Genomic DNA, 72,089 nt, shown 5'->3' on the forward strand with positions numbered 1-72,089 from the left:
TGACATGTGCCCTACACAAGAGAATCCTGGGATGTTCTATTTTGCACACTTTGATTTTTTTTAAAAATGTGGTACTTTTGTAAATGTATATGTTGCATTATTGAGTATTTTCCTTCCAGGAGAAATCTTCCATTTTGACTAGATATTGATTGAAAACAAATCATTTGCTTTCAGAGGTAAATATTTGACAACTGGAAGACTTTTCCACTGATTAGCTTCTGGCTTCATACAGTTCAAACTTTATTTCTCCTCCATACCAGATACTTTCAGAACTGGGTACCATAGGACAAGTTCATATCTCAGTGTAATCTCTGCTGCACTTTCATGTTATGATGCCAGGCAAGTAAATATAGTGGGAAGTGAGAGTACTTTGGAAACCATTCCTATATAACATATCAGCTAACAATACACAGACGTGACTGAAGACCGTAGTATGTGTGTGTGTGTGTGTGTGTGTGTGTGTGTGTGTGTGTGGTATTCTATTAAAACTAAACTAGATGTATTCTGATCTCAACTTTCCTGTTGCAGGTTAGATCCTCCAGAAGCAGATACTAGGAGGCAGTTTAGGGTGCAAGGTATTCATTAGGGATCAACATCTGGGGTGAGAAAGAGAGGAAGCAGTATGGCACAGAGCCTGTGCTGCAGAAAGCCCTAGAGAAGCATCACCTGTCAGAATGCTGTGCATTGGGCTGAAATGCCTGAGCCTTTCTATCCTTCCTCACTCAGTCATTGGAAGAGAGGGCTGTCCTGGGAGGGGTGTGACCTTGGGCAAGGAGACTCTTTACATCTCAAATAGACCCTGAAGAAGAAGATGGCCAGAGACTGTCTCCTGACTATGCTCCTTTCACTTGGGATGTGAGTCCTTTCTTGAAGGATGGATTTGAGTGGTGCATCTCCAAGACTACTGTGTTCCCTTTGGCCAGATCCCCAAAAATGTCTGCAGCCACTCCAACATCACATGCCAAAACCAGAAGAGTGACATAGAAATTAGCATGGAAAGAGACACTGGCCTTAGTCAATTGTGATTTAAAACATTTTAATTTGCAGATTTCACAAAAACATATGACCATGTGGACCAATTTCTAGGGCCTTCTAGGACCTTGTTAGGGTCCCATACATGAGGACTTAATGAGGCTTAATGAGGCTTAAGTGTCATTAGTGTACATTAAACCTGTGAGAATAGTCAAAGTGTTAAATCTCCCCCAAAACAACCACCTCAGATGATTTCATAGAGTAATTCCACCAAATCTGTAAGGAAGAGGTTAATCCAGTCCAACTTAAATTGTTCCAGAACACAGAAGTATATAACAGTTTTTGAAATTCTCTTCTTATGAGATTAGCATAATATTGAAATCTAAACCTTACAGAAAAAGAGAAAAGAAGTAAATTGCAGACCAACTAATTTACATATACTGATAACTCCTATGGATTGAATTGTATCTCCCCAAAATTCATATGTTGAAGCCTTAGCTCTCAATGTATTTAGAGGTGGGGCCCTTGAGAGGTGGTTAGGTTTAGATGAGGTCATGGGGGTAGGGCCTTTGTGATGGGCTTAGCACCCAGTAAGAAGAGAAACAAGATAACATTCTCTTTCTCTCTCTCTCCGCCATGTGATGACATAGCAAGAAGGCAGCTGCCTACAAGTCAGGAAGTGTACTGTCCCCAGAAACTGAATTAGCCAGCATGTTGATCTTGTTGGACTTCACAGCCTCCAGACTGTGAGAAATAAATGTCTGTTGTTTAAGACACCCAGTCTTTGGTGTTTTGTTATAGCTGCCCAAGCTGAATGAGATAATAATGAACAGAATCCAGAAGCACCTTAAAAGAATAATGCACTAAGTGGAGCTTAATTCCAGAGTGTTGAAAGGTTAGGAAATCCATCCATGTAATTCATCATAGAAAGAGGTGAAAAGAGAAAAATTATGATCATCTCTAAAGATGCTAAAAGGATACTGAAGTTAGTAGCTCGTCTTAATAAAAACCTTAGTAAATAGAAAAAGTGAATATTTTTTACACAATATACAGCTTTATGAATATATATTTTAAATATACTTTACCTTCAAAAATAAGCATCATGGTTAATGAAGAAACAATAGAGAAATTCTCATTAAATTCAATTCCAACAGAATTTTTGGTGGAATCTAGATAAATTGAGTATAAAATTAATATAGAAATTAAACAAGCTAGTAGGTTCAAGAAAATGTTGAAAAAGAAGGGTACCAAGGAGGATCTAGGTTTTCAATATTATACATCTACAGTAATTAAAACAATGTAGTATTGCTATATTAACAGACAGAAAGACTAGTGACATATATCAGGAATTTCAGAATATAAACTGGAATACATATGAAAATTTAAAATATAAAAAAAAAGTAAAAAAAGATGTTCAAAAATGGAGTTGGGAAAAATTGAGTAGCCATCTGAAAAAAAAGTATACAGCTGGCTACTGACCACACCTCATACATAAAAATGAGCTCTATATTTTTAGAAGATTCAATACAAATTGAATCTAGAAAATACTAGAAGAAAATATGAAAATTCTTTCAAAATAATCTTGGATAGAGGAAGTAATTTTTTATCACAACACAAAACCAACATGAAAAACTCATAAATTTAACCACATAAATGTAAAAGTAGAATAGTGCAAATAAAAAATAAAGTCAAAAACAAAATACAAAGTAGGAGAAAATATTTGCAATTCAGATTGCAAATATACAGATCCTCTCTTTTATAAAGAGTCTCTACAAATCAATAAGAAAAGGACAAAAATCTAAAAGAAAAATAGGCAGAAGATTTCAATAGACAGTTCACAAAATCAGAAACACAAATGGTTCTTATACATGTAAAGAAATGCTCAGCCTAGTAATAAAAGAAATGCAAATTAAATCTGGGAGGTACCATTTTCTTCTTATCACATTGATAAAGTTAGGAACATTTAATTACATTCTGTGCCAGCAGGGAGTGTGGAGAAATAGGAACTCTGACACACTGGGAATGTAATCACGCATTCTCCTTGAAGGACGGTTTGGCAACATTCATTAATTTTACAAATGTCCATCTCCTTTACTCCAGGATTTTCACTTCTAGATATTTATCCTTTTAATGAAAATTAGGTTGAATCAAATGACACTGTTGTTTAGGTAAACCAAAAATCGTTCACTGTCTACAATTTTATCTGGTCCAACTCAATATTTTAAAATAATCAAAATAATGAAGGTACAAAGAAAACATACAAGAGAAACAGCCTACCTGTCTATCAACAGGGAACTAGTTAAATCAGTTATGGTACATCCTTTCAAGGGAAGACCAAGCAAAATTTTTTTTTAAATAAATTTATTTATTTATTTATTTACTTGTTTATTTATGGCTGTGTTGGGTCTTCGTTGCTGCGCATGGGCTTTCTCTAGTTGCGGTGAGCGGGGGCTACTCTTCATTGCAGTATGTGGGCTTTTCATTGCAGTGACTTCTCCTTTTGTGGAGTACAGGCTCTAGGCACATGGGCTTCAGTAGTTGTGGCACACAGGCTCAGTAGTTTGTGGCTCATGGGCTTAGTTGCTCTGCGGCATGTGGGATCTTCCTGGACCAGGGCTCGAACCCGTGTTTCCTGCACTGGCAGGCGGATTGTTAACCACTGCACCACCAGGGAAGTCCCAAGCAAATATTTTTTAAATGAAGTATTTTCATTTTTACTGATATGGACTAATTCCATGTTATATTGTTCAGTTAGCAAAATACAATGCATAGTAGGCCAACATATAAAAAAATATATTCATGTATATTTTCCTGTATATGTAAAAAGTGTCCCTGGTATGATACATAAAAAAATTATTATATTGTTTGCTTTTGGGGAGGAAAACTACATAAGTAGGGGCAGAGATGTAGGAGTATTGTGTTACTTTTGCAAACAAAAAATTGCAAAAAAGAAACACCTTAAGATATGAACTTTGGTGACATGTAAATTTATTTTTTTGTTATTAAATAGATATTTACTGAGTAGTTACACTCTATGCTAGACATAGTTTAAGTTGTCAGGTGGTAGCCATGAACAAAATAGACAAATTCTCTGCTCTTCTGGTGATTATATTTTGATAGGGGGAGAAAAACAATAAATGAATAAGCATATACACTTTACAAACATCTAAAGAGGTAACAAGTACCACTAAGTAAAATAGAGCAAAGTGGGGAATTAGGAAGTGTGCCAGGGTGGTCAGAGTAAGTCTGTCTAGTAATGTGACATGTGAGCAAAAGTCTCTAGGAAGTAAGGAAGACAGGGAAATTTGTTGGGGTAGATATTTCCAGACAGAAGAGAAAGTGATGCAAGAGCCCCATGGCATGAGGTGCCTGGTATATTTGAAGAATAGTGAGGAGACCAGTGAGGCTGGAATGGGGGACCTGGGAAGGAACCAGAGAAGTTGAGGGCAGATTATTGGTAGGGGCAAATTTTGTCAGCCTTTAGGCCTGAGGAAGGACATTGAATTTAGCATTCATTTACAGTGCAGTTTCAGCCCTTGAAAAGGAAGAGAATTTGAAGGACAGCAAGATGCAGAGATGAACCCAGATAGGAAGAGGAAGGGGAGCCATTGGGACAGAAGAAAGAGCAGAAGGGAGGGTGGGCTGAGGGCAATGAGCCTTGCTGTGCATTTCAAAGAATGACTGAAGCACCTGAAGATGGTTAGTCAGGCAGAAAGATCCTTAAGCCAGGACTCAACTCAAATGTTATAGAGTGGGTTAGGTGATCAAATGAGGAATTACACCCACTTTGTGTATTCATGGAAATCAGCCACCACATAAACACTAGATTTCATGTCATGTTTTCTAAAAGTTAAATTTTCACCCAACAAAGAGATCCTTGATGTTCACTTCCTCTGGATAATTGCTGTGACTCTTTACAGAACTTGAGTATCTTAGCTACACAAATATTGTAACCCCTTTTGTGGATCCTCAGTGTTTCATTGGATGGAGATTGTGATCTTCTCAAATATGTTATCAGCACCCTTACAAGTTGCCTTTTTGAAGTTTGCTAACTTAAAGCTCCAAGTCTCTGTCTTGTTGACCATTGAAATGTCTTATCGTCCCCATCTTGTGACTTTAGGCTCCTCCTCCCCTATAGAAAACAGGCAAATTTGAGAAAGATCTTGAATTAAACTCAGGTTTAAAAGAAAACTTCTAGAATTTTGTGTTAAGGAATTGTACTGTGGTGAGTGCAGTCACTGGGACTGCTGGCTCCTTCCTCCTGTGATGTAGTTTTTATAAACAGCAAGACTTCTTATTTTAAATGGGTAGAGTTCATAAGAGGATAGATTGACTCAGCATGAGATTAAACTTTCTAACAGAACTGTTCAACAATGAGACTCAGTGTTTTAAAAAGTAGAGAACATTCAAAAGGGATCTGAGTGACCACGTTCCAGAGAGACTGAAGAAGGAATTCATGAGTAGGTAGAACTGTGGATTAAATATCTTTAGGTTTTTTTCCAACTCTGAGATGCTATGAATGTGTCATTCTGAAATTCTACCTTTGCTTTTGCAGTCTATATTTAGTATTTTGTCAGACCCATCTGGATTATACTCATGGGGCTAGAATCCATCTGGATTCTACTCTCGGGGCCAACATTTCACTCATTGAAGCGTCTGCAGAATTAGAGACAGGTGATCTCTTCAGGCTCTCATAAGCTAGCATAGCTAGAATAAGAATCTGGATCACAGACAAAGGAGAATGGAAAGGGTGTCCTAGGCTGCATTTGCCAGAGATAAACCCTGAGATAAGGAAGCATTTCTAGAAGATACTGGTAAGGCAGTAAGGAAGCAGGACCAGAAATGGCATGAAATCAAGCAAGGATACTGTTTCAGGGAAAGTCCCAGTCTCAGTCCAATTCCATAGGGGACCTCTGGAGTACAAATTACCTTTCAGAGTTTACCCCAACTTAAGGCACAGGAGCTGGACTTTCATATTCCCACACCAGCAGTCATTGGCTAAGAGCCACACAGGAGGATATAAACTCTTAGGCTTCTGAGCTTGTGGAGAAAGAGGCTTCAGTAACTCAAGGAAGGACCTCCAAAGAGAGTCACAGATGTGGACTCTCAGAAGTAAAATCACCCAAAGTCCTGGGGAAGGACACAAAGCAAAGTTAAAATGATCCAAGTGGATCTGGGCAGAAAGCAAACAGCAAAGAATGCAGAATCCAATTTCAAGTCCAAATCCTAAGACCATAAAAGTAGTTAGAAGCAAATGTATCAGAAGTGATTTCATATGTTGGGTGAAAAATAGGTAGGTGCAAGTGGTTCAGGACTGTAGAAGTTAATTTTGTGATGGTGATGGAGGTTTAAATTTAGGTACTGTATCAGTCAGGGTTCTCCAGAGAAGGAGATATATATATATTATAATATATAACAATATACATATTACATATGTAACATGTATTACCTACATAGTATGTACATATATTACATATAGATCTATGTATTACATATATATGAATATATATATTAAGAGATTTATTTTAAGACATTGGCTTCCATGATTATTGGGGCTGGAAAGTCCAAAATTTATAGGTCAGGCTGGCTGGTTGGAAACACTTGCAGGAACTGATTTTAATCTTGAGGCAGAATTTCTTCTTCTCTGAAAAACTTCAGTTTTTGCTCTTAAGGCCTTCAATCAACTGGCTCAAGCCTACCCACATTAGCAAGGGTATCTCCTTTATTTAAGGTCTCCTGATTATAGATGCTAACCACATCTGCAAAGTACCTTCATGGCAAACCTAGATTAATATTTGGTTAAATCACTGGGTACACTAGCCCGGCCACATTGACACAGAAAACTGACCATCAGAGGGAGTATTCTGCCCATCACCAGGGGTCTTCCTAAAAGTTAAAGGGATTTTGTGAATTTTAGCAATGCACACTAGAAATTTTAGGTAGTGAGTGTTTTAGCCAACTTTCTTGGTTACTTATTCCTCATATTCTTGTGCAGACTCAGGATCCAAGCTTAGTCATCTGCTAATCCACACTTGGGTTAAGAATCTCACCATAGGACTTGGTCTCAAGCATGGCATTTAATAAGCAAACACCTGATGCTATATTTGTGTTAAGGAATCAAGAAAAAATTCATTATTGAAAGCCTAGTTTATAGTTTGTTTTTTTTTTTTTTGAATGAGTAATCATCTATTGGCTAAAGGAAGACTTTTTATCTATCTGGGAATTTTTATAGTGTGAAAACATTGACTGAGTGAGCCTGCTGCAAAACAAGGCCTGTATATCAAGGGAACTCATGAGCATTGTCATTCTTTTCCTTACTGTTTGGCAGGTATGACTATAATAACACATAGGAGTCCTCCATTTTCAGCAAATGATCGTTATATTTGACAAAAGAAATTTAACCCTGACTTTATTAAGTTGATGGTTCTCAATTTTTCCCACCCAACATACCTGAAGGTTACAACTTTCTCTCATTAGCAGGAGAGGCTATTTACAGAGTTCGTAACCATCACCCATAGCATCTCAGTGTAGAGGGAGGAGGGAAGTTACATATCATAGTTCTGCTCTCTCTCCCCAGTGTGTCCTCCCATTGAGAATTATTCCTCCAAATAAATTTGTACTTAGCAAGTTTTCCTACATACATTAGATATTCAATACATATGTCTTGTGTTAAAGAAACAATTATTCTGACACTTCTTAAAATGGTAATGCAGACGGTATTCAATACTATCATGATAGGTGTAGGGACTACTTTACTAGAGTTTTGCAGTAGGGGTGAGATATCAAGTTCAAATCCAAATATAATAAAGAAAAATGGGTATTTATAGCCAAGGAGCAGGGTAAGGGTAAGTGGATGAAAAATTACTAAAAGGAAACATCAGGGATAGGGAGATTCTTGCTAAACCAACTCAAAATAATTCTTGCTGAAGGCAGGCTAGGGTTATCAGACATCACCTAAGGGATGGTGAGAGTTGTGGAAATTCAACCAGATATTGCAAGTGATCAGATATTGAGGATGGGGGATTCTCTCTAAACTGATTAGCAGCATTCTTGCTAAAACTGGACTCTACAAGGTCAGAGACAGAAGCCCAAGTTCAGGCCTAGTCGAGCAGGGAGCTCAGAGAAGCTTGACTAAAGGTTGGCTAAAGGGGAAATATTTGCCACTTGAGTGGAACTGAATGTGCTAGAACTTCTATTTAAGATTGAATACGCAGGCTGGATAAGGTTTAAGATTCTTTTAACCCTCTTACCATGAGCCCTGTGACATGAACTACAATAATCCTCTCATTAATGAACTTGTTCTTAAAAATCTAGAGTGAAGCAGTGGCTTCTTTAAGGCTCTGTATAATTTCCTTACAGCCACAATAATGCTGCATGATGAACAACCACAAGTCCTCTGTGCAAACAACAATAATTGTATATTTGTCTTGTGAGTCTTCAGGGTTCAGCTGATTTGGGTTGGGGGCAGCTGATCTTGGCTGGGTTTACTTATGTATCCACAGACTGTTGCAGGTCAGCAAGATGGCTCTGCTGATCTAGGCTGGGCTTACTTCAAGTCTGGGGGTTGGTTGGCTGTTAGCTGATCTTGGGTGGCCTCATCTGGGATAATGATGACAACTCAGCTCTACTTTTTGTGTCTCCTCCTCTAGTGAGCTATCCCAGGCATGCTCTCACTGCAGTACAGGAGTGCAAGGACCAGCAGAAATGGCCAAAGCCTCCTAAGACCCAAGCTCAGAACTGGAGTGTGGTCACTTCTGTTGCTTTTTATCAGCCATAGCAAGTCACAAGGCCAACCCATATTCAATGTGAGGAAATAGACTTCACCTCTTTAGTGAGAAGAACTGCAAAGTGACATGCACTGGGTACATTGAGGAATGACATAAGAGGCCATTAATACGATCAATCTATATAGGCTCCAAATTACTATCATGAAGTCAAATCCTAGCAGGTCTGTTTCCTAGTCCACCCACATCAGTTGGCTGTCATCTGTAGTAATAAACTGAGAATAAAGTAGCAGGAACTATTTTCCTTTCTCTCTATTTGAGAGATCTGATAAATCAAGGGGCTCTGTGTTAGCCAGAGCTGGTCCAAATTCAGCTGACCCTCTGAGGCATTAGGCACAAGGCTGAAATACTCCAACTCCTCTCTTCTCCTCCTCTATATTCTTCAAGTCTAGGTCATAGGCTCTCCTGCCTTAGTGTACTACTTAACTCTTTATGTCCTATTAACATCATACTTTAATTAGTAAGAGAATTGCCAGGTTTTGCAACTGCCTGTCACTTCACAAGTGCTCAATAAATGGTAGTTACTATCATTATAGTGCAGATATTCAGAATAAGGTGCTATATTTTGGAACAAATCCAAAGTTCCTCAGTTAGTAAAGCACAAAAAGGGCCCTACTATAAGCCCACCTGACCCATGAAGAGTGGTCTCCCAGGACAAGAATGTAAGATGCCAGGAGAGGAACTCCCACTGCAAAAGTTGCCTACTAGGAACATCACCCAGGTCTTAGTTGTGAGAGTTACACTCAGACATTTGTGACTGTTCATTTTATTCAACTTTCACACCTCCACAAACTTCATTCAATGTCATTTTCCTATGGGACTCCTTTAAAAGTGGGAAGAGAGTGCATTAAACAAACAAGAACTCCTAATTTTTTCCAGCCATTAGGCGTTAATTTATCAGTGCTCTTGCAAGTAATTAATGGTCTCACACAGATTGTGACAGCTGGTTTGTTACAGCCAAAACCAGCCTTAGTAAGTTAAGATTTGGAGGTTTGCCACAAGAGGCTAGTTAAACCTGTCACTAACTCCTCATTTAATATTTTAATAGGCTTTTCTAGCACGGAAGCCATTTGCCTGGATTTGCTTTCCTCTCAATGAAAAAAGGTGTAAGTTCAGCTTCATCACTTTACATATCCTCATCTTGTCTCAAATGCTCAGGGAATGGGGCTTTGAAAGGTCACATTAACACAGAAAAGAAGTTTATGTAAAAGCTCAAAACTACGATGAAAGTGCAGACAACGATTAGTACTGGCAGCTTGTAAAACAAAACCATGTTAACGTGTCCAAATATCAACAAGTCATTTTCCCAAAACATATCAAAGTATCAAGGATTAGAAATAACAGGTAAGGGTACAGTTGTTTGTATGGATGATAGTATTAATCTAGTCTCCTCTGAGAAGAGAATGCCAATGTATTGAGCCCCTACTTTATGTTATATCCATATCAATGATGTCATTTTTCCTGGCAAAAATTTATTTGTTCTTCAAAGTTGTAATTACTGGATCCATATAAGAAGGAGAAACTGAGGCTCAAGAGAGGAGGTGATGGACTGGTCACATGACTGCCCAAGGCAGAGCCAGAATTTGAACTCAAGTGCCTAATTCCAAGGCAGCTGGAGCAGGTCTTCTCCACTCTATAAAGATGGGTGGTGATTCAGTCTACATAAGGAACTTTGAATCCAAGACATTCTTTATGTTTACACTGCTGGCTACAATTCTGGTTCCAGCACCAGCTTCAACGTGTAGGTTTCTTCCCCAAACCAAACAATTCTCGGACACAATTGTGGGGCTGGCTGTCCCACAATTCAGTTCAATTCTGATACTATTTGCCTGGAGATAGCATCAGATTCAACAGGTTAAGTGCTCAGTCCCATAAGACTGCACCCACTACAGATGCCAATCACAAGTCCAAGTTGTTACTTGTACTTCTGACCAACTGGATACAAATCAGAGATTCCTATGACCCCCCCTTCTTGGGTTTGATTAATTTGCTGGAGCAGCTCACAGAACTCAGGAAACCAGTTTTATGAATCCACAGCTGGATGAAAAGACTCCTAGGGTGAGAACTCAAAGATCTCAAATGCAGGAGTTTTTGTCTCCATGGAATTTGGGGCCCAGCATGGCAGCACGTGGATGTGTTCTGGTTCACCAACCTGGAGGTCTCTGAACCATGTCCTTTTGGGGTTTCATGGAAGCTTCATTACATAGGCATGATTGATTAAGTCATTGGCCATTGGTGATGGAACTCAACTTTCAGCCCCACCTTCCTCCCTGGTGGTCTAGGGTAGGGACTGAAAGTTCCAACCCTCTATCCACAAAATTGGTACCCCTGGCAACCAGCCCCCGTTGTTACCTAGGGGCTTTCCAAAAGTCACCTCATTAACATAACAAAAGACAGTTTTTATTGCTTTCCTCACTTGGGAAATTCCAAGGGTTTTTAGAGCTCTGTGCCAGGAATGGGATGAAGATCAAATATATATTCCTTATAGATCACAATATCACAATGGCAAATGTTACTTAAAGTACATACAACCGTGAGTGGTATTCCTTTCTAGGCTAGTCCTGGGTGAGGGGGGTCACCAATGAATTCTCTCTAGTGTCATCTGTCTTGTTACCTGAGAGAAAGATCTTTTTGGATATGGAAACAAGCTAGGCAGAGATAATCCCTCTAATTCCTCCCAAGTACCTTATTAAGTACTTAATATTTGCCAACAACTGCAATAGGCACTCTTTATAGGGGATCCTGCTTTCATCTTTACAACACTTGTTGGTAATTATTGGCACCCCCAACATTACATATTTTGAAATTAAGACTCAGAGATGTGAAATAACTTGCTCAAAGACACATAGCGAATAAGTGGTTATTCTAGCATTGGACTCAATTCTATTCAACCCCCAAGCCCATGTTGTTCTGATTTTACTATTTTTTCCACTGATTTCTTAGGCAACCAAGATGAATAGCTTGTTCTTGACTATTTGTCTGAGAAAAAGACACCTAGAACCAACACCAGAGAGTGAGTCTCTTTTATCAGGGATAAATTTCCTGACATTTGGGATCAGCTAGAAAGAGTTCAGATCTCCTAGATGGGGTTGCAGGAGTCTGGTTTGAGCCTGGGGTAGGATGAAGAGGTAGGTTTATGAAGATGGCCCTGGGAAGCCTCGGGTTCTATGAAGAATTATTGTCTGGATCTTAGCTTTCTGGGGACAGGAGTCCTGACTGGATAAACTTCAAGTTTCCAAACTCAGGAAAAGGGAGAGAAAGTAAGGCTATAGTTGGTGAATTCACATGTGTGGCACCCTACTCCCCTACCTCCCAAATAATCTCAGGTTATTGATATTTGATGGAAAGTTCCATTCTTTTATCCATATCTAACCTCCTTGAGCCAGGGTACTACTTCAAATGTATATCACTCATTATTAAGCAGATCCTGCAGCCAAGGCATGTTGGAACCTCCTATTATGACATAAATGCTTTGAGAGGTTAGCAGGGACCATGTGATCGTAGGTAAATTTGTGATTTGGGATGATTAGTCCATTCAGAGCAGAAGGTCAACCAGGGGACAGGGGACTAGATACCCAACCTTGGAACTTTGGTGGGTCCTGATTGACAAGAAAGGCTTAGACAGGCTGTGGAGATCTTAGTCTCAACTGAGCAGCATCCTGGTCAGGGCTTTTGTCTCAATGGGATTTTTAATTTGGGTCAGCTTCCAGTCTTTGTGCGAATTAAGAAAAAGGCAACTTTCCTGGGTGGATGAACAGCAAAACATGCTTCTTTTGCTAGGTGGATGTCAGCCTGGGCCATGTTGCACAGTGTGGTGGGGGATTTTGGTCCTGTTACATTTCTTAACACAGGCATATTTGGGCGGTGCAGAAACTGCATCATTGTTCATGTCAACCCAGCCTGGATAGGGATAGGAAAAAGCAGCAGAATCATTTTATATTATGGAGACTCCAATAATAATAATAATAATGGTGACAGTTTTTATGAGGATCAAAAGAGATTGATATAATATAATATGATTAATATTAATACGATATATAGTACCTGGTCCATACTAATATAATATAATATAATATAATATAATATAATATAATATAATATGACTTATAGTGCCTAGTGCATACTAAACACTAAATCAGGGTTTGTTAGCTAAATAAATCCCAAACTAGGTCAGTTTGGAAGCTTTCTTCTTCACAGTGCTTATAGGGCCACTAAAGACAGTTTTCCAGTTTTAAGTCTGTTACTACTCAGAGTTCACTCTTGAGAGTACAAAGATTTTCCATGCAACTTAAAAGTTCATCCACTGCAGTTAACTCTTCTTTATTATTTATTTTTCCATTATCTAATTGCTTTTTTCCTACTAGTCTTACAATTTTATAAATCCATAACCATTTAGATTCAGAAGCCCATATACAACACTCATCTAGTAAGAGTTTCTCTTCAAGCTTCTCACTCAGGAGATAAGAAAAGAATATCTTATGGTGTGATGTTGCTAGAAAAGTGTTTGCCTTTTCAAATGCCTAATATCTAGATACCTAAGTACTGTTTATCATCACAGGCTGTTAGTAAAGATCTTCCTTTTCATTGAGTCATCAGCCTCCTAAGTGGTCCTGGCTCCACTTCAAGCCAGTCATCTGCATATGCTTTGCACTTTCTACCTCTGCATCTAGGGAGGCTTATCAGATCTTCTCCCTACACTACATCTTCCTTAGTTCTCACTTAAGCCATTGCAAGTCTCCTAAAAGATTTTTTGCCACCAAATTATATTTATCTAATCCATTTTCCCAATTGCCAGAAGAAAATTTCTTTTTTCTTTTTTTTTTTTAAAGGGCTTCAAATGCTTGGTTATCTATCTATCTATCTATCTATCTATCTATTTATTTATGGCTGTGTTGGGTCTTCATTTCTGTGCGAGGGCTTTCTCTTGTTGTGGCAAGCAGGGGCCACTCTTCATTGCGGTGCGCGGGCCTCTCACTATCGCAGCCTCTCTTGTTGCGGAGCACAGGCTCCAGACGCACAGGCTCAGTAGTTGTGGCTCACGGGCCTGGTTGTGCCGCGGCATGTGGGATCTTCCCAGACCAGGGCTCGAACCCGTGTCCCCTGCATTAGCAGGCAGATTCTTAACCACTGCACCACCAGGGAAGCCCTAGAAGAAAATTTCTTAAATTAAACTCTTATAAAATTACTCAATGTCTCCCCATTGCCTTAGGGGGAACAAAACACTCTTTACTTAATGAGGTACTTGAAGGTCTCTCCATGGTCTGGCCCCGGTTTAACTTCACAACCTCATCACCAGTTGCTTCTCCTTGGAAAGTCTACACTAAGTCTGATGAATATATACAGTTTTCTATACTGTTTCAGACCTCCATGTCTTTGCTGATTCAAAAAAATATTATCTATCCTTCTCTTGCCCAAATGATGATTTACTCATCCTTCAAGGTAAGGTGCAAGTGTTTCTTTCCTAGTGATGATTTATTTAGTTCTTCCACTGCACTTAGTTTCTACCTCTCTCTTTCTCTGTTAAAGATTATACTCATCCCCTGGGTTGCAATTATGCATTTACATGTTTTTCTGTTCTGTTATAATAAGAATTTGTGGAGAGCAAATGGGTGCAGAATAATTTCCATTTATCTCTCCAGATCTAATTTCCATACTTTTCCACCCTGATCTCTGTCAGGACTGTGTATGGACTACATCTACAAGATCTCTTGTCCTAGGCATCCAGGAAGTTTCAGCCAATGGGAGACAATGATGGAAAATATGAGGGAGGATGGAGCATGAGATTGGGGTTATCTCCTCTACCAGGTTGTACATTGGCTGTATTTGCATTCCCCTACCAGAGACCACAGTTCCTGTCCAGTAGCTATATCTCCTGTCTCTGGGATTTCCTGATCCCTGGCTCCCCTTGTCCACTGAAGCCTGGGGGAGGTAACAGTTCTCCACTGTTGATAGTACCAGGGTACTGCACCATCTCATGCCATGGTTTATACTTTTTAAAATGGTTTCTTTATCAAAGTCTCCTTAATTAACAAGTATGCATAGTCCCTGATAGATACATGGACTATGCCTTTTCATCTCCAGAGTGTAGCACAAATCCTGGACACCTGGTAGCTGCACTATATGGTGGTTAAGAGCTCAGACTCTGAGGCCAAAGAGAACTGGTGCTAATCCCAGCTCCACTATTACCCAGAAGTAGACCAATTACTCTAAGCCTTTGTTTCCTCATTAAATGATGGGGATAATAATACTACATACAGATTTGTAAGGATTAAATGAGATGATGAATACAAAAAGCACATCATAGGGCTGGGTGTAGCTAAGAATTTGGCCTTACCCAAAATGAGGTTTGGTCTTTGTCCCTGGCTCTTGAGAGGTAACTTCTAAACCCTTGGGATTTCTTGAGGGATGGGAGTGAGAGTTTATTATGCTAGTGAGGTGAACAATGGTGGGCTCCTTAAGCCATATGATATCAGCCCAACCTCCATGGGGGGTGGGGGTAGCTAAGAAGTGCGTTCAACTGTATGAGTACTCAGTCAATCAGTCATGCCTAGGAAATGCAGCCCCAATAAAATCTCTGGTCACTAAAACTTGGGTTAGCTTCCCAGGTTGACCATGAGTGTGTATTGGCACACAGTAGTTCTGGAGGGTGATGCATCCTGAGGAAAAAAGGAGGCTTCTTCCTTTGAACCCTCCCAGATTTTATGAATCTCTTCCTTTCCCAGTAATAAACTGTAACTGTGAGTATAATAGTTTTCAGGGAGTTCTGAGTCCTAGCAAATTACAAGCATAACACATTTTATTGCTCTTCACTTTACTGTGCTTCAAAGATACTGTGTTTTTTACAAACTGTAGGTTTGTGGCAACCCTGCCTCGAACAAGTCTATAGGTGCCATTTTTCCAACAACATTTGCTTACTTCGTGTCTCTGTGTCACATTTTGGTAATTCTCACAATATTTCAAACCTTTCATTATTATTATATTTGTTATGGTGATCTGTGATCAGTGATCTTTCATGTTATTGCAAAAAGATTATGACTTGCTGAAGGCACAGATGTCTAACATTATTTAGCAATAAAGTATTTTTAAATTAAGGTATGTAGGGCTTCCCTGGTGGCACAGTGGTTGAGAGTCCACCTGCCGATGCAGGGGACACGGGTTCGTGCCCCGGTCCAGGAAGATCCCATGTGCCGCAGAGCGGCTGGGCCCGTGAGCCATGGCTGCTGAGCCTGTGCATCCGGAGCCTGTGCTCCACAACGGGAGAGGCCACAACAGTGAGAGGCCCGCGTACCACAAAAAAAATAAAAACTAAAAAAATAAGGTATGGATATTTTTAGTCAAAATAAGAAGCTATTACACACTTAATAGACAACAGTATAGTGTTAACATAACTTTTATATGCACTGGGATACCAAAAATATTGTATGTGGCTCATTCTACTCTGATATTTGCTTTATTGTGGTGATCTGGGACTGAACTCGTAATATCTCCGAGGTATGCCTGTATCAAACCTAAGGGTAGTTTTGGGAAACCCTCAGACTTGCAGTTGGCATTAGAAGTCTTGGGCAGGCTTGACAGTCTGAAGGACTGTACTCTTCCTCAACTCTCACAGTTTGGCTAACTCTGGCTAACTTGGTATGTGGTGATCGCCCAGTAAATTTTCCTAATAAATGTTAGTTTAAGGAGTGAATGAAAGAATGATAATGGATCATCAGCACATATACCACTTTTCCCAGACTGGGGGACCTTGATTATGTCTGTGGTCTCCTTATACTATAAATCTGCTTTCAGTCTTTACTAAATTTATCAATGTTTTCTTTTGATCCAGATTATCATATTTGATTTGTACCAAAGTGGTACTATTTTGGTTATGAGCTTAGAAAGTTGAGACAGATTAAAAAGGTTAAAACTTCCAAACTGCCAGGTCAGAGAGATTTTTGATTCCAGAAGGTTTATTTTAAACTTTGTTTTAATAGAAATCAATTGAATCCCCCATGCTAATGAATGGTTCTTGAGACAGATTGGCTCTCCTATGTCAGAAAGATTTCGGCAGGCTGCTTGACCCTTACTATGTGGGATCCTTACTATGTAGGTTCTTGACCCTTACTCTGTGTGCGGTCATACCTCAGCCACACCTCCTCAGCAGCAATTCCTGTCCTGAGACCACAGAGGGTGACCACCTGTCACAGGTGGCCTGGGACTGAGGGGGTTCCCAGGATATGGGACATTGTATTTTAAAACCATGACTGAAGGTTTTCCTGGGATGCAGGACTTTTGATGCCCAAATCAGGAAAGTTCCAAGCAAACTATGAGGAATTCGTTCACATAAGACCATGTGATTCTAGCCCTGTGGCCTCAGTGTTTTGGGGTAGGCAGTGATCTCAAGTGTCGCCAATCTCTAGGCTAGAGAGTGGCTTTTATGAGGTGCTCTGGTTTGAAAGCTGGGCCCAGCAGATACTACAGTGGCTAACGAGGCCAATCACATTTCTCTCTGAGGGAGGTAAACTTGAGACAGAGAGAGTTGGCCAACTTGTAGCAAGCTGACATTAAAAGCCATACAGAGAGAAGAGACCAAGAAGGTAAACCAAGTCATAATAATGCATGAGATCTAAGGGATGATCAGTGAACTCCTCTGCTGATGGGGGTTGTTGGAGGCAAAGTATCTTTGGATTTGGAGTGGACATTCACCTTCTAAATTCTATCTCTGTGGCCATGAAGCCTGCTGTCTTCTTATGGTACCTGGTTAAACAGTCAAGATTCCTGCTTTTCTTTTTTTTAATATGCCTATTTCCATTCTCAAGTTAAGCTGAGACAAACCTTGTCCTTCTAAACTAAAAGGCTGAGTGGAACATCTATACTGGTTATTATGCTAAGTTAAGGGGAGGAAATGATTAGGAGAGATGATGGAAAAAGTGGACTTAAAGGTGACACCATGTGTAAGTCAAATCATTATGCTGATACTTATACAGTGCTGTATGTCAACTATATCTCAGTAAAAAAGAAGGGAGAGAGGGGCTTCCCTGGTGGCGCAGTGATTAAGAATCTGCCTGCCAATGCAGGGGACATGGGTTCCAGCCCTGGTCTGGGAAGATCCCACATGCTGTGGAGCAACTAAGCCCACGCACCATAACTACTGAGCCTGCGCTCTAGAGCCCGAGAACCACAACTACTGAGCCCACGTGCTACAACTACTGAAGCCCGCAGGCCTAGACCCCATGCCTGCCACAACAGAAGCCACTGCAATGAAAAGCATGTGCACCACAATGAATAGTAGCCCCCACTCACCGCAACTAGAGAAAGCCCGCATGAAGCAACGAAGACCCAACACAGCCAAAAATAAGTAAATAAAGTAAAAATAAATTAATTTTAAAAAAAGGAGGGAGAGAGAAAAAATAAAAAAGAGTGTTGACACCAAGTGTGGCATTGTGTTATTTGAGTGATTTTCTTTGGCTCAACTGCTTGTAGAACCAAGAGCAAGGGGATTAATATTTATTTAGTGCCTACTATGTGCTGGACACTTTACATAGTTTATTGCATTTAATTTGTTGTTCTTTTTTAATTTTAATTTTTTCTTTGAGTTTTATTGAGATATAAGTGACGTACAGCCCTGTGTAAGCTTCAAGTGCACAGCATAACGATTTGTCTTACATACACTATGAAATGATTGTCACAAGTTCAGTGAACACCCATCATCTCATATAAAAAAAATTTAAGAAATAAAAAAGAATTTTCTGTGATGAGAACTCAGAATTTACTCCTTTAACAACTTTCATATATAACATATGAGTGTTCATTATATTTATTTTTGTACATTACATCCCTAGTACTTATTTATAACTGGAAATTTGTACCTTTTGACTACTTTCATCTAATTCCCCCTCCTCCCACCCACCACATCTGGTAACCACAAATCTGATAATTCAGTCTTTTTAACAACATTGCCAGATAAGTTTATCGTCTCATACATATGGGAAAACTTCATAGAGGGTAAGTAACTTGACACTGGCTCTGCATGGATGGGGTTTCAACTCCAGTTTGTCTGATTGCAAAGGCATTAGACCAGACTGCCTCTCATGGCATATGAGAATTAAATGAAGTGACTCTGGGGAATCAGAGGAGTCTAGAGCAATGGCTGAGAATTTTGGACATGTTTAGTAGACAGAGGTTTCCATGGTCCTTCTTCCAACTCCAGAGGCATTTTGCCTCCTGCCTTCTCTGCCTCTCTCCATATATTACTGACCCTGGCCCCACTTGCCATGTGGTCACTTTCTTTATATGTTTCAGAATACATTTAAAAATAGGGTGATCATTGATCTTTTCACAATAGTCAAGGAAATGTGAAATTCCTAGACAATGAGATGACTTGCCCAAAGTCACACAGTGAGAATCTGCTGGATTCATGACAAGAATACCAGGGAATGGAGGGGCAGGGAGAAGAGAGGTACCCAGAAAGGAAAGGGCCTAACAGGCATGTAAACTTGGGAAGAGGAAGGGACACATAAGCCACTTGCCCATCAGCTGGCTATGTGACCCATGGGCTGGTCACGGTCCCTCTCTCGGCCTCCGTGGCCCCATTCACCCACATGGACCTTGTTTCCGTTAGCAAGCACTTCATGCTGTCCTCACCATGGCCTTCACACTCACTGTGAACTGAAGCTATGTCTTTCCTTTCTTCTCTCTGCTCCCCTACACTCTCCTGTATCTGGCTGATCCAATGCATGATTTAGGTATAACTCAGAAGTCACCTCCACCAGGAAGCATTTTCCGGTCCCCAAGCCTGGATAAAATTTCCTTCTTAGGTGTTTCTCTAGCACCCTGCTGCCCCCCGCCCCATCCAGTTTATGGCAATGTCCTATTAATTCATCTGTTTCTCCTATTAGACAGCGAATAGGGACCATATTTGTCCTACATACATACCATTATGGCTTCAGTGTGTCTGGCACATAGTATAATTCAATAAATACATGTTCAATACATTACTTAATAAAAGACAGGAACCATAAGTAGTAGCCAATACCAAGAAGCTCAGGAGCCAACCAAACAAAGGAACGATAACAGCTGGCATTGTTGATTAAGTGACCAGTGGACACTGGCATTCCTTTACATCATCTACTTTGTTTCATTCTCATGATGCTTCTGGGAGGTGAGCATCATCATCCCCATTTGAAAGGCTGAAGGTCAGAGAAGTTACATTACCTGCCCAAATCATGCAGCATGAGGCCTGGGATTCAAAGACTTGCTTCTCTGATTGACAACTCATGCTTGGAATCTAGAAATATGATAGGGAACCAGAGTAGCAGAGAAGTAAGAGCACCCAAAACCCTCTGTGGGAGCAAAGCAGCACATTGGTCGCACAGGGCTGGAGCAAGCGGCCACCTGATTTAAAGGTCCACACTGGGGCAGCTGCTTGGGACAGGGCTGGCTTTCTGTGAGGGCTCCTTCAGCCCACCATGGAAAGCAGGTCCCTAAAGCTTGATTACGTTCGTCAGCATTTCTCATTCTGCCCACACAACATTTCTTTGGAGTTTGGAGTGAAACCAGCACTGCTTTCCACAATCAAGTTTCTCCCGTTACCCAGGAAATAGCCAACCCGGCTGGGCTTGTTTCCTCTGCTGTATTGCAGAGCTTTTGTGCTCCCCCTCAGCGGCCTCTTTCCCTTCCCTCCGTAAGGTTGAATTCCCTGATGGTAATCATAATTATAAGCACATGCTGTTGCTCTCAGCTACCATTGGACATGCAAGCTTTAGTTTTAAAAGGCAAAAAATAGAAAGTCATTTTAGGAATACATTTTCTGTCAAGGGGCACTTTCTGTGGATAGAAAAGTAACTGTCAAATGCATTCTTGGAGCAGATTTGCATACTAAGCATGAGCTGGAACCATGTAGCCATGTCAGGCAATTACTGCATCAGCAGAACAATGTTTTATAGCTTCATGTGCTGGTCCCAGGATTTGAATCTCAGGGACTCGTTGGCTTACAAAATGCTAATGGGGAATTGAAAACTCCAACAAGCATCCCAACAATCTTTGCAAATCAGGCCCAGAATTATTGAAAAAGTCAAGCATTTTTGTAAACAATGTTGATTTGTTTAACTCATTGTAGCCCTCCCCCCTTTATAGATTCTTCCCTCCTGCAATCGAGAAGCACACGTTCAGAGGAAAGCCATCCAAGTCTCGGTTTGGTTGACCCCCGGCATCTGTGTAGGGGTGGAGCAGAAAGAAGTGGGTAGAAGATGGGATGGTATCTGGGTCTGTTTAGTGTGTGTGTTGGATTTTGGTCCACCTAACATCCCTTCTAAGGTCCCCACCACAACACAGAGGAAAAGTAGAGACTACATAACCCCAAATCCCCTTCCCTCAATTTGCCAGTGAGAAACACTCACTAAATTTGGAAGGTTGAAGAGCAGAAGCCATGATTCCCTGGGGGTAGCTGCAGTAGATGTGCGCTCAGAGGTGAAATTCCCAGAGGCTTCCTACAGATTCTGGAGAATCACCTGCTTCAGTGCTTCGGGTCAAAGCCTTCAGCACTGGCTTCTGTGACTTCCAGTGGTGGCTGCTCTGTCCTTTACTTCCCAGCTCTTCCAATGGTTGTATAACCTCCTAATTCCAATACCTGGAACCTATAGAGTAGTTTCTGGTTTCCTGAGTGAAGCTTGGTTTATACAGTATGTTTATCAGAAAAACATAACACTTCATGAAACAGCAACTTTTTAGTAAGTTCTTTTGTTTCTGACAGAATCATAGCTTATTGAAGCTGGAAGAGACCTTTGAGATCATGTGGGCTAAGTGTTTCAAAATTTGATTTTGTTCACAAATAAAATTTTTAAAGTTTGTGAAATTGACATGGAACTTGTAATTTTCATTTTGCTATGAATACGTTGATGTTTTTCAAGTTAGTGACCACAATCGTTCTTAAAAGAAGGGGTATTTATCATCCCTCTCTGACAAAGCAGACTATAGCATCAGTAAAAGGGACAAAATGTCAAAGTGAATACATGTAGTTTTATGAAAAGTTTGCTACAACTTTTTTTTCACTCTCTTGCAGGCAAATCTAAGCCAATGTTTTCATTTTAGAGATAAGAAAACCGAAGCCCAGTTTACTTAAGTGCCTATTTATTACAGAGCTTATTCAAAGCATAGCTAAGACCAGGACCCATATCTCCTCATCTTGGGTCTAGAGTTACTCAACCTCAGTGCTATTGACATTTTGGGCTGAATAGTTATTTGCCATGTGTGGGGTAGGGTAGGGGGCCGTCCTATGCATTGCAGGCTTCTCAGAAGCATCCCTGGTCTCAACCCACTAGATGCCGTATCATCTTCCAGTGGTGAAAACCAACATCTTCAGACATTGCCAAATGTCCCTTGGTGGAGAACTGCTGCTCTGATCTAAGAGACCTTCTTCTAAGCTACATGTGGACTTATTTTTGCTTTGATCACCAATGACCAACAGGTAAAAAGAAGTCATTTAAAAATATATCAATTATTTTTTAACTACAGATATACAAGGAGAAGATTTTGGGGGGCATATGATGGGGAAAGAAGCCTGTAGAATATCTGGGATTATGGGGGATCCCTGTGCCAGACCAATGGATGGATTAATTTGCTTTGTAATAATAACTCCTCTTTATTGAATATGCTGAGCTTCGCACTTTGCAGGTATGATCTCAGTTTTTCCTACTCAACAAGTCTGAAAGGTGGGTATTTTTAACCTCCATTTTGTGGAGGTAGAAACTGAGGCTCAGAGAGATCAAAGCCACCTACCCGGGAATTTGCAAGTAAACCAGGTCCATCCAGCCCTTTCCACTCAGCTGCCTCACCTGGTGAGCCAAGTATCCGAGCTTCAGCAGCAGAGGAGGTGCCTGCCACCCCAGGTAGCTCAGTGTAGTTTAGGTATGCAGGCTGCTGCTTAGGCATGAGATTCCAGGAAGGCTGAAGGGGGTGGGGGCCCATTGGTGCCACAGTTTTTAAACCCCCAAAGAGGCTACTGGAATTCAAATGCCTTTCCAGTCCTTTCTTCAGCTGGGCAATCTTCCTCTGGTGCCTTAGAAACTCTCATAATGTTCTACCTTCCCATTGTATTCACCTCATGCCTTCTACTTGGATGCCCACCTTTTCATCCATCCCATCAAGTACATGGATCCTGTTCTTCAGGATCTAATTCATGTCCCATCTCTTCTATGAAATCCTCCTGGGCCAGACCAGCCTTTCAGAAAAATCCTTTAAGACCACACTGATCCTATGGACCTAAGTATATATTCCACTTATTGTTGCTGGTCTTTTTTTTTTTTTTTTTTGGTATGCGGCCTCTCACTGTTGTGGCCTCTTCCGTTGTGGAGCACAGGCTCCGGACGCGCAGGCTCAGCGGCTATGGCTCACGGGCCCAGCCACTCCACGGCATGTGGGATCTTCCCAGACCGGGGCACGAACCCGTGTCCCCTGCATCGGCAGGAGGACTCTCAACCACTGCGCCACCAGGGAAGCCCTGTTGCTGATCTTTTGATGGAAATACACCTTTATTATACTTTCCCAACTAGACACACACTCCTAGAGATAAGTACTTAGGATGTTCAGTTCCCATCTTGATTCTCTCACTTACTAGCATGTGATCTTGACTGTGTCATTAAACTTCCAGATGACCAGTTTCCTCACATGAAATATGAGGATAATGGTATTTCTCCTGTCTGTCGCTGTAGGAATCAAATCAGAGGGCAGGTCAAAGTCCTTTATAAATTGCAAGGCTCATCACAAATATTTCTTTTGTAATGATTATTACAATTTTTTTAAAAATTCACACTCCTGGTATGTAATATATTGTCAATAAATATTTGCAGATTTATTAACTGGAACAATCTCATGGGTGCATGTGCTGTACAAGGCAGGATTAGATCAGGACTTTTGAGGTCGGGCAGTGCCTTTAGGCTCCCTGCACTGGAATGATGCTGGCTGCTAAGGAGTAGCATGTAGGAGAGAGCACAGGTTGCTCGTGGAAGGCAGGATTCTAAGTTGAACACTCAGTAAGTCATGTCTTGTATAATCCCTTCTCCTTGAGCATGACTGGAATCTGTGACTTGCTTAAGGCCAGTAGAATATGGCAAACGTTAAGAGATTTCACTCTCCGGTATTACATTATATGACTCCATCTTAGCAGACTGGAGGAAGGGACTCTTGCTGGTTTTGAAGAAGCAAACCACCGTCATGTAACGGGGCCTGTGGGAGGGTCACGAGGCAGGGGTCTGTAGAAGCCTTGCTGTGTTTGCAAGTCACTCTTGTGTTTGCAAGTCATCTTCTTGGACTCATTTGGAAGGACCCAGGCTCAGCATCTTTCTGCTGCTTGGGTACAGGAAGTACCCCATCCCCACTCACTACCCAATACAGCTGTTGGAAGAACCAAATGTTGGAAACTTGGTGTCTCCCTGCATTCTTTTCCCCAGCTTTTTTTCCCACCCACATCTTAGACAGTGGGTCCCTACAATCCTATTCTCTTATTCTTTCTCTTTGCCAGTCACTTCCTGTCTGCACAGTGTAAGGGGTCTCACTTCTGCCGCTGTAGAGAAAATGGCTCCGTGGTAGCATTGAACAGATGAAGAACTGAAGCTCAGAGTAGTGAAGAGACTTACTGAGGGTCATACAAAGGACATTGGCAGAATTCTAGTCCATCCTTCTCCCTCTGAGCCCCCGGCCTCGTGGCCAATCCACACAGCATGTTGGGGACTGGTTGATGGCAGGCACCCAGCTAGGCTTGTTTGGTTTTTTTGGTGTCTGCATGTATAAAATCATGCTATAAATATCGTTATCCCCTCCCCAAAATTAGGGTTGGTGATAGGTCTTGAGTCAGTGTTGAGAGGTGGCTGAGAGAATACAAAATGATGCTCAGAGACAGAGTTGTTGGTTCCAGTACTGAAAAGCAGATGATGAAAAATAGCTCCAAATCTGTTTAAAATATGTGTCTGGTCAAAGTGCTTCCTGAAGTCTCAGCTCACAGCTGTGGATAGAAGACGGACGGAAGCAAGAGGAGGTTCCACAATCCCGAGAGGATCAGAGTCCCATTTTTCTGGGGTTGTGGTGGGAGGTTGCGGGAGTCAGCAAGAGCCCTTTCATTTTGCTTTGCTTGGGGCTGCTAGACAGCAGCTGGGAACAGGCGGACAGGAAACGAATTTGGGAGGAGCAGCATTCTTGCAAAAAAAAAAAAAAAAAAAAAAAAGCCGAGTACTCCTGAGAACTCTGGGAATGCCTAGGAAACACGGGAAGGCCTCTCATGAAGGATGCTGCTGACAGCAGCGCATGGCCTCGAGTTTCAACATCACCAGTCGGACGTGTGAACAGATTATAGCCCTGTCAGCATATGGTTCCTATTCTCCCCTCCTGACGGGCCCATCCAGCCAAGATTATAGGTTTGAAATTGAGTGAAGACATTTTAAAGCAGCAGATTCATGCAGAAGATCTTAAGAAAGGACTTTATTTCAGAGAGTGATGAGATGTCAGAGTTGGGAGGGACTTTAGACATCATGGAGTTAAGGGTCTGCTAACAGGTTGAATCTTGAGTGGTGGTCCTGATGATTTCTAAGAGCAACATCTTGAAGGTGGGCTTGGGCTTAGTGGGAAATGGTGCTGTGATGAATTAGCAATGTCTGTCCAAGGGGCAACAGCACAGAAGATGTAGACCATTTGTCCTCTCTAATGGTTCAACCAACACATTTTACAAGCGAATGAACTGAGTCCTAAGAGAAGTGACATTTCCAAGAGACAGATTGGAGAATAGATCTTATATTTTGATTAGTTTGCTACTCTCATCCTGAGCTCATTCATTCATTTATTCATTTAACAAATATTTATTAAACATCTACTTTGTGACAGGTATTCTTACATTTCGGCACTTAGCCTTTAAGGCAAATGTGGGTTTAGTTCCTCATCATTTGCAAAGCATCAGTGTCCATGGTTAAGTCCTGAGACAAATCAGCTTTAATATCCTGGACTTTGGCATATGCTTGCCATATAGTAAGAACTGTCTTAAATGTTTTATGAGTCTGAAACAACACAACATACTGGTCAACACCATGGACTCTGGAGCCAAACTTCCTGGTTCCTAATCTTGCCTTTGACTTACTTAGATACAAGCAAATTATTATCCATTTTCTCATCTCTAAAATGAGGAAAACAATAATGGTATTTAGCTCATAATATTGTTGCAAAAATTAAATGAGTTAATCCATGCAAAGCACTTAAAACAGCATCTGGCATATAATAAGTGCTTTGTAAATATCATTTAGTATCTTTTTAAAATGTAATCTTCACCACAACCCTATAAGGGAAATATTATTAATGTTCCCACTTTATGGAACACATTGTCTGGTGCAGATCAAGCCTCTGCCACTGATTGGCTATGTGATCTTGGGCCTCAGTTTCTCAACCATAACACGGATTAGTAACAAAACATACATTGTTGTTATAATAATTAAGTAAAATACTGTACCGAAGTGCTTAGAACAGAGTAATTGTGAATGAGCATTATCTATCACCATCACCATGATCATCATCATCACCATCACTATCACCATCACATATAAGGGCTAAGAATGATATAGAGTAGCTTAAAATCTGAAAATTTAAAGATACTTGCTTGAATCTGTACAGCTAATGGACACTTCTCTTTTGTACCCATACATCCAGCCATTTATTCAGCCTCAACTGATATGTCTCAAACCACTTTATTTTCAACATTATCATAACCTGATTTCTATCCTCTCCCCTTCCTTCCCGTTCCTCCCTTAGGAAGCCTTATCTCAGGGAACCGTGCCTCCTCAAGGAGTGCCACGTCATTATGCTTATAAGGCACTCTTACATCTCACCGTGGAGATCTGATTCCTCTTGCAGGTTTATTCCCTCTTTCTTGAATCCCTTCCCCTCACTTCATTGCATTGCTTCCTCTCAAGTCCAAGTCAGCTGTCACCTCTTGCTGGACAATTGCAGTAGATTTCCAAAGAGCCTCCACTTATCTACTTTGATCCTTCTCCAACACTCTCTCCACACTTCAGCCAAAAACATTTATGTAAGATGCAGATTTGATCATTTCACACCCTTCTTTGATGCTCACCCCTTCCTTAACACATACTTAAAGCCTAACCATTGAAGCCATTCCAGGGTTGTTATGGGAAAAGCCACATTCCTTAACACAGCCTATAGTAGGGAAGGTTCCATAGTTTCAGGCTCCCATCTCCTCCAGTCTTACCCTGAGGCTTACTGGCCTTTCTTTCCAGTCTTGTCATGTTCTTTCTCATTCCTGGGTCTTGCATATGCTGCCTTCTGCCAAGAGTAGCCCTGTCCCTACCAACCTTACTTAATTAACTCTTATTCATTCTTCAGCTTTCAATAGAGCAGATGTGAATCTCACTTGCCTACAACACTTGGGTATAAGAGACGGCACATTATCTACTTTAAAAAATAAGATTTTGAATCCCAGTTCACTAGGGAGACAAGAATTTCCATTTCAGTTCTTTTTAAAATTTTTGGTGAATAGGGGCTAGGCAGTGTCCAGGGTCTCAGGTCTTCAGAACATCGAGGTCACTGCTGTAATGTTCACTGTCCAAGCTTAGAAGGTTCACTCCTCTATGCTATGCTTTGCATGAGGATCAGTGCTGAGGCCAGGAGGCTTCAGGCCTGGTGCAGTCCCCAGGCACACCACCCAGCTCTTTATCCATGGCCATCAGGTCCTGGCACCTCCTTGGTATTGCAAAGGGGGGTGCTGCTACCACTTACTGGCAGCAGCCACCCAAACACCATCCTTTTCCTGATACTGGAGCATCTCTCCCTCTCCCAGGTGAGTTATTTCTGTTTCTACCTCTCCAAGCCCTTCCTTCGGGTCCCAGCTCTTCTAGGATGACTCTTACATGGATCTTTGGAAGCACAGTGAAGATCTGGGGATGCAGTAGGGAAAGGAGATGCTGACACTCATTTTTCTTAGTAACTCCCACCACAACATCACTTAAAAAAAATTCTACCATTTTTGTGCCAAAGATCCCTTTAGCAGTTTGATAAAATCTGTGTACCCCCTTCACAGGACAATACCTTAACATCTGTAAAATACACAGGAGTGCAATTCTGTCGAAATAAGTTATCAAAATATATTTTTAATTGTTGTGTTACAATATATATGTATACATCTTTGTTAATTCATTAAGTATAATGAACTTGTGGCAGGTATAATAACTATAATAATTTCAAAATAGTGATGAGTGTAAAGACTATTTCAAGGTCTCTGCAACTACTGCAATGTTACTATATTTGACGGCCACAGTTATAAATTGAAGGAAATGTCAAATTTCAGTTAGAGGGTAGTGAAAATAAAGGTGTAACATTTTCTTATCTGAGTTTGAGGCCCCCTCTGAATTAAGCCCAAATGGAGGAGCCCTTCCTCTTAGCAGTCTTCTCCACCCTCCGGCTCATCTGTCACTGAGCACTCTATGCTTTTCTTCATTCACATTTTCAGAGTTTGCAGTTATAACTTGATATGTATGACTATTTGATTATACAGTAGAGTATAAACTCACTGAGAGCAGAGAATATTTCTTTAATTTACAATTATATTCCTGTATTAAGCACAGTTCCTCCTACTTAATAAATGGGTGTTTAATAAATGCTTGATGAACAAATGAAAAATGAATATTGAATCAATTCAACATTACTTGACTTGGAGAATAAATTGTGGCATTTTACTGATCGAAACTCTGTCGTTCTTCCCAGATGTCTGGCAGCTCCTTTAGGAAGAAATCTGGATGTCTGGGCTGGTCGGGGAGGGGGAGGGATTTGGGGAGAACTGTGGAACTAGCACCAGGGAGAATATAAAATGGTGTAGGAGGCTGTGGAAATGAAGAAGATCCAGTCATAGAAGCTCATCCAAATGGGTTGGATGAGTTCTTGTAATGAGTTTTGGGCTAAGTCACTTAGGATGCTTTTGACTTCAAGTAACAGGATACTGAGTGAAATATGGCTAAAAGAGCAAGGGTCTGCCTGTGTCCAGAGCTAGGGAGTTCTAAGGGTAGTTTAGCAGCTCAGCAATGTCACCAGAGTCCAGGCTCTTTTCATCTTTCCAGTTGGCCAACCCCAGTGGGTCAGCAATGCCTCCTCTATGAAGACATGCAAGGTGGCTGCAGTGACTTCACACACCAAAATCTTCAACAACAGGAAGGAGGAGAAAGTTCTCTTTATGTTGCCCTGGGGAATTGGGTCACATAGTAATTTTGAAACCAGTCTTTTGGGAGAGAGATTACACTGATTATTACACTAATTATTACACTAATTATTACTGATTATTTTAGACCAATCATAAGTCATTCCTTGGAACTGATTGCCAACTGATTCCTTCCTTCAGAGCAAGGAAGAATGAGATAGTGACTGCAAGGAGATAGATAATCAACTGTGTTGACTGAAGTATAGAGCTAGCATGCCAGGGATGGGGGAGTGGGACACGAGGAGCCAGAACTAAATGGACACCCTTTGCTAATGAAGCAGCTCACTCTTTAAATGCTTCTAACAGGGCATTTGTCCTGAAGGGGAAAATCCCTTGTTGAAAGCAACATAGAGCAAATCATAGAGCAAAAATCCAGTGTTCTTATAACCATTGCTTTTAAAATCTGAAGAGTTGTAAGGACTCCTAATTTTTAAAATAATGTGTTTTTTTTTTTCCTGAAGTCTTTTATATGCATAAGTACCTGTGTTTTCATCTAAATCTTCTAGGAGTATATACAATGGTTGACTCTGAGAAGAACTGGGAGACTGGGGGTAAGATAGAGGCTCATTGCACATGCATGACCTTCTGTATCATTTCAGTTTTCAGCATATGCATGTCATATTTTTTCAATTAAAAAGAGGTTTATTTTAAAAACATTCAAGAGATAACATGGTTATCTCTCATTATAAAATTTCCACTAGCAAGACATACTCAACGTAGAAAATTTAGATGATATTTCATTTAATTTAATTAGCACCTACTATGTGCCAGATAATTGGTGCTCATTTATTATTTTATTCAATCCTCACAGCAACCCTGCTTATAACCTGTAAGTGTTATTTGTATTTTACAGATCATAAAATTGAAGCCCAGTGCGATTAACGATCTTGCCCCAAATCACACATATATGTAGTAGAACTGGGATTAAAATCCAGATCTGTTTAACTCTAAAGTATGGTTTTTCTCTAAAGTATGTTTTTTTAACAATACTAAGGTGCCTCTCAGTAGGTGGCAGTGGAAAGAAAAGCAGGGGAGAGAGGCAGTCATTTCTCATTCTTTGGTGTAGTTATGTTCCATGAAGTTACCATTAACACACAAATTGGTGAATACCAAACCATTGCTCCTAGAGGAAGCATAGAGTTAGTTTCTTGTGAGATTCAGTCTGCATTGTTTTGTCAACTAATCAATATATAACTGTTTCATCTGCATTTTCATTTAAAGACACCTTATTTAATGTATGTTGTTGATTTTTTAACACTGAACTCAGTCAACAGCAAATGAACAAAGTGAATTCCAACACACATATTTTCTCCGTAAGGCACTTCACAACCTTCCTGAACTTAGGAATACTACATAGCACTTCAACACTATGTTTCATGGTCATTTTAAACAACAAATCACCAAGAACAAGCACAAAAATTTGGAAAACATGGCACTAAACAGACCTTAAAAAGGACATTTGTTTACAATATGAAAGCTCAAACAGGAAGGCAGAGCATTGCCTCTTTGGACCTCAGCTGGAAACGTGCTCACTGGGTGACTCAAAATTTTCCACACTCTGCAAAAATCCATGAATCGCTGGGAAAGTGCCGCCAGTGTTGATTTTGAATTTACAGATAAATTTTAGAAAGTAGGAAAATTTGCAAATACATTTAGGTCAATTATCTTTCAGTATTTCTGAAGTAAAAAAGACAACTGAATTCTTTCCTAACCACTTACATAAAATATAGTCTCTCCATTCATTGGAAGCCACTGGAATATGGCTTCTATCCATTTCTTAACGTGATTCAATTTTTTTGCAGTACTTACCCCCTGATCCATTATTTGTGCAATGGTCCGTATCTTACACTAGAATATAATCTCTATGAAGACAGTGACCTTATTTTGTTCAGTCTCCTATTCCCATGGCCTCTAAGAGTGCTTGTCCCAGAATAGACCCTCAGGAAATATTTTGTTGAATGAGTGATAAACAAATGACTAATATGTGCTTGGCACTGAATGTAATGGAGTGCCATTGCCTTATTGCAAGCGCTCAAACACGTATGATGTCTCAAAGGCAGTTCGATGGCGCTGCCAGAATTCTTGGCTTATAACTATGTGTATGAAACATTCCCACCCACCGCCGTAAGGAAAATCCAGCACAGGCTGTGTTTCTGAAACTCTGGTGAAAATACGTAAAGGTTAAGCTCAGTGTTAAAACCACTGACATTTGAACAGCCTCAATGAGAAAGCAAAGTGGTTGTGAGAAACATTCATGTGAGGTTTTATGATGGAAGTGTGAGCGCCCACGGTAATGACTCTTAAAGAACCGTATAGACTTGCCAGGGATTTGGATGAGGGGGGCAGTAGGGGAAACGCTGTTCATTAAAATACCAACACACATATGCTGGGTCCTTTTAACTGAAGGTCAGTGGAGCGTGGCAAATGGAGGGTCAGGTTTAATTATCAATGCACCATAAACAACGTTGTTTGCTGGGTAAACTCTCTCTGCACTGATATACAGTTATAGCTGCTTGTCTTTACTTTGCTTCAAGAACAAAACCGTACCATTCTACAAGGAGGCTTCTCAAACTCCCAGGTTCAGAACCTTTCCTCCTTGCTGGTGTTAAAACACTTCTCCCACAGCTTGACGGTAGCTCATCCCATCCGTTTGTGCAGGGGCTGCTTCCCCTTACCGTGTTTTAAGTTTCTACCTACTTCCCAGCAACACCTTCTTCCCTGGTATCCCCAAGATCGGTCTTGCCCCTTTCTAATCAATCTTCTAAGATCAGAGAGATCTTTGCTGAAAAGCAGATTTGACCATGCCATTTTAGTGTTTATAACCCATCTAGTGCTCCTGTTGTACTTTGGGTAAAATCCCAACTCCCCAATCTTTGCTCCCCGTGCCCAGGTTCACAGAGCAAACAACACTGGACATGAGATGATAGTATTGAACTTGGTTGATGGGTAGATGGAGTTCATTGCAGTATTCTTTCCACTTTTGTATATGTTCAAAATCTTCCAAAAGAAAAAGAAAAAGAAAAAAAAAGCTTCCTGGAGGTAGTTGGGTCTTAGCTGACACTTCTTTGAGTTCCCCAGGCCAAAGAGGTTGGAGGAGGTGTTATGTACTGAGGGAACAGCATTTACAAAGCCCTAAATGTTACACTGAAACTTTGTACATGTTCATACACTTGATGGAACCCTACTCTGAAAGGCATTTATGGCTCCCCTGTCAGACCTAGCTGTGCCCATGTGCATCATTCATGCTTTCTCAAATTCATCAACTTGATTATCTCCACTTATCTGATTCAGAGGGTATCAACATTATATATTGATATGTATTACAAAGACTGAATGTTCTACTAAGAGACACCAGCCTGCTGGGGGCCACAGAGGGTCAGGGTGGCTGGAGTTTGGTGTGGAAATTCCAGGAGATGCGTGTGGAGAAGGAATGGGCTTGGGAGGTCTACCGTGAGCATTTGATGACTGGGTGAACGAGCTTAATGCATGAGACATGGAGAGACTTGGAATCAGAGTCCAGTGAGGTAGAAGATGCTCAGACTGTTAGAGATGACTATTAGAGGTTACTTGGCAGGAGTGACAAGAACAGTAGTGTTCTGAAGGGCTCACATTTGTTGGGTGTCCTATGATGTGCTGGGCGCAATCCTGGGTCCTTGACTTGGGTCTGTTCTTTCAATTTGAAGCTTTAAGAAGGGTTCACTGGGCACCTGTGTAGTAAATAATGCTTCATGGAGCACCTGGAAACTCAGATGGTCTTAAAGCACCAACTTGAATAAATGAATGAATAGGGAAAGGTTGTGGAAACATCTGGTCTTCACTCTCTGATTTCTTTAACACTCATTTGACTTGTCTTAAACTGGGTTCCCTCAGCCTGTGTGAATTGTCAAGTTCTGGGGATTAGTCCTGTTGGTGTAATAGTTCAGTTGATTTTTCAGTTGAAACATCCAAGGAAGAATTGTATTCCATGGCAAAGAATCCGGGGAAGATAAAATTTTCCAGAAGTTTAAAACTCATGTAGCCTTGGAAACAGAACAGGTAAGATAGAACTCATAAACCTCCTTACTGTGTTCTTTTTAGGTCAAGTTTTACGAATATGATCCCTGAAAACAAACTCTTTATAATAAAGCTGTTCTCTTCCGTAGGAGCCTCTAAAATCAGGCTTTTGTTATGCTGTCATAGGAGTTCTTCACACAGATGGTCCATATAGAAAAGCGTTTTTTTGCAGTGCTGATCTATTTAATAGTTATTTAAAAGCTAAAAGTTATACTATTTATCATATAGGGTTTGTTTTCTAAAGAAAGTCATCGGAGATGGGAGATGAAAAAGATGTTGTCTGTGATGCACTGAGTTTAGAAACCAATAGCAAGAAAGAAAGGAAGGAAGAAAGGGAGGGAGGGATGAAGGGAGGGAGGGAGAAGGAAGGAAGGAAGAAAGGAAGGAAGGAAGGAAGGAAGGAGAAACGGAAAGAGGAAAGGGAGGGAGAGAGGGAGGGAGGGAGGAAGAAGGGAAGAAAGGAAAAAAGATTATTTTCCAACAAGAAACATTGGCTTGTGAGACCACATGACATGTTAACACAAAGATACTGGTTTTCGGTAAAGAAGATGGGTTTTGGCATTGGAACGACCCAGCTTTGAATCCTGGTTCCATGAGTTTTGTAATGAGCTTCTAATGTAATCCCATCTACAATGTGTGAAAAAATTAGAGGGTGGCTGTGAAGATGAAATGAGATTATAGGCACATAGTAAGTGTTCAGTAAATGTTTTCTTTCTCCATATTCTGTTTTTCCAACAACATGATTCCCCCTAACTTCCCTCACCGGAATATATAAATCACTAAAGAAAACTCAGATGAATTCCCATCAAAGAATCACTGAATCAAGTAAATATCCCAGAGGTTATAGGAAGAACAGATCTAGGTCCTAAGCTCTAGAAGGTAGTTTAGCATTGCATTTGATTTTAACAAAATATAGGAAAACCATTCAGTTGTTACCTGAAGCTTATTATAATTACCTGTGTTTGTAATACTTATCTAAACACCGTGTTTCTCTGGGTATTTGTCTTAAAAATTTTAAACTAATATTCCTCATATCTGTACGAAGGTCAACACTGACTGTGACTGCATTTTGGATATGGAACATGATAATGGGGACATTCTGTCCCAAGGACTGACGCCTACCTCCCAGGGCTCTGTTGCCCTCTGGCCTCTGTTGGCTTTGGCCAGTGGAGGTACTGGGTAGGGGTGGAAGGCAGCAGGAGACAGAGTTGGAGGTATGGCCTCCCATCTCCCTCCCTGCTGCAGTGCCTGAGTTCCAGCTATGGCAGGGTCCCTTTACAACATCTCCTGGTGGGTGACAATCTTCCCAGCCCAGGTCTCACTATTTTCTTCCCTGGGAGTAGTCCTGGCTTTGTCTGCTTCCTAGTGCTTGGACCCCTTTGCATCCCTTGCTGGTCCCTTGACCCTGCTCTGTGAGTGGACACTTGCATCTGCTCTTGCCAGGACCCTGATTGATGCACTGCATCCCCTGATGCTAAGGCCCGCACATCATGTTTCTAATTATCTCATGATGCTCTCTCCTCTCTCACCAGAATGTGCTTTGCTCCAGGCTTTGTAAACTACTATGGCTATAAGGAGACCCTACACGGTCCCTTGCTCTCTCCAAGTGAAGCATCTTTCTCCCTGTACGAGACCCCTCCCAGGCCCCTGGTGATTTGTCTGGTCCTTCTTGTCTCAACTCTGCTGTTTCCTGGCATCCCAGGTGGTGCCAAGTGTCCTCCCTCCCACTCCCACAGCATCTGGCACTCCTGCTTCCCTCTGTAATTGTGGTGACCTCTGGGCAAGAACAAGAATGCATGTGTCTGCATCTCCAGTGCCGATCATGGGGACTGGTACATACCAGGGCCTTAATAAATGTTTGTTGAAACAAAACTAATTGTGCTGACCAGATTTTCACTTGATTGGTCCCTTTTAGGCACATCAGGAAAGACAGAAAGAGAAACCGATAGAAGCCTTTGATGAATAAACAAGCACATAATTTTCTGCTTCAAATCTTTGGGCAGAGTCACATTTTCCAGCCATAAACAGCAAGGAGTTAGAGGACAGTCTGTGCCCCAATCTGAAAAGAGGCAGCTGTCAACTTCTGGCTGCCATTTGCAAACCTTAGCTCTGGTCTTTAAAGAAGTCATAATTAGAAAGAAAAATAAAATTGGTCCATTTCCTGTCTTCACCTCCTATTCTCCTACCTGCCTTTCAGTGAGAACAATCTACCCCAAGCAATATTTTTGCCAGGGAACCTAAAACCATCACTGATCCATTCAATTTAAAAATATTTCTAGCATGTTTATGGGGCACGCACTCTGGGATCTCCCAACACTGCAAAGTGATCATTGAAAGAGTGGTGACAATTTGGCAAAAACCAAAATGAAACAAGAACAAACTACTTTAAAATGAATTCTACCCAGATAGAACATTAGAATTCTTTGTTCTTATAATTTTTGCTGGCCAAAAGAACAAAAGCAACAAAAAAGGCACTTACTGATGTACTTATATGAAATACAGATTTTCCCCAGCCATACTTTATTTGAACTTAAATCTCATTCTCCTCTCTCTGTGTTATGACAATAGGAAAGGGGAGCCAGTTACCCTGATCCATACCTGGCCAGATGTGGCCCAGGCTGAATTCATCCAAGACGTTCTCTCTCTAAACCCTCCTGCAGTATAACAGGAAGCACTGGTTTGAACAATTTTCTCAGGGATATTCAGGCCATATGAGATTTTCAAGTCTTTCTCCTAAGGGCTTTTATACAGATGACATAAAGGATTATATTAAAAATACTTAAGCTATCTTCTATTTCTCCAAGAAGTGGAGGAAGCCCATTCCCCAGGCTGACAAATACCACCAAGACAAGTTTCTCCATACTCAAGTTTAAAGAATTCTATCCCAATGGATTAAAAATAAAAGCTTCAACGTCTCTAGCCTTTGCAGCTATTTCTTTCTTTGGTTTTAACCTGACCTTGCCCATGAAGCTTTCTCTGAACTTGGAGCAATCTCCCCCTCCTCTGCATCCCTTAAAACCTTCCCCAATAGCATTGGTTTGATCATTAATCAAGTATCGTCTTCTGGCAATAGTGTCAATCACTATTTAGATCTGGGCTATCATTTCTTTTTTCTTTTTCTTTTTGGCCATTTCTTGGTTTTATATCTCTGAGCATGCAGTTACCTACACCTGAAACACTCTTCTCTGTTTCGATCCCTGTGAACTTCAACTCAACCTCCAAAACCTACCCTAAATCTTACCTCTTCCATTGAGCCTTCACCATCTTCCTATCTATAGTGTTAGGCAGCTCCTTACTCTAGACTCTGGAACATTTTGTTTTCTTCTCTTCACCCTATGGACATATTTACCACAACAAAAATTATAAATCCTATGAGACGAGGGCAAAAAAAGTCTGGAAATGGATGATGCCTTGTAACCCCAGCGCTCATCAAATTGCACGGGAAGTACTTCATTCACATCATCTCTGTGTGCCAGTCACTATATTACTGTTATTTGTACCTCTCTGGACAGAAATGCCTTGAAGGAAGGCATTATGTTTCACCTTTTTATTCCCAGAGCATATTACAGTAACAGGCAGAAAATAGATGTTTAATAAATGCTAAATAGATGAGTAAAAAAATGAATGAATGTGGTTCTGTCTCAGAGAGGATGGTGCTATATTCCTTTACAGTTCTCACATTTTAGTTAAACAGAAGTGGGAGATATTTATAGATGTCAAAAGAAAGGAGAGTAATGAATGATAGATGTTAAAAAGAAAAAAAACTAGATTTGTTGACAGAAAAGGGGGATTACAAAAAATAGTAGAAAAAGAGATGAGCTTACATGCAGGATTCTGAGACCCATGGGCCTAGATTATCAGCTTCTTTTAATTGTGTAATCTTAGGAAAGTCACTGAATATCTCTGGCTATGTCTATAAAATGAGGAATACCAAAATATTTTGGTTTCTTCCAACTCTCAAAGCAAAACAGACTTGTTTGTGGGTGGTTTAAAAGTGAGGAATAAAAATATAATTGTACCTAGTACTATTGAACACTTCTTATGTGTCTGTATTGTTCATTTAATTCTCACAAACATGTAGAAAGTTGGTAATATTATTATACCCATTTTAAAGATGAGGAAACTGGGCTGCAGGACTTTCTCACTTAAGTACTATGGAAAGACCTTGAAGACAGGTGAATCCAGAGGCCTCCAATCTGGTATGGGGAGCCTTCAGAGACCACTGTGAGCAGTGGAGGTGGGCAGACAGGGCTTTTCCCATTCTCGCCTGCCTCAGGACTACCAGAGCAGTTCCCTGTTATCTGTTTCCTTCCTCCTCCCCTCATTCCTTAACACATACATGCTAACCAGACACTAACTGCCAGGAACTCTTCTGGGTACAAAGATATATCAGTGAGCAAGACAAACTCCCTGCCCTCAGGGGGCTGACATAATAGTAGGGAAAGACAGTCAATAAACAGATGAATAAATAAAATGAATTGCGTCAGCTGATAACAAGCACATTGAAGAAAAATGAAGCAGGAAGAGGGGATAGAAAGTCATGATGATGTTGTTACAGGAAGCCCCCGAGAAGAGAGCGTGTCAGCTCAGGGTGCAGGAGCCAAGGGGAGCCATGGAGCTGTCTGGGGAAGAACGTTCCAGGCAGAGGGAACAGGAGGGGAGTGAGCCAGGGAGCAGTAGGGACTGATATCCTAGAGACAACCCGTGGTGTGCCGGGGTGGAGCTCTGTCCCTAGGGTTTCATATACCATTTCAATTACTATAAAAACATCTGAAGGACACAGATGTGCCAGACATTATGATGGACTCTGCAGGGCACCCAGAGAATAAGGCCCCTGGCCCTGAGGTGTTCGGCTTCCTCCAAGAAACACGCAAGGGCAGTGCAACACAAGGAACATATCCAAACCGAGGTGGGAAGGGCATGGAGTAGGAGTTCAGAGCAGGAATTCCAGGCTGTGCAAAGTCAGGTGGAAAATGTAGGGGGAAAGTACCTTTTTAGGGAGTTGAGACATTCCTCCCACACCCAACTATTGGCCCTGCTTAGAAGGCTTGGGAAGAAAATTTGAGAAATGAAGGTCAACTGGACTCTGAGAGCTTGGTACTTGCCAGGTGATCAGAAAGCTACCTGGTCTTGGGGTTTGACTTGGAATCAGAGGATGGGACCTTAAGAACCAACCAGAAAGGGGCTTTTCCACTCTGAGGCTGAGGAGCTGAGTGTACCCTACAGTAGGTTGTGAGACAGAGAGAGTGACCACACGCCCCAAGGATGTATCAGTGAAAATCATGGTAGCTGCTATAACAAAGTTCCTAATTTTTATTTTTACTTTTTATTTATTTAGTTGTTTGTTTGTTTGTTTCTTTCTTTTTGGCTGTGCTGGGTCTTCATAGCTGTACGCAAGCTTCCTCTAGCTGCGGCGAGCAGGGGCTACTTTCTGTTGTGGTGCATAGGCTTCTCATTGTGGTGGCTTCTCTTGTTGCAGAGCATGGGCTCTAGGCACATGGGCTTCAGTAGTTGCGGCATGCAGCCTCAGTAGTTGTGACATGTGGGCCCTAGAGTGCAGGGGCTTCAGTAGTTTTGGCACATGGGCTCAGTATTTGTGGCGCACAGGCTCTAGAGCACACGGGGCTCAGTAGTTGTGGCATGCAGGTTCAGTAGTTGTGGCCCACGGGCTCTAGAGCGCAGGCTCAGTAGTTGTGGCACACAGGCTTAGTTGCTCTGCAGCATGTGGGATCTTCCCGGACCAGGGATCGAACCCATGTCCTCTGCATTAAGAGGCGAATTCTTAACCACTGGACCACCAGGGAAGTCCCACAAAATTCCTAATGTTGATGGCTTTACCTACTGGAGGGGTATTTCTTGCATGCATAAATCCCCAAACAGATGTCCCTGATATGGGCAGCTCTCCTCCAGTGCGGAGTTTCGGACTTGCTTTGCTCCCATCTTGTGACAATGAGGGCCACCATCCCCCTCTGCTTCTGTCAGAGGAAGAGGAAAGCCCAGGGCAGAAGGTGGTGGAGGTTTCTATGTGGAAGGCCTGACTCCACTTTTCTTTCTTTTTTCTTTTTTTTGCAGTATGCGGGCCTCTCACTGTTGTGTCCTCTCCCATTGCGGAGCACAGGCTCTGGACGCGAAGGCTCAGCAGCCATGGCTTACGGGCCCAGCTGCTCCGTGACATGTGAGATCTTCCCAGACCGGGGCACAAACCCGTGTCCCCTGCATCGGCAGGCAGACTCTCAACCACTGCGCCACCAGGGAAGCCCCTGACTGCACTTTTGCTCAGATTCCATTGAATCCTAACTGCAAGGGAGGCTGGGAAGGAGGTCACCTGTATGTCCAAAAAAAGGAAAGAGTTTTGATGTAAAACTAGCCAATCTCTGCTCCTCAGGGTAAACTAGGAAGTATTGATCATAGTGCCTGGCACAAAGTAAACAAACAAGTAAATTTGCTCCTTACCCTCCTTCCTATTCCCTGTTTATTTAAATAAAATAAATGGGATCTTGTCTCCATAGCTAGTATCAAGAAAGCTTTGTTATCTGACAAAGTGTTGTGTTGTAACTCACTTATTGCAAGAAAGTGTAATCTGGAATGGAAAAGTCTTACAAGAAGAATATAGAAGCTGCTAGAGAATATCCTTAAGCAGTGTACACAAGGCCTGTGCACAGCCTTCCTCAGACCCCCACCTCACCTACCCTGTCCCACATCTCTACCCGTGCCTCTCCACACACACCTGCAACCTCTATCACACCGGAAGGCTCCCTGTTCTCAAACACACAATTACCACCGTCCTCTACATTGCTTTGTTGTTTGCACTCTCTGAAATACCTTTGTCCCATCCATCTATGCACCAGTCTTTATGCCAGGTACTAGGGATATGGAAAAAGAGAGCAAGAAAGGGAGAAAGAGAGAAAGACCCAAGACCTAGTTCTTGCGCATACACTGCACGTCCTGTCCAGGACTCATCTTATCTGTAAAGTGCAATTCTACTTCTTCCTACTACCTTTTCCCTCTTCTTTGCACACAAGTTCTAATAAAAGATTCTTTTCTTATACTCTGAAGACATAGCACACACATCTAGGCCAGTGGTTCTCAAACTTCTTAATATCAGGACACTTCACATCCTTAAAAATTATTTATGAGAAGATCTTTATGACTTAGGGCTGGGCAAAGTGTTCTTAGACTTGACCCTAAAGGCATGATCTATTAAAAAAAAATCAACAAATTGGACTTCATCAGCATTTAAAATCTTCTCTCTGCAAAAGATCTTTATTAAGAGAGTGAAAAAAAAAACCCCACAGACTGGGAGAAAAATATTTGCAAATCATATATCTGACAAAGAACTTGAATCCAGAATATATAAAGAACTCCCTGAATATAACAGTAAGAAAACAAATAATCCAATGTGAACATGGACAAAAGACTTGAACAAACACTTTACCAAAGAAGATATATGGATAAGTACATAGAAAGATGTTCAATATCATTAGCTCTTAAGGAAATTTGAACTAAAGAGAGATACTACTACACACCTATTAGAATGGCCAAAATAAAAATACTGACAATAAAATGTACCAGTGAGGATGTGAAGCAACCAGATTTCTCATATATTACTGATGGGAATGAAAAATAATACAGCCACACTGGAAGTATTGGTTGGTTACTTATACAGTTAAACATATTCCCCAAGTGACCAAGCAAACACAGTCCTTAGTATTGAGTCTAGAGAAATAAAAACTCATGTTCACACAAATACCTGTACACAAAGGCTCTTTATTTATAGCTTTATTTGTAATAATCAAACACTGAAAACTATGCAAATTTCCTTCAGTGAGTGAATGAATAAACAAACTGTGATACATGCATTCAATGGAATATTACTTAGCAATGAAAAGGAACAAATTATTGATACACACAGCTACTGGGCTGGGTGTCAAAAGCATTATACTAAAGCAAAAAAAGCCAGTCTCAAAGAGTTACATGTTGTATGATTCCACTCACATAATGTTCTCAAAATGACAAAATTATAGTGATAGAGAGCAGATCAGCAGCTGCCAGAAATTAGGGTTGCGAGGGGGGTATGACAATGAAGGAGGAGCATAAGGAAGTCTCTCTGTGGTGATGGCGCAGTTCTGTATGCTGGTCAAGGTTACGGTCACATGAATCTGTATGTGTCATAATATTTCATAGAACTTTGCACACATACACAAACACACAAGTTCATATATAAGCTGGCAAAATACACATAAAGATCTGTAGTTAACAGTACTGAACCAATGCCACTTCTCCGGTTTTGACAATGCACTATATTTATATACAATGTTGTCCTTGGGGGAAGCTGGGCAAAGGATATATAAGATCTCTCAGTATTATTTTTGCAGTTTCCTGACAATCTTACACCATCTCAAAATTATTGAGGTCCCCTAAGAACTTTTTTGTGTGCTATATCTACCAACATTTACTATATAAGCAATTGATTCTGAGAATTCTTTACATATTTATTTATTAATTCATTTAAAAATCATAGTAAACCATTTATATGATGAGAGACAAAAACATTTTTATGAATGATAGCTATATTTTGGAATATAAAACGATCATGAGGAAAGTTGGCATTATTTTACATTTCGAACATCTCTTTAATGCATGGTTTAATTGAAGACAGCTGGATTTTTCTATCTACTTCTGCGATCTGTTGTGACTTTACATGTTCACATCATCTCTGGAAAACTCCACTGCACACTCATGAGAGAAGGAGGGTGAAAAAGGCAAATACCATGTTAGTTTCATTATAAAAAGTGTTTGGACCTCGCAGACCCAATGAAACGGTCTTGGGGATACCCAGAGCTCCCTCACCATACACTGGGAATTGGTGATCTAGGTTAAGGCATGTCCCATGATATTTTAGCCATCTGTTTTTGTATCTTTGTCCCTTGTATGCCTGTGAGCTCCAGCAGGGCCAGAATTTTGTCTAATTCACTTCTCTTTTCCTAGAGGCTAATACTACGTCAAGTTCTTAGTAAGAACTTAGTGCATATGGCAAAAAGAACAAAGAATGAGAGAAGGAAACCATTTGTTGTTCTGTTTTTTCTTCTGTCTTTCAAGGTCTGTAGGTGATTACAGTTTTTGAAATTTGAAGAGAAAATTTGAGTCTCGAGAGATGTGCTGTCTGTAGAAAGTCAGTTGGTCCAGGGAGGAGTGGACAGTGGTTGAGAGACCCAAAGAGACAAGCCAAGCGATTTGCATTCGTACTGTTTTGTTTGACTCCCCACTCCCCTTGTCTCCTGCCATTTCTGATTTTTATGTTCCTTGTCAGGACACAGGAGTACATACAGGATATATAGCATATGTTGCAAGGTCCAGGAGGGCTTCTTTGTAGGACCAGGCACAGTCAGGATCAATTAAGTAACAAGGAAGGTAGAAAATATAGCTGCAGCTGGAACAAATCAGTTGCTCAGGCATGCGGGTTGCAACCCATAAAAGGTCAGCAGGCAACTGGCGTGAGCAGCTATGAGTGAAGCTTTTGGCTCCACAGAGCTAGAAGAAGCCAAGCGATCAGACATCCTCGCATCCTGTGGATGGTGACGACTTTGCAAATGATGGGTCAGATTGTGCCCCAGTTGCATTTCTCATCCGGCTTCTTCTCAGTTGATTTCTCCCCTGCCCCCCAGCAGGGGAGTTATTTCACCAAAGTGAGAGGTTGGTTTTATGGGTTGGAGGCGGGCCTCAACTACTAAATTTCAACGAGTGAGAGAAGCTGGACTTGTATATGAATTAGGGGACTTTTTGGGAGGAGGAGCAGAACAACAGTGAGGCCTAAAGAAAAGCAAAACCTCATGCTTCATCTTACTGCACATGTATTATAACTAGAGATCAAATTTCAGGTTAATTTCCAAAAAATGGATAACTTCTTGGCAAATTGATTAGCTATCTGCTTTTCCTTACTTCAGTAACAAGGGATCATCATTTCTTAGCCTGACTTAGTTCCCCACCCTATTTTTCTCAGAATAATTATTCCATATACATACATATATTTACATTGCTGTTGTTTTTAAGGGCAAAAGTCTAAACAGATGTGTAGGGATGTTTTATTGAGTGTCCTGAAAAAATTAAGCTCACTCTTCCATTTTGATCAGATCAGAACACAATTAGGGAAGGAGACCCCAATTCAAATGAAGGATTTTAATTAAAAATAAAGATGTTAACATGATCCTAATGACAACATTTACTAAAAGTTCATCCTTTTATGAAATAACTAATTATTGAACAACTTCACGGTGCTAGACTCAGAGACCACAGAAATGAATAAGGAGCCTATTGGTTAGATAGGGTCATTTCAATGTTGCCTGCTTGGGAAATAAGATCATGTGCTGCAGGACCACAGGAGAAAGTTGTCACCTCTACCGGGTGACTTCATGGAAGGTAGGGTCTTAGAGGAGGCCATTGGCTTACAATGCACTTCCACACATTTTTAGAATCTTTAATACCCTTGAGTTATTATTATGTACTTGATTAGATTCAGAGAGCTGATGACTTATGTTCAAGTTCAGTAAGCTAGGGACTTCCCTGGTCCTGCAGTGGTAAAGAATCCACCTTCCAATGCAGAGGATGTGGGTTCGATCCCTGGTAGCAGAACTAAGATCCCACATGCCATGGGACAACTAAGCCCGTGCACCACAACTACTGAGCCTCTGCACCTCAACTAGAGAGACTTCATGCCTCAAAAACTACAGAGCCCATGCGCCACAACTAGAGAGAAGTCCACGTGCTGCAACAAAGTGCCCACAGGCTGCAAAAAAGTTCAGTAAGCTAGTAAGAAGTAATGGTGGGGCTCAGATTCAGATATTTTTATTGCAGAAATTTTCCTAAACTATTATTGGGATGAAAATTTAATGAGATCATATTTGTGAAAGCACTTTGGAAAGTTATATGTAAGGATCAGATATTGTCATCATTAAAGCATTTTTTGGTAAAATTATTGTAGTGAAGATTGAAAGAATATAGTCTCTTGCCTTTTTTTACACTTTCAAACAACTTCATGCTTAAGTGCATTCCTTCCAATGCAGCATTTACTGAATTGGTTCTTAGTGTGCCCTTCTTTGTACCTTGGAGGATTTAGAAAAAGAGGACATAATAAATTATCCCAGTTCGTTTGTGTTTGAGAATGAATTTGAGAATAACATCCATGGTTAAAGAAGAGGACTTGGGGAGAAAAATCTTATAAAGAAGCAAGTAGACAAGGAAGGGGAACAGGTTTCTCAGAGAAGCTGGTTGGTTCCCTTTGGGACATGGGTAATTGGAGGTGTCCAGTGTCCATTGGAAGGAAACACTCAGGACATGGTTTCACTGAGAGGGCATTGGAGCTGGGGCAGAGAGGTCCCACTGGAAGAAAGATGAGGTGGTGTCATCCGCCAAAGAAAGAACAATTCTCTGAATTTGACACAGCACTGAGTATGTGGAAATGTGGGTTCTAGTGATGGAGAAATGCAGAATGTGTTCCAGAAAACTATGTCTGAATTTGCTGGGCTATGATGTCTCTTCTCTGAATGTTTTTTTGCTGCAGAAAATGGTGAGTTGTAGGTGACATGCCACTGAAGCTTTAGTCTATTCCACTGAAGTTTAAATGTTCACCAAAACAACTAAAGCCTGGAACCAAAGCAACAGCACCTCTGGATTTGAAATGAAGGGCAGGAATGCAAGTGAAAGAGACAGAAGGTAGAGAAGAAAGCTAAAGTTTTTCTGTTATGATCATGGACAGAGTGTCTGTTAACCGAGCAGGACCCTATGGGGCCTTCCCAGAATAGACCCCTCCCCCATATCCTCTGCTTTGACTCCCCTCTCAAGTACCTAAATAATAGTATCTGGCGCGTATTTGCTGAGTTTTTCAGATGCTGTAAGGAAAACCACCAAGAAGTGGTTAAGAAATTAGCTACTTGATGATCATGAGATGTAGCCCCCAGATCTTCTGGCACCTAAGGATTGATCACCATCAACCAATCAGATAATTGGCACAAGCTGATCACATACCCTAGGAGTCCCCTCCCTTGCCTTGTCTTTAAAAATGCTTTGTTGAAACTCTTCGGGGATTTCGGGGTTTTAGAGCACAAGTCACCCATCCTCCTTGTATTGGTGCCTTTACAGTAAATGCTGCATTTTCCTTCACCAGAACCCAGTGTCCATAGATTGGTTTTACTGCACACGGGTGAGTGGACCCAAGTCTGGTTTAGTAACATGTCCACTTAGTGAAGGAGCAATCCTGCTCTTCACCCCAAAAAGCTTTGATGATAAAAGAAGTTGGAAACATTTCAACCTGGAATAAGGAGGTCTTTTCCATCATAGTTACTTTGGGGCATAAATATGACCCTTCCTGGTGAAGATTCCTACAGTTTGTAGTAGGCCGCTTTGTGGATTAATATGTATGAAGCTTGGATAAGAGTCGTATACTTAGGTACCTGAAGTGGGAACAAGGTACCAGTAAGAAACCCTCTGTTCTACCTCCACCACACGCACACCTTTTAGAGTAGGTTGAAGAGATGAAAAGAGCCCCAATTAGTCTAGGAATGAAGAGGTGGACTGGAAAGAGAACATGAGTCAGTGTTGAGTCATTTTACTTCTTATAAAATAAAGCTCACACACACCAGGAATGAAGGGAGAGAAGAAAATCAAAGCCTGCTAAAGACAAAAACTCTCTTTGGACAAGAGTAAGTTATCAAATGGCCTGGGTATGACCTTGGGTAGTCAGCTGCCCAAAGAGACCACTTGCTGATCTAGGAGGTCCCAAGCAGTGGGACCCAAAGAGTGGTCACACCATGTCACCTAGGAGTGCATTAAAACTAGCTTCCACCTCAGACCTGCAGAAATCCACTCTCCCCAAGGGGATCCAAGAAGCTATTTATTTTGACAAGATCTCCAAGAAGCTTCCATCTAACCAGAAATCTGTGATTACCCAGCAGCCCTCAGGAGCAAGGGACTGTCTTAACTCTTCTTTGAAAAATGCCAAAACTTGATTCTCCAAACACAGTTCGTTCTCAAGAAATGTTTGAATGGATGCATTGATCAGATGAACTTGGGGTGGACATGTGGCAGGGGTCATTCTCAGTGTGAGAGGCATGTCTGGGGGCTGTGCAGGTGTCTAGTTGACAGACCCATTCTAGAGCAGCAGAGATGTAGGAGCAATTTCCCTGGGAGGGGGAGGAAAAGAAGCTGCACACAAGACAAGCTTCCTCTGCTCTATGTTTTTGCAAGGGCTGAGGAAGATGCTTTCTGGAGCTGACAAGTCAGGGCAACACAGGGCAGAGGCTGTGTGGTACCAGATGCAGCTGCAATGGACCCCAGTTGTGCTTGTCTGACTGCCTTGGATCCTGGTTCTGCTGCATGGGGCTTGAGACATTGGGTCAATTCCGTCACCCTCTGCCTCCCGGTACCCCCTCCCCCCGCCCCTGGGCCTCAGTTCCTCTCCTGCCTGAGGTTGGACACAGGATTGGCCACAGCTCCTGGAGACCCTCCTGGTTGACTGCACCAACATGAGCACGTAACCACAAGTCCTGAAGGGTTCCCGTGACTCAGTGCAGCAACCCTGGGATGTTGATCATGTGGGAGGAGGAAGTGGAAGCTCTGTGATGTTGAATGAAAGAAAGTTGTATCGCACAAGTGTGAATTTTCAATTGGCTACCTCAGGGATTCCTTGTATGGTGGCTGGTTTAGCCATGACAGGCTGGATGGGGAAAGACTGAGAAACAGAGACAGAGGGGCTCTCCCTCTGAAGTCCTGCAGATGTGGTCCTGGTCTCTGTGACCTCTTTAATCATCTCGATGTTAAGTGAAGTCTCTTTGCTCCAGTCATTTTTAGAAAGACAGCGGAGCACGGTGGCTAAGAGCATTTAGGGTCAACTCCTGAGCTTCACTGTACCCGAATGTCCTCTGCTATAAAATGGAGGAGATCCCAGTACTCACCTGATAGGTAGGAGGTGAGGGGTAGCATTTAAAATATCAAAGGTGCTCAGAATGGTGCCTCACACAGAATAAGTGCTTCAAAACATTAGCTAACACTGTTATAAATGCTATTTTGTCCAAAAGTTAGATAAAAAGTAGAATTAGGCATTTGGATCACATGAGGCGTTCTTGTGATGGTGCTGTAAAATCCTCTGGGATTTACTTTCTTTGTACACACTTTCTCCTCCTGTACTGTCAGGTGCAAAGCAAAACCCCAAGTTTCCCCATCCAAGACAGAGGACGATCTGGAGATCATTCTCAGCTATTGTCTGCTCAGGCCCAGCCTTTCTGTTGGATAATTTTCAAACTGGAAAAGATCTTGACTTAGGCAACTCGACCCCCTCATTTGCAGGTGAGGATCCCACGGTACAGGTCAACCTGACTCCAAACCACAAGAGCAATTGGCAATCCTGAGCCCATGAGCTGTTGTTTGTGTCTCAGACAACAGAACAAGCCACTAACGCTCTGGCTTGCTGGCTTCCTAGACTTCAGGCCATATTCACTTTGATACATTGTACAAATTAATTTTGTTTCTAAAATAGGAGTGGTAAATAAGAATGACTAGGGGTATTCGTGCTTTTTATGTGCTCAATATTTATGGAAGTGTTTACAGTCAAGAGTGGCAGTGTTTAGGGGGACTGTCGTGAAGCAGGGGAGAGTGGATTTGCCATGGTAACGGAAGCCAGCGTGTGCCTTGCTTCCTTTTGTTTCTGAGTTACTGGAGCACTCCAGCCAGTGGCCTCTCAGAACTTGAAGGTGTGTCCTACCACTTGAAAATGTGGCTCTTTCCTCTCCTCCGCATCTTCCATCTTTGGTCTGTCGGGTCACTTTCCTTTTACCCCCATCCCTGCATGGAGGGCCCACAGACTCAAGGAGAACTCTCTCCTTTGCTGATGTGCTGGTGAGCTGCTGGGGCTCGCTCAGGGCTGGCATGTTAGTGTCCTGGGCTGCATAACAAAGTACCATAAACGGAGTGGCCTAAGCAATAGAAATTTATGCCCTCATGGTTCTGGAGACCAGAAGTCAAGACCAGGGTGTCGGTAGGACCATGCTCCCTCTGAGGGCTCTAGCAGAGGATCCTTCCTCACCTCTTCCAGCTTCTAATGGCTGCTGGCCACCCTCACTCTTCCCTCACCTGTGGACCTTTCCTCCAATCTCTGCCTTCATCATCACAGGACCTTCCCTGCGCATCTCTGTACACCTTTTCCTCTTCTTATAAAGACACCAGTCATATTGACTTTAGGGCCCACTCTAGTCCATCTTCACTGAATTTGTTACACCTACAAAGGCTCTGTTTCCAAATAAGGTCACATTCTCAGGTTCTTGGTGGACATGAATTCAGGGGGGGGGGGGGGCCATGATTCAACCCAGTACTGCTGGGGTTTCAACAATGCTGTGGAGTGGGTTCTACAGGCAGGCATCTAGCCCCTGCTGTCTTATACCTCTTAGATTTGTTCTTTTCCAGGATTAGTGGAGTTTAGCCTCAAAGTCTCCCCAGGCTCAGTTCTTATCCATCACCTCTAAGTTCAGGCTCTTTTTTTTTTTTTTTTTTCTTTTTCGGTACGTGGGCCTTTCACTGTTGTGGCCTCTCCCGTTGCGGAGCACAGGCTCCGGACGCGCAGGCTCAGCAGCCATGGCTCACGAGCCCAGCCGTTCTGCGGCATGTGGGATCTTCCCGGACCGGAGCACGAACCCGTGTCCCCTGCATCGGCAGGCGGATTCCCAACCACTGCTCCACCAGGGAAGCCCCAGGCTCTTTGTTTCTTAATGACCAAAATCTGTTAAGTTCACAAAGGACATGTAGAGCTGAGTAACTGAAATCATGTCTGCCCCTCCTTCCCATCAAATAAATCCGTCTCCAACATATGGTCCTCCTGTGCCCTCCACCTCCACCACTCCCTGCATCATACAACCTTCAACTCAAACAAGCAGCATTCCCCAAAACGTGTTTCCCATCCTCACCACTCAAGGCCTTTCCTCTGACTTGAATGCCTCTTTCCCATTTCCAGAACCTCTGACATCAAAGTGGGGAGTAATGGAACCTCCCTGCCCTCCCTTCCTTCCATCCGCATGTTGCTGACATTTCCATGACAGCACTCAGCACGCTGTGCCCAAGTGATTCCTTCAGGATGCTGCTCCTTAATTAGCAGGGCTCTCCATGCATTGGTTCTCCCAGACCTGTCCTACAGACCTTCTCCCTGGAGACATCCCACAACCTATGACGGGTTCTGTGACCCTCTTCTTCCCTCATCTTCCTTCTGCTTCAGTTGACTCTTGAGAGAAGATAGCCTGTTGGGTAAAGGGAGTTCCGAGCTCCTCCTTCCCCACGCGACAAGAAAAAACAATGAGTGTGGTGGATGAATCAGGTTCTAGAATGTTAATCAAACCTTATTACTGGAGGGTATAATGTTGTAAAAGAACACAGAGAAACCTGAAAAAGCAATGGTGCCTTTCTTTCTCTCTCTCTTTCTCTCCAATGTTTGAAAAAAAATGGTGCCTAGAGCCTCCTTCCTCTAGTGAAAATGCACCATCCAAATCTCACTGTGTCACTGCCACCTAAGAAAATTCATCAGCAACCAGAGGGAGGCCCCAGGGACAGGAAGCCCTGTTTGTCTAGGTCAAGGAATCTTCCTGATTCTGTGCCATATAAGTCAGATCATCTGCGACAAAGGGTCCACATGGGATTCATGCACTGTGGCAGAGGCTGCTGGTGGTCTCTCAGCATCTGTGCTCTCCTCTTCCTTAATAAGACAGCTTCCAACTCTGAGCTGAGCTTGTTGCTACTCTGACTAAAGAGCTTATATCCAACCTCCCATGCAGCTGGGTGTGGTCATGTGAGTGAGTTCTGGCAATGGGATGTAAGCAGAAGTGATATGTACCAATTCTTGGAAGTGTCCTCGAAGGGAAGCAACATGCCTTCTTCTGCTCCTCTTCCTTACAGCTCCCTGGGCTTCAGACATGATGGCTGAGCTCAAGCAACCATTTTTAGACAATGAGGATGTAAACAGTGCTCAAGGTCATTGTACAGCTGCCTTATCAGACTTGGCCTCCTTACTTCTGGGATTCATGTATGTGAGAGGAAAAGCAAGTTCTCTTTTATTGAAAGTCTTTCTGGGGGGAGTTATCTGACTCTCACAGCTGAGCTGGGATGACCTAAGTCTCAGCTAGTAACAAGCTTCCTTCCCTAAGACTGGTTCTCTCTGTGTGTCTCTCTTGAGGTCTCATGGTAGGTGATGGTGGAAGGACAGCATCCAAGGATTTGGAATTCCAGGTTCCTGCTGTAAAAGGAAAGTTTTTCACTTGCCTTTTAACAACCCCATGCTAGGCCCCAACTGGCTCTAACTAATTATTCCTCAACCTATTTCTCACTATTGACCCTTTAAGGACCTTTTAAAGATATTTGTTTCCTAATCAACTCTTCCAATGAAATTTCAGTAGCATAGATATGCTGTATATTTGTTTATGTACTGTATATATAATCGTGTGTTATACATAAAAAGTGTAAAATGTTTTATGTCCCCTAAGAGAACGTATTTTTGTTTCCTTGAGGACAATTTCACCCCTGTTGAGGATGCATGGCCTAACTACAGATGTTCTGCTGACCAAGGGGCAAGGAGACTTATTTTTAAACCAACCTGTACAGACTTATGGACTCATTATGTTTGTCTTAGCCTCTCAGGCTCCTGTAACAAAATACCACAGACTGGGTGGCTTAAATAGCAGAAATTTATTTTCTCTTAGTTCTGGAGGCTAGAAGCCCAAGATCAAGGTACCAGCATGGCTGGGATCTAGTGAGGACTCTCTTCTTGGCTTGCAGGTGGCCTCACATGGCACAGAGAGGAAGCTCTGGGGTCTCCTTTTTTTTCATTATTATAAACCTTTTATTTTAAACTTTGAATTTTGGACCGTCTCAAACATATACCAAAGTAGAGAGAATAGCATGTATAGACTGCTATATTACCTATCACCCATCTTCATCAATTAGCAACTCATGGAAACTCTTTTTCTTTCATTATATTAGTTTCAGGTATACAGCATAATGATTCAATATACGTATATTACAAAATGACCACCACTATAAATCTAGTTAATGGTGTCTCTTCTTATAAGGACATAAATCCCATAAAAGCACCACCCTCATGACCTAATTACATCCCAAATACCAACACAATGAGGATTAGATTTCAACATATAAATTTGGGGAGGCACACACACTCAGTGTAAAGCATCCTCCAAGGTTGTTCCCACTTCCAAGCTCTTGTCTTTGCTGTTCCTTCTGCCCAGAACATCTTCCCCTAGATCTTCAACTGGTTTGCTGTTTTCCATCTTTCAGGACTCAGCACACTGTCACCTTTTAGAGACCCTCTGTTCACATCCCAGAAAAAAGCCATATCCCTTGCTCCTGCACTCTCTATCATATCACCCCACTTAATTTTTTTTCTTGGTACAATTTTCTAAAGGTCTCTTTTTTACATAATTGTTTACTATGTTGTTTGTCTCCGCCTGCTCAGATGTAAAGTTTCATGAAAGGCCTTCTCTGTCTTTTTCACTGTTGTATCCCAAGCACCTAAAATTGGACCAGGCACACAGTAGACACTTAATAAATGTGGAATAAATAACCCCCTTTATCATCAGGCATAATGAGCAAGCTCCCTATCATTTTCTTACCTTTATCAAGCATGGAAGGTCTTAATCCCTCACTGGGACGCAGTACTCTAAACTTTACAAAGGACTTTCTTATCCATTTTCTCATCGAAGGCTCTCAGCCTTCCAGGCAGGGGAGATATTATTGCCCCCATTTTGTTGGGAAGACCTTCTCAGAGTCACATATCTGGCCGGTGGAACCAAGGCCTCCTGACCTAAGGCCAGCCTCCCTCCATTACACTCCCTCCTTCACAGGGTAAGGGCCCTCCCATCCATTACAGAGTCTCCATTTCCTAGCCTTGGACATGAGGAAATGACTCAACATCTCGGCCAACCAGGCTCCAGGTCAGATATTGATTCAATTGATGGCCACTAAGCCTTAAGTCACACTTAGGAGTAACTGGAAAGATCTTATCCTGCTCCTGTCTCTCAGCTTTTCTCCAGCAGGCCCTTGGCATGGTCACAGCCTCCTTCTGGGCTTTGGAAGCTCTCTGCTTCCATTGCACTTGAAGAAGTGGTCTGAGCGGTGTCTCGGACAGAGGGAGATGCTGCCACAGATCCTACAGTAAGAGGCAGTTCAGGTGAGAGGCAGTCAAGGGGCACAGGTGATGGCTTTTGTGCAATTAGTCTTTTGCAACTGTATCATTTAGACAGTGCGTTTGGAAGAACCCTTCCTTACATGATGAAATGGATTTTGCTCTGGGGATTTCTCATAAGGAAAACATCCAAAGTACACACTTATGCAGAGTTTGTTTTTGAAGAATTAGACAGCCTCACTGTCCAACAATATGGGAATTGTTAAATAAAAAACCAATAGATTCATGGGATGTAACCCAGCATGGGATGTTACATAACCACTAGGAATGTTTGGTAGAAATATCTGATAATGATCTAGGAAAACACTAAATACCAACAAAAATATCAAATAATACCAGAAATTATCCTGACAAAAACAGGATACAAAATTGTATCCTGCATATAATCTAACAGCTATGCTATAAAGAAAAACGATAGCTAGAGAAAGGCTACAAAGCTGTAGGAGAATAAGAATGACTGTATGCCCTTGATATGATTATGAATGGGGTCTTTCCTTTGGTTATTCTAATTTTTCTGTAATTCAATATTTATTTTTCCTTAAAAAGCTTTAAATGTTATTTTTTTGGATTCATGATAACTGAACACATTTTTAAAAATAAATATAATCACAAAGGAAAATTTTTTTAATGTACTGGTATTCCCATGACTGATAATATATTGGGGCATAGCCTTCCTGTAATCTCTACATGCATATAAGTCTACATTTTTATAAGCAAAAGTAAAATCATACTGTGCCTATAATTTATAGCCTATATTTTACTCAGTGATATTTTATGAACATCTTAACATGTCAATACTTCTACAATATTATTTTAAATTCTGCTTAGTTTGTGGTATATGGGTGTTTCACTGTCTAATTTATCTCCTATTGTTGGATGTTTAGATTACTTCCAATTTTTTGATGCTATAAATTACAATCATGGATATTCTTTCTAACCACTTTGTGTCACACATTCTTGATTATTTACTTACAGTAAAAAAATTTTAAGTGGGATTTTTGAGTGCTAACATATACGCATTTTTATGTTTATATATATAATGTGTGTGTATATATATGTATATATATGCCAGTTTATATTTATGTAAGTTGTGTAGGAGAGATCCTATTTCCCACTCTTACCAAATTTTGTTTGTTATTATTTTTACAACTTTGCTCATTTAGTAGACATGAAAGGGCATGCTATTTAGGTGTCTTTCCATTGCCATTTAAAAAAAACCAACTCAAAAAGCTTAAGAAAAAAAGGCAGGAGATAGGGAAGGGAGAGGGTGATACCTCAGGTAACTGCAAAGTACCAGGAGCAGATGTTGCTTTAAGTAAAGTTTCATTTAAATTCAAAAACACTGATAAGCCTCATTTCTGGACTTGGCTTCTTCTGCTCTCTGTGTAGTGTCATCTGAACATCTATGCAAGAGAAAGGGAGAGTCCAGTAAAAATGGTGGCCTAATGAAACCTGGGAGTCGAGTCTTGCTGGCCCTGGATGGGCCTCCACAGAACACATTGCCCACAGAGAACCAGTCAGAGGCGGGACCTGGACTCTGGCATGTACTCCTTCCCAGAATCCTCTGGACTACAAATAGGCAAGGGGTATTTTCCTCAAAGCCAAACCAGGGTATGGTTCAGCAAGAAGAAGAGTGGATGCTGGCCTAAATGTATAGTAAAAAGAAAATGGAACATCAAAGCCACATCAGATCTTACCTGTATGTTTTTAAAACACATTTACCGAGACCTTCAAGATGGCGGAGGAGTAAAACATGATCACCTTCCTCCCAACAAGTACAGCAGAAATACATCTACATGTGGAACTCCTACAGAACACCTACTGAACGCTGGCAGAAGACCTCGGACCTCCCAAAAGGAAAGAAACACCCCACATACCTGGGTAGGGCAAAAGAAAAAAGAAAAAACAGAGATAAAAGAATAGGGATGGGACCTGCATCTCTGGGAGGGAGCCGTGAAGGAGGAAAGGTTTCCACACACTAGGAAGCCCCTTCGAGGGCGAAGACTACGGGTGGTGGAGGGGGAAAGCTTCGGTGCCATGGAGGAGAGCACAGCCACAGGGGTGCGGAGGGCAAAGTGGAGAGATTCCTGCACAGAGGATCGGTGCCGACCAGCACTCACAAGCCCGAGAGGCTTGTCTGCTCACCCGCCGGGGCGGGCAGGGCTGGGAGCTGAGGCTCGGGCTTCGGTCGGATCCCAGGGAGAGGACTGGGGTTGGCAGCGTGAACACAGCCTGAAGGGGTTAGTGCACCACGGCTAGCTGGGAGGGAGTCTGGGAAAAAGTCTGGAACTGCCAAAGAGGCAAGAGACCATTGTTTTGGGGTGCGTGAGGAGAGGGGATTCAAAGAACTACCTAAACCAGCCCCAGAGACGGGAGCGAGCTGCGGCTATCAGCACAGACCCTAGAGACGGGCATGAAATGCTCAGGCTGCTGCTGCCGCCACCAAGAAGCCTGTGTGCAAGTACAGGTCACTATCCCCACCTCCCCTCCCGGGAGCTTCTGCAGCCCGCCACTGCCAGGGCCCCGTGATCCAGGGACAACTTCCCCAGGAGAACGCACGGCGCGCCTCAGGCTGTTGCAACGTCACACCGGCCTCGGCCGCCGCAGGCTCGCCCTGCATCCGTACCCCTCCCTCCCCCCGGCCTGAGTGAGCCAGAGTCCCCGAATCAGCTGCTCCTTTAACCCCGTCCTGTCTGGGTGAAGAACAGATGCCCTCAGGTCACCTGAATGCAGAAGCGGGGCCAAATCCAAAGCTGAACCCCAGGAGCTGTGCAAACAAAGAAGAGAAAGGGAAATCTCTCCCCGCAGCCTCAGGAGCAGCGGATTAAATCTCCACAATCAATTTGATGTACCCTGCATCTGTGGAACACCTGAATAGACAACAAATCACCCCAAAATTGAGGAGGTGGACGTTGGGAGCAACTGTAGACTCGGAATGTGCTTACTGCATCTAATTTTTACTGGTTTTATGTTTATCTTAGTTTAGTATTTGCAGTTTATTATCATAGGTAGATTTGGTTATTGATTTGGTTGCTCTCTTTCTTTTTTTAATATATATATATAGATAATATATATATTTTTCCTTTTTCTCTTTTTGTGAGTTTGTATGTGTATGCTTCTTTTTATGATTATGTCTGTATAGATTTGCTTATAACATTTGTCCAATGGTTCTCTCTGTCCATTTTTTAATTACTTTTTTATTTTTAATAATTTTTAAATTTTAATAACTTTATCTTATTATATTTTCTTTCTTTCTTTCTTTCTTTTTTTCGTTTTTTCTTTCTTTCTTTCTTTTTTCCCTTTTCTTCTGAGCCATGTGGCTGACAGGGTTTGGTGCTCTGGTGGGGTGTTAGGCCTCTGCCTCTGAGATGGGAAAGCTGAGCTCAGGACATTGGACCACCAGAGACCTCCCAGCTACACATAATATCACATGGTGAAAGCTCTCCCAGAGGTCCCCATCTCAACACTAAGACCCAGCTCCACTCAATGACCGGCAAGCTACAGTGCTGGAAACCCTAAGCCAAACAACTAGCAAGACAGGAACACAACCCCACCCAACAGCAGAGAGGCTGCCTAAAATCATAATAAGGTCACAGACACCCCAAAACAAACCACTGGATGTGGTACTGCCCACCAGGAAGACAAGATCCAGCCTCATCCACCAGAACACAGGCATAAGTCAGCTCCACCAGGAACCTACAAAACCCACTGAACCAAACTTAGCAGCTGGGGGCAGACACCAAAAAAAATAGGAATTACGAACCTGCAGGCTGTAAAAAGGGGACCCCAAACACAGTAAGTTAAGCAAAATGAGAAGACAGATAAACACACAGCAGATGAAGGACCAAGGCAGAAACCAACCAGACCAAACAAATGAAGAGGAAATAGACAGCCTACCTGAAAAAGAATTCAGAGTAATGATAGTAAAGATGATCGAAAATCTTGGAAATAGAATGGAGAAAATACAAGAAACCCCTTTAACAAGGACCTAGAAGAATCTAAAGAGCAAACAAACAATGATGAACAACACAATAAATAAAATTAAAAATTCTTTAGAAGGAATCCATAGCAGAATAACTGAGGCAGAAAAACAGATAAGGGACCTGTAAAATAAAATAGTGGAAATAGCTACTACAGAGCAGAATACACAAAAAAAGAATGAAAAGAATTGAGGACAGTCTCAGAGACCTCCGGGACAGCATTAAATGCAACAACATTTGAAATATAGGGGTCCCAGAAGAAGAGAAAATGAAAGGGACTGAGAACATATTTGAAGAGATTATAGTTGAAAACAGCCCTAATATGGCAAAGGAAATAGACAATCAAGTCCAGGAAGCACAGGGAGTCCCATACAGGATAAATCCAAGGAGAAACATGCCAAGACACATATTAATGAAACTATCAAAAATTAAATACAAAGAAAAAATATTAAAAGCAGCAGGGAAAAATAACAAACAAAGGAATCCTCATAAGGTTAACAGCTGATTTTTCAGCAGAAACTCTGCAAGCCAGAAGAGAGTGGCAGGACATATTTAAAGTGATGAAAGGGAAAAACCTACAACCAAGATTACTTTACACAGCAAGGATCTCATACAGATTCAACGGAGAATTAAAACATTTATAGACAAGCAAAAGCTAAGAGAATTCAGCACCACTACACCAGCTTTACAACAAATGCTAAAGGAACTTCTCTAGGCAGGAAACACAAGAGAAGGAAAAGACCTACAATAACAAACATAAAACAATTAAGAAAATGGTAATAGGAATGTACATATCGATAACTACCTTAAATGTAACTGGATTAAATGCTCCAATCAAAAGACATAGACTGGCTGAATGGATACAAAAACAAGACCCATATATATGCTGTCTACAAGAGACCTACTTCAGACCTAGAGACACATACAGACTGAAAGTGAGGGGATGGATAAAGATATTCCATGCAAATGGAAATCAAAAGAGAACTGGAGTAGCAATTCTCATATCAGACAAAATAGACTTTAAAATAAAGATTATTACAAGAAACAAAGAAGGACACTACATAATTATCAAGGGGTCAATCCAAGAAGAAGATATAACAATTGTAAATATGCACCCAACATAGGAGCATGTCCATACATAAGGTAAATGCTAACAGCCATAAAAGGGGAAATCGACAGTAACGCAATCATCATAGGGGACTTTATCACCCCACTTTCACCAATGGACAGATCACCCAAAATGAAAATAAATAAGGAAACACAAGCTTTAAATGACACATCAGACCAGATGGACTTAACCGATACTTATTGGACATTCCATCCAAAAACAACAGAATACACTTTCTTCTCAAGTGCTCATTGAACATTCTCCAGGATAGATCATATCTGGGGTCACAAATCAAGCCTTGGTAAATTTAAGAAAATTGAAATTGTATCAAGTATCTTTTCTGACCACAACGCTATGAGACAAGATATCAATAACAGGAAAAAAAAACTGTGAAAAATACAAACATATTGAGGCTAAACCATATACTACTAAATAATCAAGAGATCACTGAAGAAATCAAAGAGGAAACCAAAACATACCTAGAAAAAAAATGACAATGAAAACATGACAACCCAAAACCTATGGGATGCAGCAAGAGAAGTTCTAAGAGGGAAGTTTATAGCAATACAATCCTACCTCAAGAACAAGAAACATCTAAAAGAAACAACCTAACCTTACACAAAAAGCAATTAGAGAAAGAAGAACAAAAAAACCCCAAAGTTAGCAGAAGGAAAGAAATCATCAAGATCAGATCAGAAATCAATGAAAAGGAAATGAAGGAAACGATAGCAAAGATCATTAAAACTAAAAGCTGGTTCTTTGAGACGATAAACAACATTAATAAACCATTAGCCAGACTCATCAAGAAAAAAAGGGAGATGACTCAAATCAATAGAATTAGAAATGAAAAAGGAGAAGTAACAACTGACACTGCAGGAAATCAAAGGATCATGAGAGATTACTACAAGCAACTATATACCAATAAAATGGACAACTTGGAAGAAATGGACAAATTCTAAGAAAAGCACAACCTACCGAGACTGAACCAGGAAGAAATAGAAAATATGAATAGACCAATCACAAGCACTGAAATTGAGACTATGAGTAAAAATCTTCTAAGAAACAAAAGCCCATGACCAGATGGCTTCACAGGCAAATTCTATCAAAAGTTTAGAGAAGAGCTAACACCTATCTTTCTCAAACTCTCAAAATATAGCAGAGGGAGGAACATTCACAAACTCATTCTACAAGGCCACCATCACCCTGATACCAAAACCAGACAAAGATTTCACAAAGAAAACTACAGGCCAATATCACTGATGAACACAGATGCAAAAATCCTCAACAAAATTCTAGCAAACAGAATCCAACAGCACATTAAAAGGATCATACTCCTTGATCAAGTGGGGTTTATCCCAGGAATGCAAGGATTCTTCAATATACACAAATCAGTCTATGTGATACACCATATTAACAAATTGAAGGAAAAAAAATATGATCATCTGAATAAATGCAGAGATAGCTTTCAACAAAATTCAACATCCATTTATGATAAAAACACTCCAGAACGTAAGCTTAGAGAGAACTTGACTCAACATAATAAAGGCCATATATGACAGATCCACAGCCAACATCATTCTCAGTGATGAAAAACTGAAACCATTTGCACTAAGATAAGGAACAAGACAAGGTTGTCCACTCTCACCACTATTATTCAACATAGTTTTGGAAGTTTTAGCCACAGCAATCAGAGAAGAAAAAGAAATAAAAGGAATCCAAATTGGAAAATAAGAAATAAAACTGTCACAGTTTGCAGATGACATGATACTATACATAGAGAATCCAAAAGATGCTACCAGAAAACTACTAGAGCTAATCAATGAATTTGGGAAACTATCAGGATACAAAATTAATGCACAGAAATCTCTTGCATTCTTATACAGTAATGATGAAAAATCTGAAAGAGAAATTAAGGAAACACTCCCATTTACCATTGCAGCAAAAAGAATAAAATATCTAGGAATAAACCTACCTAAGGAGACAAAAGACCTGTATGCAGAAAACTATAAGACACTGATGAAAGAAATTAAAGATGATACAAACAGGTGGAGAGATATACCATGTTCTTGGATTGGAAGAATCAACATTGTGAAAATGGGTATATTACCCAAAGCAATCTACAGATTCAATGTAATCCCTATCAAACTACCAATGGCATTTTTCACAGAAGTAGAATAAAAAAATTCACAATTTGTATGGAAACACAAAAGACCCCGAATAGCCAAAGCAATCTTGAGAAAGAAAAATGGAGCTGGACGAATCAGGCTCCCTGAATTCAGATTATACTACAAAGCTACAGTAATCAAGACAGTATGGTACTGGCACAAAAACAGAAATATAGATCAATGGAACAAGATAGAAAGCCCAGAGATAAACCCAAGCACATATGGTCACCTTATTTTTGATAAAAGAGACAAGAATATACAAAGAAAAAAAGACAGCCTCTTCAGTAATTGGTGCTGGGAAAACCGGACAGCTACATGTAAAAGAATGAAATTAGACCACTGCCTAACACCATACACAAAAATAAACTTAAAATGGATTAAAGACATAAATGTAAGGCCAGAACTCTAAAACTCTTAGAGGAAAATATAGGCAGAACACTCTATGACATAAATCACAGCAAGATCCTTTTCGACCCAGCTCCTGGAGAAATGGAACTAAAAACTAAAATAAACAACTGGGACCTAATAAAACTTAAAAACTTTTGCACCGCTAAGGAAAACATAAACAAGATGAAAAGACAACCCTCAGAATGGGAGAAAATATTTGCAAATGAAGCAACTGACAAAGGATTAACCTCCAAAATTTACAAGCAGCTCCTGCAGGTCAATATCAAAAACCAAACAACCCAATCCAAAAATGGGTAGAAGACCTAAATAGACGTTTCTCCAGAGAAGATCTACAGATTGCCAACAAACACATGAAAGGATGCTGAACATCACTAATCATTTGAGAAACGCAAATCAAAACTACAATGAGGTATCACCTCACACCAGTCAGAATGGTTGTCATCAAAAATTCTACAAACATTAAATGCTGGACAGGGTGTAGAGCAAAGGGAACCCTCTTGCACTGTTTGTGGGAATATAAATTGATACAGCCACTATGGAGGACAGTATGACGGTTCCTTAAAAAACTAAAAATGGGACTACCATATGACCCAGCAATCCCACTACTGGGCATATACCCTGAGAAAACCATAATTCATAAAGAATCATGTACCACAATGTTCATGGCAGCTCTATTTACAAGCAACCTAAGTGTCCATTGACAGATGAATGGATAAAGAAGTTGTGGCACATATATACAATGGAATATTACTCAGCCTAATAGAGAAACAAAATTGAATTATCTGTAGTGAGGTGGATGGACCTAGAGTCTGTCATACAGAGTGAAGTAAGTCAGAAAGAGAAAAACAAATACTGTATGCTAACACCTATATGGAATCTAAAAATAGAAAGAAAAAAGTTTCTGAAGAACCTAGGGGCAGGACAGGAATAAAGATGCAGCCATAGAGAATGGATTTGAGGACATGGGGAGGGAGAAAGGTAAGCTGGGACGAAGTGAGAGAGTTGCATGGACATATATACACTACCAAATGTAAAATAGATAGCTAGTGGGAAGCAGCTGCATAGCACAGGGAGATCAGCTCAGTGCTTTGTGACCACCTAGAGGGGTGGGATAGGGAGGGTGGGATAGGGAGGGTGGGAGGGAGATGCAAGAGGGAGGAGATATGGGGATAGATGTATACATATAGATGTTTCACTTTGTTGTACAGCAGAAAGTAACACAACATTGTAAAGGTATTATATTCCAATAAAGATGTTTTTAAAAAAACACATTTACCATTTCAAATTGTTCATGGGATAAAATCTTCAAGGAGGACTACCCCTCCTTCCCTCCCCCAGCTTTTTTTTTTTTCGAGCCTCACCTTAACAATACTGTTCTTTGAGTTGGCACAAACCTTAATCCCTCTGTGTCTCAATTCTCTCATCTGTAAAATGGGTCAATACCCATGTTAATCTGACAGAATAACAGTAAATCATACTAAATAAGCCCATGTATGATAAAATATTTAACATCTCATATTTGAATAGATGTTTCCTACCAACTTCAGGAAGTGGACTCAGCAAAAGCACTTGACCGTGATTTTTTTTTTTTTTTTTTTTTTTTTTGTGGCACGTGGGCCTCTCACAGTTGTGGCCTCTCCCGTTGCGGAGCACAGGCTCCGGACGCGCAGGCTCAGAGGCCATGGCTCGCGGGCCGAGCCGCTCCGTGGCATGTGGGATCCTCCCTGTCCGGGGCACGAACCCATGTCCCCTGCATTGGCAGGCAGACTCTCAACCACTGCGCCACCAGGGAAGCCCGACTGTGATTTTTTGATTATGTCTAAATAAATGTATTGTGTATCCTTGATAGGAACATAATTAATTGATAACTATTTTCTCCCTCTATGAAAAAATTAAGCTAGGAATTCCTGCCTTCAAATACATCATTTCAATATAAAGGGTAAATTCCTGGATCAGCAAAAGGTAGATTAAGCCACCCAATGAGTGAGGTCCTCATTTATGTGAAGGGTCTTGGTGATATTTTATGTCCATTTTGTAGTGACTGCTGTTTCCCAGTCCCAGACCTGAACCATGAGGAACACTTAAGATTCTCACCAAGTGCTGACCATGGAGAAAGAGACTGCAAAATTGTGTTAACTCACTTATATCTGTGACCCCCAAGGGCTCTACGCTCTCTCCAGCCTCCACGCATGAACTAGTCTAACTGAATTCTTCTTACCATTGTCCTGCTGCATCTGTCCCACGTAAGCATCTTCCCCAGGTAAACAAGTACTTGTGTCCTGTCTCTCTTTGCAGGTGACTGTCTCTCCTTAGGTTTTGGGCTGTCCCATTGCCCTGTAACCTCATGTCTTTGAATGACGAGAGGACTTTCATGAGCTTGAAGTTTGTTCTGCTCCTTTGCTGTAAGATCAGGAACAATGCTCCTTCTAACGTTCTATATGTCTGAATAGAAACAGGAAGTTCTGCTATAAGTTTTAACTTGAATCCTTGTGCTGATTAGAGAAGGTAGGCACTATTTTAAAAATGAGAGGCTGGCTCAGAGTTAACTTCAAGGACCCACATGGCTTGGAATGTGTGGAGCTGGGTCTTGAACCCAAAGCTTTGTAACCACTACACAGACTTACTTCCTAAACCTGTCTTTCAGGAATGGCTCATTCTTCAGTGTGTCTAGTCTGTAGCTTATGTGCAGATGAGGCTGAACAAAAAAGTTGGGGACAGTTCATAGAAGGTTTTGAATACCAGGTGTAGAGGTGTGACCATTAGGCTCTAGTGAGTCAAAGATTTCAGACCAACGTGTCTTAGCCCTCAGGAAAAATGACATTTTGTCCTTCAAAAAGAATAATTCAGAATCAGTATGGAGGATGCATCAGAAAGGACAAGAGGGCAGGAATGTGGATGGAGACAGGGGAATTAAAATTTTGAACTCTTTGGGACAGGAGAATCAACAGTACTTAATTTGAGGGTAGCGGTCAGATGTTTGAGAATCTGATTTGTGGTTTTGAGAAGAGGAAAAGTGACATGAAATGACTTTATTTAGAATCAGGAGGAGGACCTGGTTTGGCACAGAAAGTGGATAATGAGCTTGGATTTTGACAGACTGAGCAGCAGGTGTCCAGCCCATGGAGGGAAGTCTAACAGGTCACTGGAAATGGGCGTCCAGAACTCTGGAATCAGGTTATGTGATGGGCTGCACCAGATGGGTGTCTCTAAGGCTTTGCCTCTCACCTATGCGCCTACATATCACCAAGCACGTGCTCCAGAGTTTGGAAAACTAAAATAAAATCAAATGGGAATTTTCAGGAGTTTTAATGTAGCTTATGTGAAAAGCAAGCAGGGCTTTCTTCCTCCCTCAGGCTGGAGCTTATCAGGCAGTGACAATTTGAAATTTATGACTCAGACATTTAACATGTTTCAAGGAGAACATTATCATTTGAAAACCTTGTAAAGAGAAATGTGTCTGTACCAAGAAGCGACACTATCTTCCTTTTGTAAAGAGACCCCAATGATTTACATTTTCACTTTTGCTTCCTGTCTTGTGTTAAATAATTCTGACATTTTCTTCAAATGCAAATTACATTTCTGAAAATTTCTCAAATGTGAGCTTTTATTTTTCTAAAAAAAAAAATAATGGTGGGGAGAGAGAGGGAGAGTTAGTTTTATCATGTGACAACTATGTGATAACTCTGGCCATCTCCTGGGTCTCTAACTCCCACCCAGCCTGGTTAAAAAAAGAAAGGTACTAGTTTCATCTGGTTTTTCTGCCTGGCAATACAACTTCTATCAGAAATTGGCTCCTTGCTTCTTAAGTGGCTAAGGAGCTAGCTGTTCAGATAAACATTCAAAGTATTCAATATTAACATATGAAACCTTAACCTTGGGGTTGGAAGGACCTTCAAGGTCACCAGATGATAGGTAGTCCCCTCCATCGCTGAATTTCCATTAAGCCTCTCCACACACTGAGTATGCAGCGAGAGCTAACGTATCTTCAATAGTATGCTTAAACTAAGATAATCAAATTAAATTTCAATTACATATAAAAGCTTCCCCCTATTGGTCCTAGTTACCACTGTAGCCTTATCCTAGGTTAGAGTCAGTATTGAGTAGTTGGTCAGGTTGGGCTTTGCAGACAGACACATTAGGGTTCAAATCCTTCCCCTGATGCATGAATCATATTTTGAGCACAGTCTGTATAACCTGGAAGGTTGTCAGAAATGCAGAACTTTGGGCTCCCCTTCAGACTTACTGAATCATAATCGTTATTTTTATATGATCCCCGGGTGATCCACACACACATTAAAGTTTGAGAAGTGTAGCTCGAAGAACTCAATAACTTACCCACATGCTCAGTTTCTTGTCTGAAAATTGAGATGGTTGGACTTGATAATCTCAAAAAGTTCCCTTCACCTACAAAACATTAAAATAATAAATTCAGAACTCATAAAAATCTATTGGCAGAATATTTTTAATAAGGGAAACCTGTTGACAATCTGGATAGAAAACATAGGGAACTTTTAAAGTAAACTATTATTTAGTAATTTTAAAGTAAACTATTATTTAAACTATTGAAAAATTACAACCAAATAGAAAATTCTGGAGAGAATGTCAAGAAAAGATTAGGATCTAAAATTTAATGATTCTAATCTAGAATACTGGTACAAATGAACCAGTTTGCAAGGCAGAAATAGAGACACAGATGTAGAGAACAAATGTATGGACACCAAGGGGGAAAAGGGGTAGATGAATTGGGAGATTGGGATTGACATATATGCACTAATATATATAAAACAGATAACTAATGAAAACCTGCTGTATAACACAGGGGACTCCACTTCACTTTTCTGTACAGTAGAAACTAACACAACATTGTAAAACCACTGTATCCCAATAGAAAATAAATAAATAAAATAAAATTTAATTATTCTATTTAATAAACAGGAAAAAAATTAGAAAAATACCAAAATGTCTACAGTGGTTATATATAGGTGATGTGATTAGAAATGGTTATTTCCTTGTCAGTCTCTCCTTTCCAACCTCCATTTATTAAGTACATGTGATTTAATAGTAAGGGGGAAAAAACCCAAACACCTTATTTTTTGATCAACAAGGATCAAATAGAAGACATGAAAATGTCATCTTACAAACAAACACAGAATTCATTTTATAATGAATGTACCAAATTTATTCTTCATCCTACAGAATATGTCCTTCAGCTATTGTCTTTCAAGGCCCAACTCAAGTCCCACTTCTTTCAAGCCAACGTCTTACATACTCTGAGGTCAGGGATCTTGTTTGAATCAACTCTGCATCCTCTTTTGACAAAGACATCAACTCTGATTAGGAACAAAGGAAATGTGAAATGAAGGAAAGGAAGGAAGGAAACAGGGGAGGGAAGGAGAGGGAGGGGGGAAGGAAGAATGAAAGAATAAAAGGATTTACAAGTCTCAATGCTGACTTAACTCCAGTCCCTTTGGAATCCTGTGGATTATTTCTGAGCCATATCTGGCTATTTAGAAATGGCCTTGCATTTTTCACTCTAGTGTCATGGTCTTTCTTCTCCAGTGAGATTTCAAGTACCATAAAAAGGTGAAAACATCTTCTTTAAAAATATGTGCTTGGATTCTTCTTTTCTGAAGCAATTTAGTTTGGGAGACATATTGTTTATTCCTAGTCATGTAGGAACAGGGTGAGACCTCGGGATTGTCAACAACGTGTGATGGTGAAAGGTTGGGCCACAAGATGGTCTACTGGGCTCTTTAAATTTACAAGCATACCAGAGTGTCTTGAGTGTATGTGCATAAGAGCAGTGCTACAAATACATGAGGCAAACACTGATAAACTGCAAGATGAACTAGATAAATCCACAGATAGATTAGGAGATTTCAATACTCCTCTTTCAATAGTTGATAGAACAACTAGACAACAAATTAAGACAGATATAGGAAACGTGAACAACACTTATGGTCACTTGACCTAATTGACCTTTATAGAACACTCCACACAATAATGGCAGAATTAATATTCTTTTCAAGTGCACATGCACTATTTATCAAAATAGACTATATGCTGGGTCACAAAAATCTCTATAATTTGGATTAAATTCATATAAAATATAATCTCTGAGCATATTGGTTTTAGACTGAAAGCAGGTTTTTTTGCCCCTTTTCTGTTTGCCCACTTTTGTTCCCCTCTAATGGTAAAAGAACATAATTATAGGAATGAGATCACTAGGCAATTTAATCTAATTCCTGACTTATATTCTCCTGAACACAGACCATGCCTTGCCTAAACTGTTGATTCTTTTTCTAGATTAAAAGAAGTAAGAATGAAGTAGTTAAAGAATGACTAGCTCTCTACCCCCAACAGCCCCCTTGTCAGTTCTGCAGGCAGATCACAAGGACAAGATAACATCTGAAGAAAGAGTCAGCCAGTCTGCATTCAACAAAGAATGATGCAGAATCCAACCTCCTGCCTTGATGATTCACTGAGATTCTTTCCCCTTTTTCCCTTTAAAAACTGTCATGGCTGAGCAGAATCACTGGAGTTGGTCTCGGGACATGAGTCCACCTTCTCCCTAGATTGCTGGCTTTTCTGATTAAAGCAGCTTTCTTTTCTACTGACACTTGCCACTTGATTATTGGCTTTTGAGTGGTGAGCAGCCAAACCTGAGTTCAGTAACAGATTAGAAAACAGTAATAGAAATATATCTGAGGGGCTTCCCTGGTGGCACAGTGGTTAAGAATCTGCCTTCCAATGCAGGGGACACGGGTTTGAGCCCTGGTCCAGGAAGATCCCACATGCTGGGGAGCAACTAAGCCCAAGCACCACAACTACTGAGCTTGCACTCTAGAGCCCACGAGCCACAACTACTGAAGCCCGCAAGCCACAACTACTGAAGCCTGTGCACCTAGAGCCCATGCTCCTCAACAAGAGAAGCCACTGTAATGAGAAGCCCGCCCACAGCAAAGAAGAGTAGCCCCTGCTCACCGCCACTAGAGGAAGCCTGTGCGCAGCAATGAAGACCCAATGCAGCCAAAAATAAATAAATAAATAAATTAAAAAAAATTTTTTAAGAAATATATCTGAAAAAACCCTAAATAATTGGGTACTAAGTAACACATTCAAGTGTCAGAGGAGAAATCAAAAGGGAAATTAGTATTTTGAACTGAATAAAAATGCAAACACCACATATCACAATTTGTGGGATGCAGCTAAAGCAGTAGTTAAATAAAAATTATAGCACTAAACACCTATGTTAGAAAAGAAAATAGACTCAGAAACTAAAGTCTTAAGCTCTCTTAAGAAACTAAAAAGGGCAAATGAAACTCAAAGTAAAAAGAAATGAAATAGTAAAAATTGAAAATCAATGAAATAAAAAACAAAAAATATTTAAAAATCAATGCATTCAAAGCTTTTTTTTTTTTTCTAGAAGAGAGGTGACTGACCAGGAAAAAAAGAGAAAGAAACAAATAATTACCAATATTTGGAATGTGAAACATGACATACAAACAGATTCTATTAACCTGATAATAAGAGAATATTATGAAAACTTTATGCCAATTAATCCAATAACTTCCTTGACAAATTCTTTAAAAGGCATAAACTACCTACCAAAGCTGACTCAAGAAACAAAAAGACAAAGTATCTTTATATTTGTTAGAGAAATTGAATTTGTAGTTAAAAACCTTCCCACAAAGAAAAACCCAGGCCCAGATGACTTCCATAATAAATCCTACCAAAGATTAAAGAGAAAAATAATAACAATTCTATTCAATCTCTTTCAGAAAACTGGCAACATGATCAAATATGTAGAAAATCCAAAGAAGTCTGTAGAAAATGTACCTAAACTAATAAATTAGTCTAGGAAGTTTGCAGGATACAAGATCAATATACAAAAATCAATTGTATTTCTGTGTACTAGTAATGACTTTTGGAAATTGAAATTAAAAATTAGCATCAATAAATACGAAATACTTGGATGGAGCTGGAATGAGTGTGGGCTACATGAAACACTCACCTCAATCCCAGAACTAAAGGGAGCACCAAAAATTGACTAATAAAGATAAATGATATTATAATGTAATCTTTTAAAATACCAAATTAATGCAAAAATCTGTGATTAGTAAAATATCAACATTTTAAATAAAGACAGGATGTTGTTTTGTTTGTGATTCTACATTATTGTGCAAGAGGAAGAGTTTGTCCCAACCAGTTGGTGGTTGCAAGACCTGTATACTGAGAAATACAAAACTGAGAAAATTAAAGAGCACATAAAAAAAATTGGAAAGATATATTATCTTATGGGTCAGAGGACTTTGTATTATTAAGTGATCGATTTTTCCCAAATGTATCTATAGATTCAACAATTATCAAAATCACAAGATAATTGTTTTTGGTAGAAGTTAAGAAGTTGACTCTAAAATTCAAATGGAAATGCAAAAGACATAGAATAGCTAAAATAATTCTGAAAAAGAAGAACCAAATTGGAGGACTTTTACTACCTGACTTCAATATTTCATATGAATCCACCACAATATAAAGACAGTGTGGTAGTGACATCAAGATAGACAGAGTAATGAAATAGAGTAGAGGATCCAGAAATTGACCTACACATATATGATCAATTACTTTTCAACAAAGGTGCAAAGACGGCTCAGTGGAGAAAAGATAGTGTTTTTAACAAATGATTAGCTATCCATATGCCCCCAAAGTTGTTGTTTTTAATTTTGATCATTTCTCAATGGTTCTCAAATAGTTTTGAGTAAAATGCCAATCTACAGTAAGTCCCCTACATACGAACCTTCAAGTTGTGAACTTTCAAAGATGCGAATGTGCCTTTGCATGTCCAATCACATAAGTTAGTTCACGTGTCTGGCGTACATTGTCACATGCCTGCATCCTCTACAAGTGGTTGTGCTTTTGTGTACTTTACTGTACAGTACTGTATAGAATACAGTAGTACAGTATCTTTATTTCAAAATAGATCTGCAAGAAGACGACTTCATTGAACTCCTTGCTGTGCAACATGAGGAGGTTATTAATGAAGATGTGATGGAATTGGAGGCCCAGAGAAAGAATGAAGAGAGACAAGAGAAAGAATAAGTAACTGAAGAACCAAAGAGATTCATAAAGCAGGAAATAGTAAGGGAAATTTCTTTATTTGAGGAGGCATTTTTAGTTTTTGAGGCACAGTATCTGAATGTAGAATGGTACACAAAGTTTGCAGCAGCCATTCAGAATACAATCCAGTGCTTCAGTGTCATCTATGATGAGAAAAAAAGAGCTACCACTCAGAGATCACTAGATCATTTTTTCAAGAGGGTAGATAGAATTGAATCCAGCAAGGAACCAGAGCCTGTGCCATCAATATCAGGCCTGAGTGAAATTACTGCTTGCCCTCTGTCTCATACTGCTGATGATCCTTCAGCTCTACCATCTCCCACCTCCTCTCCCTCCTCCAGTCAGTAACTCTTCTTGCCTGTTCACTGGCTGCCAGCCCCTGTATGCCAGCTGTTGCACTGTACTACTGTACTTTTCAAGGTACTGTACTGTAAGATTTAAAATGTTTATTTTTTGTTTTTGTTTTTTTAATGTATTGTTTGTGTGAAAAGTATTATAAACCTATTACAGTACAGTACTATACAGCCAATTATGTTAGTTGGGTACCTAGGCTAACTTTGTTGGACTCACAAACAAATTGGACTTAAGAATGCACTCTCGAAACAGAACTGGTTCGTATGTAGGGGACATACTGTATAAAATTCATAGAAGGAAGTCTTATGATCTTGGGTAAGGCAAAGATTTCTTAAACATAATATCGAAAACATGATACATAAAATAAAAATTATAAATGGGCTTTCATCAATGTTAAAAACTTTTGCTCTGTAAAAAATCCTGTTACTAAAATGAAAAAAACAAGCTACAGAATGGCAGAAAATATTAGCAAATCACATATCTGATTAAGGACTTGTATCCTAGAATATATAAAGAACTCTCAAAACTGAATAATAAGAAACAAATCCTCCTTCTCCCAAATAGGAAAAATATTTGAAATAGACACTTCACTAAAAAAGATATAGAGACAAAAAACGAACACATGAAAAGAGGTTCAATACCATTAATTATCAGAGAAATACAAATTTAAATCACAGTGAAATGCCACTACACATATATTACAATGGCTAAAATTAAAAAGAATAAGTATTTTAAGTTTTGGCAAGGATATAGAGCAACTGGAATTCTCATATACTGCTAGTGGGGATGTAAAATGGTACAACCACTTTGGAAGACAGTTCAGCCATTTCTATGAAAAGCTAACATACACCTATTAGTCTAATCACTAACTCCTAGGAATTTATTTAAGAACACATGTTCGGAAACTGTCAAGTAAGCATTTCAGGCTTTATAAGCCAACACGCTACATTCTGCTATTTTAATGTAACAACAGCTGCAGGCAATAAGCAAATAAATACATGCAAGAGCATGGCTGAGTTTGGGGAAAGTACATAATAAGTCATTGTCTCTGGACCTCTGCAGATGTCCACGTAAAGACCTGTACAAGAATGCTCAGAGCAGCTTTCTTTGTGAAGCTCCAAACTGGAAACCACCCAGATTTCCACCAGCAGATGAATGGATAAACAGGGAGTGGTATAGCCATACAATGGAATAATACTCAGGACTGAAAAATAATGAATTAAATTTGTGTCCTAGCAGAGTCACTAAAATAATAATGAATTATTGATAAACACAATACGATGAATCTCCAAATAATTATGCTGTATGAAAGCCAGAACTCCCTTCCCCTTAAGAAGAGTACATATGGTATGATTCCATTAGTATGTAATATTTTAGAAGATACCAAGTAATCTATAGTGACTAAAAGCAGACCAGTGGTGGCTGGCAAAAAGGAATGAAAGGAAGGTTGGAGAAAAGTATTGTAAAAGGGCACAAGGAAGCTTTTGAGAGTGATGGTATATCCATTATCTGGATTGTGGTGTCAGTTTCATAGATGTACACATATGTCAAACTTGTCAAACTGTACACTTTAAATATGCTCAGTTTCGGGGCCTCCCTAGTGGCGCAAGTGGTTGAGAGTCCGCCTGCCGATGCAGGGGATACGGGTTCGTGCCCCGGTCTGGGAGGATCCCATATGCCGCGGAGCGGCTGGGCCCGTGAGCTATGGCCGCTGAGCCTGCGTGTCCGGAGCCTGCGCGTCCGGAGCCTGTGCTCCGCAACGGGGGAGGCCACAACAGTGAGAGGCCCGCATACCGCAAAAAAAAAAATAAATAATAAATAAATAAATAAATATGCTCAGTTTCTTGTGTATCAACTATACCTCCATAAAGGTGGTAAAAAACAAAACATACACCTGGCATGGAGGGGTAGGGTGGAACTGGCCTCAGAGAGCGTGGAAGCTGAGACCTTGATGCCATTAGGACTTACTTTCTCTCACCGGACTTCTCTCTACAGATCATCTTCCCTCTCTGTCTCTGTGGAGGCACAAGGCCTTGCTCTACTTTCTGGAATAACACAGAACAAGCCTTGGAGGGCAGCCAAATGATGTCCTGCAAAGGACATGGGTGAAGGAGAAAGACAGACCTGAGTGAATATAAGATCTGCTACTTGCTTGCTTTGTGATTCTGGAAAAGATCTAAACCTGTTTTCTAATCAGGAAAATGGGAGAATTGTTTACTTTGAAAGGTTGTTGTAAGGATTAAAGAGATGAGTGGGCAATCATAAGAAGTGCTTGGTGTACCCACCAAACACTAGCTCTCTTTCTTCTTCATATACCAGCCCTATTTGTCAGGGTTCTCCAGAGAAACAGAATCAATCAGGCACCTTTATATAGAGAGAGGTTTATTTTAAGAAACCAGGTCATGTAGGTTGGTAAGTCTGATATCTTCAAGGCAGGCCATGGGCTGGAGACCCAGGGAAGAATTGATGTTGCAGCCCTGAGTCTGAAGGCCATCTGCTGACAGATTTCCTTTTTCCTAAGGGAAACTCGGTCTTTTCTCTTAAGGACTTCAACTGATTGGGTGAGGCCCACCCACATTATGAAGAGTAATCTGCTTTTCTCAATCTCCTGATTTAAATGGTAATCACACCTAAAATGTACCTCACAGCAACAGCTAGACTGGTGTTTGATCAAATAACTGGGCACCATCTCCTAGCCAAGTTGA

This window comes from Mesoplodon densirostris, chromosome 1, assembly GCF_025265405.1.
Source record: "Mesoplodon densirostris isolate mMesDen1 chromosome 1, mMesDen1 primary haplotype, whole genome shotgun sequence".
NCBI lineage: Eukaryota > Metazoa > Chordata > Mammalia > Artiodactyla > Ziphiidae > Mesoplodon > Mesoplodon densirostris.